At 38.3% G+C, this 72,089-nt stretch overlaps 2 protein-coding genes across 2 annotated transcripts; one reads left to right on the top strand and one right to left on the bottom strand.

Moving 5' to 3' along the window:
* Nucleotides 1-39,328: 39,328 nt before the first annotated feature.
* LOC111891694 (protein translation factor SUI1 homolog) lies at nt 39,329-42,391 on the top strand. The gene is made up of 5 exons (XM_023887761.3): nt 39,329-39,487; nt 39,855-39,976; nt 41,205-41,410; nt 41,998-42,051; nt 42,154-42,391. The coding sequence occupies exons 2-5, from the start codon at nt 39,940-39,942 to the stop codon at nt 42,196-42,198; spliced, it is 342 nt and encodes a 113-aa protein (XP_023743529.1). The 5' UTR covers nt 39,329-39,487; nt 39,855-39,939; the 3' UTR covers nt 42,199-42,391.
* Nucleotides 42,392-43,013: 622 nt separating this feature from the next.
* LOC111891696 (probable xyloglucan endotransglucosylase/hydrolase protein 8) lies at nt 43,014-45,897 on the bottom strand. The gene is made up of 4 exons (XM_023887763.3): nt 45,643-45,897; nt 44,696-44,796; nt 43,800-44,002; nt 43,014-43,576 (listed from the first exon to the last, which is right to left on the bottom strand). Exons 1-4 carry the CDS (start codon nt 45,890-45,892, stop codon nt 43,174-43,176), a joined length of 957 nt encoding a protein of 318 aa, XP_023743531.2. The 5' UTR covers nt 45,893-45,897; the 3' UTR covers nt 43,014-43,173.
* Nucleotides 45,898-72,089: the final 26,192 nt, after the last annotated feature.

Here is a 72,089-nt window from a genome sequence, read left to right as displayed (position 1 = left end):
TTATGCTTATATGATGATATGCGTAGGTACTTTTCTTGTGAGTTTTGTGCCTGCGTTGGTATTATTTGACTCGGGTGCGAGTCGGTCGTTTGTTTCCGTAGCATTTTGTCAGCATATTAGTATCCGTAGAGAGGCATTGGATCGGCCTCTGCGAGTTTCCATAGCTGATGAGCGAGCAGTGTATGCTTCGGATGTGATTTGAGGATGTGTCTTTGAGATCTTCGGTGTGGAGTTCCTGATAGATCTGGTTTCGATCGCGATAGGGGACGTGTGTGTTATAATGGGTTTGGATTGGTTGAGCCGATATGGAGCTGTGATAGATTGCGAGCGTTAATTGGTGATGATTCGAGACCCTAGTGGGGGAGTTCTTACGGTGTATGGCGAGGGTACACGTATGGGGTTAGCATTTTTCTCGACCGCCAGAGCAAGACAGAGTCTACATCAGGGTTGTAGGGGATTTGTGGCATAAGTGATGGATGCGAGGGTTGATTCAGAGAGACCGAAGTCAGTTGATGAGGTCCCGATAGTGCGTGAGTTTCCGGATGTTTTTCCAGAGGAGTTGTCGGGTGTTCCTCCAGAGAGGCATGTAGAGTTCGATATTGAATTGGTTCTGGGAGCTGCGCCTATCGCCAAGGCGCCTTATCGCCTTGCGCCTCCAGAGATGCAGGAGTTATCCTCGCAGCTTCAGGAGCTGCTGGGGAAGGGGTTTATCAGGCCGAGCAGTTCGCCATGGGGGTGCCTATTCTTTTTGTCAAGAAGAAGGACGGTTCGCTCAGGATGTGCATTGATTATCGTGAGTTGAATAAGCTAACGGTCAAGAATTGTTACCCATTGCCGAGGATCGGGGAGCATCTTGGTTCTCCAAGATCGATTTGAGGTCTGGTTACCATCAGGTGAGGGTGCGGGAGGAGGACGTCCAGAAGACAACATTCTAGACTTGTTATGGGAATTACGAGTTCGTGGTGATGCCTTTCGGACTCACCAATGCACCGACGGTGTTCATGGATCTCATGAACAGGGTGTGCAAACCGATGTTGGATCGCTCAGTGATCGTGTTCATTGACGACATATTGGTGTATTCGAGATCCAGAGAGCAGCATGAGGAGCATTTGAGGGAGATCCTCGGAGTTCTGAGATCGGAGAGGCTTTATGCCAAGTTCTCCAAATGTGAGTTCTGGCTACGAGAGGTTCAGTTTCTGGGGCACCTCGTTAACCAGAATGGGATATTGGTCGATCCGTCCAAAATTGAGGCGGTCATGAGGTGGGAGGTGTCGAGATCACCCACCGAGATAAGGAGTTTTCTGGGTTTGGCCGGCTATTATCGGAGATTTATTAAGGATTTCTCCAAGATCGTCGTGCCACTCACCAAGTTGACCCGGAAGGGTGTTGTGTTTTCTTGGGGTCCGGAGCAGCAGACCTCGTTCGAGACACTTCGCCAAAAATTATGCGAAGCCCCAGTGTTAGCCCTTCCGGAAGGGATGGAAGATTTTGTGGTATATTGTGATGCATCGATATCCGGATTGGGAGCGGTGCTTATGCAGAGGGGGCATGTGATAGCATATGCATCGAGGCAGCTTAAGCCTCATGAGTTGAGATATCCCACTCGTGATTTGGAGTTAGGAGCGGTAGTGTTCGCCTTTAATATCTGGTGACATTATCTGTTTGGGGTTCGGTGTACGGTATACACGAACCACAAGAGCTTGAAGTATTTGATGGATCAGCCCAACCTGAATATGCGCCAGAGGAGGTGGTTCGACGTGGTCAAGGATTATGATTGTGAGATCATGTACCACCTGGGCAAGGCTAATGTTGTAGCCGATGCATTGAGTCATACAGCGGAGGGCGCCCCAATTCGAGATGTCTGTTTGAGATTGACAGTGATGACCCCGGTGTTGGATGCTATTCGTGGGGCCCAGGCTAAGGCTGTGAAGCCAGAAAGCCAGAAGAGAGAGCAAGTTGTCGGGATGGTATCAGAATTATTTACCGATAGTCGTGGGCTTATGACATTTCAGGGTCGGATTTGGGTACCGTCTGTGGGCGGCACACGTACCATTTTGATGGAGGAGGCTCATCGATCGAAATTCTCGATCCATCCCGGGGCCACTAAGATGTAGTTGGACCTGAAAAAGGATTATTGGTGGCCCTGTATGAAGAGGGATGTCGTGTGGTTTGTAGAGAGATGCTTGACCTGTCGCAGGGTGAAGACCGAGCACCAGCGTCCACATGGTAAGCTGCAGCCATTAGAGATTCCCGAGTGAAAATGGGAACAGATTACCATGGATTTCATCACCAAATTGCCAAGGACCACGAGGGGTGTCGATGCAATTTGGGTGATTGTGGACAGGTTGACAAAGAGTGCTCACTTCCTAGCCATTAGTGAGAGCTCTTCCGCGGAGAAGTTGGCAGAGATGTACGTGAGAGAGGTGGTATCGCGGCATGGAGTGCCGATCTCGATTGTCTCAGATCGAGATGTACGTTTCACTTCTAGATTCTGGAACAAGTTTCATGACGAATTGGGTACGAAACTGCATTTTAGTACCGCATACCACCCACAGACTGATGGGCAGAGTGAGCGGATGATTCAGACGCTCGAGGACATGCTCTGGGCATGTGTGTTGGATTTCTGCGAGAGTTGGGACACGTATTTGCCATTTGCGGAGTTTTCTTATAACAACAGCTATCATTCGAGCATTGGCATGCCGCCCTTTGAGCTGTTGTATGGTAGGAGGTGTCGAACCCCTATTTTCTGGGTAGAAGTAGGGCAGCACCGAGATTGTGCTTCAGACGACAGAGCAGATCCAGCAGGTCAGACAGAGGTTGTTGACCGCTCAGAGTCGTCAGAAGAGTTATGCGGACAGGCGCCGGTCCGAGCTCGAGTTTCAGGTCGGCGACTTCGTTCTCCTGAAGGTCTCTCCTTGGAAAGGAGTGATCCGATTCAGGAAGAGGGGCAAGTTGGGGCCCCGATATATTGGTCCTTTCAGGGTGAACGCGAGGGTAGGCAAGGTAGCCTATCGTTTGGAGTTGCCAGCAGAGTTGGGCCAGATTCATGACACTTTCCATGTGTCGCAGTTGCGAAATTGTATAGCCGACGAGTCAGCAGTGGTGCCATTAGAAGATATTCAGGTGGATGCGAGCCTGAATTATGCTGAGAGACCGGTGGCGATCAGGGATCAGAAGATCAAGGTTTTGAGGAACAAGGAAGTGCCTCTGGTGCAGGTCCAGTGGCAACATCAGAAAGGGTCAGAGTTGACTTGGGAACCGGAGCACGAGATGCGGGAGCAGCATCCAGAGTTGTTTGCAGAGTGAGACTTCGAGGGCGAAGTCTGATTCTAGTGGGGGAGAATTCTAACATCCGGATTCCCAAGTATTATATTTTGTTCTTTTATTTTTGGGTATTATGGGGAGACTCGGCGAGTTGGCATCTAAACTCGCTGAGTATGGTCGCGGATTCGTATGCGAGTTCACAGCTGGACTCGGCAAGTTCATGAGTGGACTCGGCGAGTCCATGCTATTTAATGAAACCCTAATTTCCAGGGTTTGAGACCTATTTAAAGGCCCTTAGGGCCGTCATTTGCGGCCACCAACCCCCATAGAGAAACCCTAAGAGATCTAGAGCGTTTGTGAGGAAGGAGAGGCCATTATTGATCCTTTTGTGGGTGTTCTTGCAAGAAGGAAGTGACCAAGGCAAGAGAAGGCTGAAGGAGGTGCGATTTTGGTGGTTTTTGAGCTCATAGAGATTGTATTGAGGTATTATTCTCGGACCTTCTTCAGTTTTGGTGTTGATTCTTAAGGTTAGGGTTTTCTAACCCTTTTAAAGGTTGATTAAGTAGAGCATTTGGTCCCTTCTCGAGTTTGTGTTCTGGATCTGGACCCAAAGAGGTCCAGAGGCCTTAACCCTTGGAGCTTTATGAGTCATTTTGGGAGCCATGAGCTTAGGATGTCATTTTTGGGGCTAAATCACCATTTTGGACCATTTAGATGTTATATGAGTGCCAAGGTCCGAACTTTACATGATTATCATGCTTGGGGAGGCCAGATCTATAATTGTATGGAACAGATCTGACCTCAGGAGTTGTATAGAGTTTGTGCATGGCATGAACTAGCCGAGTCCGAAGAACAAACTCGACGAGTAGTATAAAGGTTGCCCGTTAATCACTCAGTGAGTGGACTTGCCTAGTTGGGAAATAACTCGGCGAGTCAGGAAGAGTCAGGGGAGTCTGAGTTCAAGTTGGAACTCGCCGAGTTGTTCTTGAGACTCGGCGAGTTTAGTCGGGGTGGCCCCGCGATTCATGCCAGGTGGAACTCATCGAGTCAGGGGAAGTACTCGACGTGCGAAAAGAGGGACTAAGAGAGTCAGTGGACACGTGTAGACTCTCCGAGTCGCCCCAGTGCACTCGACGAGTCGGGTCAAAGTTTGACCGATGACTTGTTGACTTTTAGGGTTGAGTACAGTTGTATTTATGAGAGTATTTACTTTATGTGATTAGGCGGAAGCTAGATCACATTTCTACCGAGTCAGATTGTGACAACATTCAATTTTCGGTCATGTCAAAGCCAAATAAAGTCAACAAGTTAAACCGGTCGACTCAATTAGCCCGTGGGTTCTAGGGCTTACGTTATGAAATTACTAAACAACTCGCTATTTTAATGAGAGATCATAAATCGAAAAGTACGTATATCTAGATCTCCTTAACCTAAAACTATGGTAAGTGACGAACCAAACCGATAAAACAATGTTGCATACTCATCGGGAGTGTGTAAGATCCTTAAACAAGGCTTAACGGGGTTTACGGACCTTGCATTGCGAAGCCGGACACTCACAAATGTCACACACGAAACCTCTCTCAATCGTTTTCACTTTATCTCTCTTTATCGAGAATCTCTCCCAAATCTCTCTAAGTATGTGAAATCTCTCCCAAATCTCTCTTTGTATGAGAAATCTCTCCAAGAATGTGAAATCTCTCCCAGATCTCTCTAAGTATGTGAAATCTCTCCTAAATCTCTCTTTGCATGAGAAATCTCTCCAAGAATGTGAAATCTCTCCCAAATCTCTCTAAGTATGTGAAATCTCTCCCAAATCTCTCTTTGTATGAGAAATCTCTCCAAGAATGTGAAATCTCTCCCAAATCTCTCTAAGTATGTGAAATCTCTCTCAAAAGTTCCTTAAACTTTTTATAGTCTTTCGGGCCATCCCGACCCTTAACCGGGTCAAAAACCGCTTAAAACGGGGTAAGAACGGATAAAAAGGACTTAAGGACCCGAAACCCCTCTTAAGGACCCGAACCCTCTTAAGGACCCGAAACCCCTCTTAGGAACCGAACTTATCAGAAGCGAAGGCATCAGAAGAGAACCCTCCCTTCGGACCGAGCCTCGCATAAGGGACCGAACCCTCCCCTTCGGACCAAACCTTCAGTCCATTTCGGTCTATTTCGCGTCTTACTCCCTTCGGTTCATTTCGCTCCATTTCGCCTTCGGCTCAGCAACAGAAGGGACCGAACCTCGGCCTAGGACCGAGAGGTCCGCAGGAGGCTGATTTTCACCCAGTTTTCGACTAGTTTTGCGTTTTAGGCCCGTTTTTAATTGTTTTAACGCGGGATTTTCATCCAAAACTTTATTTTAACATATAAGGCCCCATATTTATTAATTATCCACGTTTTTGGGGATAAACCTTATCCAAGAAAAGTGGGTGAAGTACAAGAGGTGGAGTGTTGACCTTTCTTTATTCTATGACACAAACAACCACTCCCATACCCACTCCATGTCACTATTCCCCATCAGCCCATACATAGTCACTTCATTGTACTTTTCCCACCTTTTTCCAACCACACACTTGGTCAAGGGTTAGAAAACCCTCCTCTCTCCTCACATTTCTTTCATTTCCTCTCATTCCTCCATTAAGAACAAACTTCATTTCCTCTCATTTTCTCTCTCTAAAATTCGAGATTCAACACTATACTCCAAGATTTTCTTCTACTTTTGGTAAGTATTAACATCCTCCATATGATTACTTCACTTCCTTCTACTCAAATCATTGATTGCTTACACAAACTCCATCACTTTGATGTTAGATTCTCGAAAATCTTCAAAGCATCTTCAAGTGTTCTTGAGTTGATCACTTCCATTCTTCAACAATCATCTACTGAAATCACATAAGGTGAGTTCATACCCCTACATTTTCATGTTTTCTCAAGTTTTTAGGGGGGGGGGGAATACAAGTTATAACACCAAGAACATTTCTAACAGCTTTCATCAGAAAAGTTGGACTCCATTCACGGACTGTTTTGGAAAAATTAAACATTTTAGTTTTCAAAACTGTTTTAGGTGCAAGTATTTCCAGTTCTTAGCTTTAAAGTGACTACTTTCACATCTCCACACGATTTTTCTACAATTTATGGTGATTTTTACAAAACAGCCTATCTTTTCAAACACAAATCCGAACCAGTATGTGAATATGAGCATTTTGATACAAGTTAAAGGCTTCCAAAAATCATGATAAAATTATGACTAAACTAGACACCTTTTAGGAACTCTCAGAAGGATTTAGTTTTCGACTTCGTATGATTTTTCTATGACTTTTCTAAAACAGCGCAGAAAGGTTAAAAACTAGTTATCAGCTTATAACTTTCAAAACACTTTGTAACATGTTGCGCAAAGTGTTAAATCTTTGATGACTTCATATTTTACATGTATTTCTCGTAGTGGTATAATTATATAATAGAAAATACTCACTAAATTTGTAAGAATCCTCCATCATTACCATTAGTACAAAACAAAGCAAGATAAATATAGCTATATTGTGCTATACATTTGACTTACATAGAAAAGGGTTCTTATACACCACAAATAAACATACTAAACTATAATAGGTATAGTTAGGTTGCATGTACATTTCAAACATTTTGATAAACTATAATAGGTGTAGTTATGATCATTTACATTACAAAAGGTTTTCATACGAAAAGGGGTACAAATACAAAGTACCGGTTTTATACAAAAAGGGGTACAGATACAAAGTACCAGGTTTTCGTACGAAAAGGGGTACAAATACAAAGTACCGGTTTTATACAAAAAAAGGGGTAAAAATACAAAGTACCAAGTTTTCATACGAAAAGGGGTACAAATACAAAGTACCAGTTTTATACAAAAAGGGGTACAAATACAAAGTACCAGGTTTTTATACAAAAAGGGGTATAGATACAAAGTACCAGGTTTTTATACGAAAAGGGGTACAGATACAAAGTACCAGGTTCACATAAAATAGTTATTATGATATTAAAACTATACTTCATCTAGAATTGTTAGACTTCAACTATAATTGCTAAGTGTATATGCGAGAGTTATATAAGAATCTAGTCACAATCGACTTAGAATTGGTGGGCCCGCCTTATCTCTTGTTCCTTGTTTGGTTATGGACCTGGGGCAGACCCATTATATTCAACGGTTTATTTATCTAATTTTTTTTATATAATTTATATACGTTGAGTGATTATAGAAGGAATCTATGGGTCTTTCTAGGATTTATTATCGCATAACATAGAAGCGTTCATTTCATACATAATGAGGAAAATATTGGATTTTTCTGGAAATCAAACTCTATCGCTTTTACAAGGAAAATGGATTCTTCCTAAAACAAAACTCTTATGAACTCACCAACTTAATTGTTGACACTTTTTCAAAACTACTTGTATTCTCAGGAAATCAATGAAACAGGAAAACATCAGCGCTTTGAGGATGGGACGGTAAATCGTCAAACAATCTATTTTGTCATAATAATGTAATTGATTTTGAAACATGTAAACATATACTTTGGTGTAACTTTTTCAATTATATTTATAATGGTTGTATTTACTTTGAGAACTATTATACACGTTGTTGTGATACTGTACATGAAGTCCGCCACCCCCAGACGTTTCCGCCATCCTTGGTTTAGGGGTGTGACACAGATACTTACCGAGACACCGAGGTGAGTCTTCTCACTATACGTTACCTAGAGTGGTATTATGTGTTGACCAGAGGGTCTTATGTGTTACATATGAGTTTATGTGCTATGTGATATATGTACGTGTATGATGTTATAGACCGGACCGGAGGGTCCAATGAGCTATGACCGGACCAGAGGGTCCAACGAGCTACAAGACTGGAGGGTCCCGCTGAGACACATCGACCGGAGGGTCGTATTATAGCCTCGAGTGGCGTATGTGTTGTATATGGTATTTTAGGAACTCACTAAGCATTTATGCTTACAGTTGTCGTGTTATGTGTTTCAGGTACTAGTGATGAGTGCGGGAAGGCGCCGACATGATTCGTACACATACGCATTGGAGTTTATGTTTGAGATTCTGGAGAGATGTTTTGTGATGATAACATTTGATACAATGTGTTTTGACATTATTTTATGAGTGAATGAATGTTTTAAAAATGAAAAATTGTTTTGAAAATTTACGTTGTTACACTTATGAGGATTTGGGTTTCTGGGACTATTGCAACACGTTAGGTTGCTAATTTCGTGTGTAAATACGAATTGTTGGACCTTCAACATCTAAACCCCTCTTACTCAGCAACTGTTCATCTGAATCGTCGAGTTTGAAGAACAACTCGTCGAGTACTAGGCAATCTTCATAGGACTCGCCGAGTTGTTCATCCAACTCGCCGAATCTAAGGCCGTCTTCAAAGAACTCGTCGAGTTCCTCTTTGGGATTCGCAGAGTCCCTTGACCTATTTCCCATATAGACCAAATCAAAGACATGCAACGCTTCAAAACCATAGATCTATGTTCCTAGGGCATGCTTATCACATAAAGTTGCAAACTTTACGTGCATGCATGGCCCTACAAGCTTCAAAAGGCACATCCAAGCTCTTTATGAGGTCATATACTCAATGGGGACCTCAATCACTTCATCCACAGGAACTTTATGCTTCTAATACTTCCACAAGGTCTAGATTTAAAGTCCTTTCGGATCATTAAGCACAAACACATGGAGTTTGGTGTTTTAGGGCTTGAAAACCACTAATTTGGGACAAAACGGGTATCTAATGAACTAGTGATCAAGGTATGAACTTTTCTACCTGAATGGAAGCTTCTCACAGTGTAGATTTCGGATCTACTCCCTTCCTTGCACTCTTCAACCTCCTCCTTCTTCTTCTAAGCTCCAAACTTCCTTCACCAAGTAAAAAATCACTCACAAGAACAATATGGGGGCTAGGGTCTCTCACTACAGCTCTCTGGAAGTGTTAGGGATAAAGGAAGCCGAGTTAGTGTGCTTAAATAGGGCGCCAACACTCGGGTTAGGATTTTTGCCCAACAGGGCCTACTCGCCGAGTCGGGGAACCGACTCGCCGAGTCCAAGGCTTAGAATTCGTGTCTCATCCCGCTCCTACTCGGCGAGTCAGTCCTTCAACTCGTCGAGTCCAAGGCAAAAATGCATGAATTTAGAATCATTGATTACAAGAAATACGTACCGGGAACAAGGTGCTACACTTGTATTCTCCCCCAAAAATCATTGAAAACCGAAAACAAAGGGGGTATGAACTCACCTTGCTTTGAAGTTTTGATCTTTGATGAAGAGGTGAGAAGATCTCGGCTTTAGGAAGCCTCTTGAGGAGGTTTTCGAACTTAGAAGGTTCTAAGAAACATGATCCACAAATACATGGGTGTAAGAGGAGTGATTTAAGTTTGAAGATGTAGTAAATCAACTTGGGTTTGAAAGATCTTACCAAGGATGATGATCTTGATGAAAAATCCTCTTGAATACACACACAAAGTCTCAAAAATTTAGAGGGGGAAGGAGGGTTCTTGAGAGATTTTTGGAAGAGTTTGTGAGTGAAAATGAGAGAGGTGATGGGGTTTCGGCCGAGGGGTAATAAGAAGGGAGGAGAAGAAGTTTGAGGTGATGTTTTCATGGATACCCACCATGTAAACATGAGGTGTAAAATGCCAATTAATCCTTCATTTCTCTTTTTTTACACACACATGCACACACACACATACACACACACACACACACACACATATATATATATATATATATATATATATATATATATATATATATATATTTCTATTAGGTCGGGATTTGAGCTAGAGAGATGAGAATGAAATGATTTGGTCCCAATCTTGGCTTGTTTGAATTTTAAGAAGCCTAATAATATTTTCGGCCCATTGGGCCTTCATGAAGGTTCACAACCTAATATGGTAAAAGGAAGGAGTTTATGGCCTATTAGGGCTAATTAATTCATTTATGGCCCAACGGAGGTAGAATGAATCATTCTAGGCCCAAATGGTCCAAAATATTATAAATTGATGAATTGGGTCCAAGTCAAGTTAGAACCGAATAGGGTTTCTTGAGCCCAAATAGTCAAATTGAAAGTTTATTGGTCCGAAAGGCCCAATAAGAGGATCCTAGTTCCAAAATGAACTTGAACCGGGATTTCTAGGGTTTTCAATCCATAGTTGAACATATGAGGTGTATTTAAATGAGCATAGAGTATGATATTCACTTAGAGTACAAAATTTACAATAGATGATGGTTACATGAGAATAGAATTTCCTAGAAAAATGCTAGTTGTGACATTACTTTCTAAAGCTGGAGACTTTATGGAATTAAAGAGCAAGGTAAGCTTAGATCTGAAGTTCCAACTTCAGATCCTAGCCCATACCCAAGAATGGATACATAAACATGCTAGAAATGCCCTAATCTTCAACAAAATGAGATCTGGAAGGAAAGAAGGTCAACGTAACGACTTGTTGCCTTCAAACTGATGTCAAGAAAAAGAAGAGTCAGATCCACTAGCTCCTTTTTCACTACTCCTCTTAAACTTCAAGTCTTCTCCCTGCAAAGCACCTTCCAATCTTAAAAATCACCCAATAATGGAGCACACACACAAATTAGGGTTTCTAGACTCACAAGAGGCTATAAAGGAGGCTAAGGGAGGCTAATGACCCTTTAAATAGGGTGCAAAGCCCCAGAAATTAGGCTTTTATCCTCCGTTTCCTACTCGTCGAGTTGGTCACTTAAACACGAGGCAAACCCGCTCCTACTCAACGAGTCAGGGCATCCAACTCGTCGAGTAGACCTTGCAATTATGAAAAATAAAGCCATAAAGTCAATACCTGAGAATCGGGGGTTACATACTCCATCTGTCTTCCTCAGATCCAGCCACTCCCAAAAGTTGCATTTTCTACTGTTCGTGCTTCATCCCAATTTTGGCATCAGCGTCTTGGACATCCACATGCTCAATTTTTACAATCTATGTTATCTAAATATTGTTTACCTTTATCACAAAAAATGTTCTACTTCTGTTTGTGACTCATGTTTAGTTGGAAAATCATCTAAGCTACATTTGCCATCTTCTCCTTACAAAAGTTCACATATTTTAGATCTTATGTTTTGTGATGTGTGGGGACCAACACCTGTTACTTCTAGCGATGGTCACAATTATTTTTTTCTTTGTGCTGATCACTACTCTAGTTTTATGTTGTTCTTCCCTTTAAAAATTAAAATCTGATGTCTTTTCTATTTTTCAACACTTCCTTGTTATGGTTGAACGCCAATTTCAAACAAAACTAAAATCCGTTCAAACCGACTGGGGCAGGGAGTTCTGGAACCTCTCCTAATTCTTTTCTCCTCTTGGCTTCATTCATCAGCTATCATGTCCACATACAAGTGAACACAATGGTTTTGTAGAACGATGACACCGCCATGTCGTTGAAACTGGGCTGACTTTACTTGCCCAATCTCACGTTCTCAACCGGTTTTGGCATTTTGCCTTAGAAACAACAGTGCATCTTATAAATCAGATGCCCTCATGAACCACTAAAAATACCTCACCTTTCGAACACCTTTTTCATCACACACCCGATTTCTCCTTTTTACTAGTATTCGGTTGTCAATGTTATCCCCACCTTCATCCATATAACAAACCTAAAATGGATTTTCGCTCCACCCTGTGTGTCTTTTTAGGCTACAGTCCCTCATATCACGGTTACCGATGCTTTGACCTATCTTCCGAACACATCTATATCGCCCGTCATGTCTGTTTTAATGAAACATCCTTTCCCTTTTTATAAATCCACAGCTAACCAACCTCATCATAATGACCAACAACAACCTGTTCTTGATCCATATGTATCATCATATCCTAACCCTATACCACTACCAGATCAGTCTCCACCTAATTTGACAATTCCAATGTCTTCAACCAATTTTCCACCTCCATTAATCCATACCTATAATCTTCAACGCCAACGCCAAACAACCTCCTCCACCACTACACAAACATAATCTGAACCCGCCATCCCCACCTCATCTCAGCCGCCTGTCTCTACTCCCACACCATCTACCACCTCTAATCTCTCATGTTCCCGGCCGTCTAATCTCCAACCTAATCCAAAACCTGATGGGTTTTAGCCATAAGAACTTTCCTATGTGCGCATGCAAAACCCTAATGCTTGGATCTAGGCTTTCTAATAAACATGCTTTGAATCCAAGACTTCTAATTACTAATTAGGTTAAACAAGGACATTGAAACAGATCTAGAATCATACCTTTGAGTTCCTTGTTGATCTTGAGGTCTTGGAGCTTCTAGAGTCACAAATGTCACTCCTCTAATGGCTTACAAACACCAAAGCAAGGAGGATGATTTGGAAGAGAGGAGAGGGGAGGAATTTCGACCAGAGGTTCCTTACTTTAGGTCAAGTGTCGAATTCCATCAGCCATGGGGTCTATTTATACTTGTAGACTCCTTAAGGATTACAGATAAGTTCCTATCAGATAATCTTCTCTTAAGGCTATCCAAATCCATTCCTAGATAACTCTAATGGACGATTTTAGCTATCCTAATCCTCTTAGAATTCGTCCATAGTATATCCAAATGGATTTACAGTTTAAAGCTTAACTATCAAACAATTGACAGTTTATACCCCTTTATTTAATTAATCTCTTTAAGTCACCAAATTAATTCTAATTAATTCTATGACTTATATTAATCAAATAACAAATATATTATTCATTATATTATTCCCATAATATATTAATAATATTTATTCTCTCTTAATAAATCATCCTATCAAGTTGCTATGGTGAAGGCAACCCAAAAGGACCATGCACAACCGGATATAGTTACAGCCTTAGACACTATTCCAACAGTCTCCCACTTGGATAAGTCTAGTAACTATACAATTACAATTTGGTTTGCAATCGTAGCTCTCAAAGACGCTGTCAACTCTGATCTAATCAATCTTGTCCTTTAGATAAGGGAACGTACAGTCCTCTGTTAGATATCATGCTGACAATCCTATGGAATGGTTAGTCAAGCATTTAGGTTTCTCGATCTCTGATTTATTTGACATAGAACTTAATCGAACACATCAATTCAGTTCTGACCGGGCCCGGCACATAAGTCAAATCAAATCATCGAGCGGCCGAGATATCGCTTTTACCTTCTTAGATAAAAGTTACAGATAAACTTCGACTTATATGCATTTACTTATTCATTTACCAACTATACACAACAATACGTTTTATAACACCAAGTTACTGATGCGTTTTCGTATTATCAATGTACAATCAATTAACAAATAATAAACCATATATCTAGGTTTTAAGACTATATGATATTATCGTCTTGCGATCACCTTTTATATCTTATTCCATAAGGTGATTCCAGCAAGCGCGGGTTTATTCCAATGCTCAAAACTAGTTCACAAGCACTCATGAACGTTGCAGCAATTCTTTGCTATGTCTAACATCATTTAGACATTCTACACACCAATTCACGACAATCTTCTTTCATATCTACTTCCAACATATGAACGATTGTGGACCATTTGAATAATTCGATTATTCCTAATAACCTCAATTATTCTGGAAGTCAAAACATGCAAAGTGAAACAATAGCTAAACAATTAACATAAGATAGTAACATTACTCATAAATAAAACTCCTTTATTTAATCATCAAATGTCAATTACATTTATCTATTACACGTTTCTAATACTATCTAATCTATGCTAATATCATCCTTCAGCCCAATACTCCTAGCATGCTGTAAGTGCTTAACCCTACTCAGTCCCTTCGTAAGCGGATCTGCTGGGTTATCTTCTGATGATATCCTCTTAACTACGAGTTGTCCTTCTTCTACACGATGTCTAATGAAGTGATACTTTCTGTCGATATGTCTTGATCTACCATGATCCCTCGGTTCCTTGGTTAAGGCAACCGCACCTTCGTTATCACAGAAAATCTCCATTGGCTCCTTTATGGCAGGTACGACTCCAAGATCACCGATGAAGTTCTTTAGCCATATTGCCTCCTTCGACGCTTCGCTCGCTGCAATGTACTCTGATTCGCACGTTGAATCAGCTACGGTTTCCTGCTTGGAACTTTTCCATGTCACTGCTCCTCCATTTAGGGTAAAGACCCAGCCCGACTGCGAACGGTAGTTGTCCCTGTCGGTTTGAAAACTGGCGTCACTATACCCTCGCACCTTCAAGTCATCACTTCCTCCGAGGACTAAGAACCATTCCTTCGTCCTCCGAAGGTACTTAAGGATATTCTTCACCGCTATCCAATGGGCTTTGCCAGGATTCCCTTGATATCTGCTAACCATGCTCAAAGCGAAGGCTACATCAGGGCGAGTACAAGTCATAGCGTACATGATTGAGCCAACTGCGGAAGCGTATGGTACTTGGCTCATTTCTGCTATCTCAGCTTTGGTACTCGGACTTTGAGTCTTACTCAATTTGGCATTACTTTGTATCGGTAGTTCTCCCTTCTTTGAGTTTTCCATACTAAAACGTTTTAGTACCTTCTCTAAGTAAGTATTCTGACTAAGTCCAATTAGTCTCTTACTTCTTTCTCTTATTATCCTTATTCCCAAAATGTAAGAGGCCTCTCCGAGGTCCTTCATAGCGAAACACTTCCCGAGCCAGGACTTTACCTCCTGCAGAGTCGGGATGTCATTTCCTATGAGTAATATGTCATCGACATATAGAACGAGGAAGCTTACTATACTCCCACTGGCTTTGACATATACACAAGATTCGTCTTCGCTTCGTACAAATCCAAACTCTTTGACTTTCTCATCGAAACAAAGATTCCATCTGCGAGATGCTTGCTTAAGTCCATAAATGGACTTCTCAAGCTTACACACTCTATCCGGATGCTTCGGATCCACAAACCCCTCTGGCTGAGCCATGTAAACATCCTCAGCCAACTTTCCGTTAAGGAAAGCGGTCTTGACATCCATTTGCCAAATCTCATAATCATGAAATGCGGCAATTGCTAACATCACTCTAATAGATTTAATCTTCGCAACTGGTGAGAAGGTCTCATCATAGTCAACTCCGGGAGTTTGAGTAAAGCCCTTCGCGACCAATCGCGCTTTATATGTGTGTACGTTCCCATCCACGTCGGTCTTCTTCTTGAAGATCCATTTGCACCCAACGGTCTTACGTCCGGGCACGTAATCAACCAAATTCCAAACTTGGTTATCATACATGGATTGGATCTCGCTATCCATTGCCTCTTTCCACTTTACAGACTCCGGGCCTGCCATGGCTTCCTTGTAGCTATTAGGTTCATCAAGATTTACTAGTGTACCATCACTAATATACGTGTCCCCTTCGGTAGTAATATGAAAGCCATAGAACTGGGGATGAACTCTAACTCTATCGGAACGTCTAAGAGGTAAGGATTCGTCAATTGGTTCAACCGGAGTTTCCTCCTCGGGTTGAGTGCCAGCGGTAGAGGTTCCTTCATCCATCGACTCTTGAATCTCTTCAAGTTCGATTTGCCTCCCACTGTCTCCTTGGCTTATGAGTTCTCGCTCTCGGAAAACTCCTCTCCTCGCAACGAAGACAACATTGTCCTTCGGTCTATAGAAGAGATATCCAAAGGATGTCTGCGGGTAGCCGATGAAAATACATCGCTCACTTCGAGGTTCAAGCTTGTCGTGAGTATCTCGTCTTACGAAAGCCTCGCAACCCCAAACCTTGATATGTGCCAACGAGGGAGCTTTCCCTGTCCACATCTCGTGAGGTGTTTTGGCAACCTTCTTAGTAGGGACTCGGTTAAGGATATGGGCGGCAGTCTCTAAGGCATACCCCCAAAAGGAGATTGGTAGTGAAGCACGACTCATCATAGAGCGAACCATATCCAATAAGGTTCGATTACGCCTTTCTGCCACACCATTTAACTGCGGTGTCCTAGGAGGCGTCAATTGCGAAACTATTCCACACTCCTTGAGATAATCGTGGAATTCAAGACTTAGGTACTCTCCTCCTCGATCAGATCGAAGCATCTTGATTTTCCTGCCCAATTGATTCTCCACTTCATTCTTGAACTCTTTGAATTTTCAAAGGTATCTGACTTTTGCTTCATTAAGTAGATATACCCATATCTACTATAGTCATCGGTAAAAGTCACATAGAAGCGGTTCCCATCCTTCGTGGTTGATCTAAACGGTCCACATACATCGGTATGTATTAGGTCCAATAGACCCTCGCCCCTTTCACAAGTACTTGTGAAGGGCGACTTAGTCATCTTTCCAAGCAAACAAGACTCGCATGTGTCATCTTCCCTAAGGTCGAATGACTCCAACACTCCATCCTTTTGGAGTTGGGCTATGCGTTTCTTGTTGACATGTCCAAGACGACAATGCCACAAGGAAGCTTTATCCATACTAGTGGAAGAATCAATATTCAAAACATCATTTCCAAAGTCATCAACAATCATAACAGTTTCATATATTCCATTACATGGTATAGCTTCAAAGTAAAAGACACCATTTAGATAAGCCAAAATAGAACCATTCTCATTATTAAAAGAAAATCTAAATCCTTGTCTAAATAAACCATGAAATGAAATGATGTTTCTTGCCATTTCTGGCGAATAGCAACAATTGTTCAAATCTAAAACTAAACTATTCCTAAGCACTAAGGAATACACTCCAATCTTGGTTACAGGCGACGATCTTCTGTTCCCCATGATTAGATTGATCCTTCCTTGCTCCACATCCCTACTTCTTCTTAGTCCCTGCACATTAGAACAAATGTGATAACCACAACCGGTATCAAGAACCCAAGAAATAGCATGATTAGAATCGTTAGATTTGATTGTATATATACCTGCGAAAGATGGCTTGATCTTTCCTTCTTTGATTGCTTGCAGGTAATCCGGGCAGCTTCTCTTCCAATGTCCTATCTTGTGGCAGTGGTGACACTCTGCCTCCTTCGGGTTAGAGCAGGGCTTGGCGGGATCAACTTTGGTCCCACTAGAAGAGGCACCATCTCGGGCTTTCACCTTGCGATAGTTCTTCGATGAAGCTTTCCTCTTCTTTCCCTTCCCTTGTCCAATAGCCAAGACAGGAGCAGCGGGCGGATTGGGAGTAGGTGCAACAGACTTGTCTTTAAAGTTGCTCTCAGCAACCCTCAAGAGACCTTGGAGCTTGCTTAGGGTGACCTCTTCTTTGTTCATGTGGTAGGTCATCCTAAATTGATTGTACATCGGAGGCAAAGAGTGAAGCACCATGTCGATCGCCAAATCCTCACCGAAGTCAACATTTAACTTGCGAAGGCGGTCGACATACCTTTGCATCTTTTGCAAGTGCACGGTAAGAGATTCTCCATGACCCATCTTCGCGGAAATCATGTTAGTGAAAATCTCGTACCTCTCTTGTCTCGCGTTTTGGTGATATCTCTCCAATAAGTCTTGGTGCATCTCGTACGGGTACATGTCCTCGTAGGACTTTTGGAATTCGGAGTTCATGGTGGCGATCATGATGCAATGTACCTTCGTTGCATCTCGCTCATGAGTTTCAAAGGCGGTGATTTCGGCTGGAGTAGCGATTTCGGTGTTGATTTTCTCGAGCTTCTCATCAAGGACATACTCTTTGTCCTCATAGCGAGCAATGGTGCGAATGTATCTTATCCATTCGCTAAAGTTCGTTCCATCGAAGGTGACCTTTTGGCAAAGGCTCATCAATGTGAAAGAACTAGCAGCAGCGTTGTTTGCGTTCGACATCTTCAATTAGAAAAGGACAAAGATAGATTAGAATAAGAATCCCTAATTATCACCCAATAAGAAAATTAGGGCTAGGATCCAACAATAACATTTACATACTAGAAAAGGGATGCCGTAATCTAACATGCAAATAAATTGAAGGTAAGTGAATGACGATTCACTAATTCTCCATTACGAAACTTAAACTATTAGTCCTAAGTGTTTTTGAGAATTCCTAGGTTCGGATGAGATTCATTGAAACTATTCAATGGCATGTTTAAATCTCGATATGCCCCTCTTGTTTGTGACTGGGATGCCGAGGATCACAAAGCGGGTGTGAATTACCATGCAAATTCACATGGCGCCTTCATTGTAACAATCACCTATTCGATGTGCCGGTAAACCACACACGCTCCATCGAACTATGATAAACAACGAATCACCCTTTGCCACCTTCGCTTAGAACCAATTAGTGTGCCGGTAAACCACACACACTCCACTAACATCTTAGCAAGGTGCAAAGTGTAATTTCATGGGATTGCATCAATTCACTTTTCCTAAAGTAACTAGGATTGGGAAATTTTAAAATATGTGTAGTTACTTTATATTTCTTATTATACTTTTAATGAGAGGATGAGGTTGCCCTATCCCACCCGTTCGGCTAACGACCCTCCACCAATCAAGCAAGCGGTAGGTGTGAGTGTACACCCATTAAGCGCCATTTTATAGGCTGCAACCTTATACCCACCTTATAGATCGGCTTCGTGAATGAGGCCTACTAACGGTAAGACTAGCATTTAGTTATACATATATATATATATATATATATATATATATATATATATATATATATATATATTATTCTAGTAATATCATATTAGTATAGGGTTGTATTTTAAAACTTTTAAAATCTAGGGCTTGAAATTTAAGTTGTCTAAATTAAAGCTTTTAATCACAAAAGTAAATTTCAAAACATGAGGGTAGGTTTTAAACATTTAAAACATGGAGGATCAAATAACAAATAATTCCAATTAACAATTAATATCCTAATTATCTATATTTGATTTATTCAAGATTTCCTTTTAAGATAATTGCCAAAATAATCAAAATAATTAATTAATTATCATATAAGGAAATTAAATATTTAATTAGTTGATAATTACCTTTAACTAGATCAAGATAATAGTTATATTTATCAGAAAAACGAATTAATATTGATCTAATTAGTTTATGGTAAGTTAAGATAAGATAAACACAAAGAAATCCCGAATCTGGCCATTCCTGACGCCTGGACTCGCCGAGTGCACAAATGGACTCGCCGAGTCAGGCCTACTCGCCGAGTCCACTTTGAGACTCGCCGAGTCCATGACTCAGAAACCAAAAATCGAATTTTGCAGGTTTGTTTCAGTTAATCAAGCAACAATTTACAGAAAACCAAGCTAGGCTCTGATACCACTGATGGGTTTTAGCCATAAGAACTTTCCTATGTGCGCATGCAAAACCCTAATGCTTGGATCTAGGCTTTCTAATAAACATGCTTTGAATCCAAGACTTCTAATTACTAATTAGGTTAAACAAGGACATTGAAACAGATCTAGAATCATACCTTTGAGTTCCTTGTTGATCTTGAGGTCTTGGAGCTTCTAGAGTCACAAATGTCACTCCTCTAATGGCTTACAAACACCAAAGCAAGGAGGATGATTTGGAAGAGAGGAGAGGGGAGGAATTTCGACCAGAGGTTCCTTACTTTAGGTCAAGTGTCGAATTCCATCAGCCATGGGGTCTATTTATACTTGTAGACTCCTTAAGGATTACAGATAAGTTCCTATCAGATAATCTTCTCTTAAGGCTATCCAAATCCATTCCTAGATAACTCTAATGGACGATTTTAGCTATCCTAATCCTCTTAGAATTCGTCCATAGTATATCCAAATGGATTTACAGTTTAAAGCTTAACTATCAAACAATTGACAGTTTATACCCCTTTATTTAATTAATCTCTTTAAGTCACCAAATTAATTCTAATTAATTCTATGACTTATATTAATCAAATAACAAATATATTATTCATTATATTATTCCCATAATATATTAATAATATTTATTCTCTCTTAATAAATCATCCTATCAAGTTGCTATGGTGAAGGCAACCCAAAAGGACCATGCACAACCGGATATAGTTACAGCCTTAGACACTATTCCAACAAAACCAACCAAACCTTACCCACCCTCCTCGTTCCACACTACTACCAACTACTCTCATACTGAACCTCCCAACTTTACCATTGCCAACGCACATCTACAATGGCGCTCAATGATGTCCAAGGAGTATTCCGCCTTAATGTGAAATGGTACGTGGTCTTTGGTCCCACGCCAAAAGAATACAAATATCATGTAGTGCAAATGGGTCTATAAATTAAAAAAAGGATTAGACAGGTACGATTAAATGATACAAAACACGACTAGTTGCTAAGGGTTTCAAAAAACAACCGAGTATGATTATCATGAGACATTTAGTCCGGTCGTCAAAGCAATAACTATTCGCGTTTTTCTCTCCTTAGAGGTCTCACAAAAATGGCCGTTACGACAACTTGATGTAGTAAATGCTTTCTTACACGAGGATCTAAAAGAAACATTTTATTTACGGCAACTACCAGGATTTGTTGATCCCACAAAACCAAATCAAGTTTGTCTTATACACAAGCCACTATATGGACCGAAACAAGCTCCAATGGCCTGATTTCATAGGTTGTCTAATGCCCTTCTGGCTCTTGGATTCCGGGGTTCTCGAACCAACACATCATAAGAGATATATATAATTCATGCATTTACACTTTCAAAAGGAAATTGATGTGTAATTACTAATTAATATTACTAACGCCGGGGAGTGGATAACTGTCTCCCCAACATCAGCCATTAGATGCAATCATGGCTGCATAAAATCGATATTTACCGTATTCAGGCTGATTGTGCCTCCCTCCCTCACGTTCTCAACAACACCGGTTGTCTCCTCAACCAACGATTCTAAGTATGCCTTCAATGTCCACTTCTTTATCCTTAAACATTTTCTAGAAGTATTTAACCATTATGCCTATATAAGGAGTCGATTTGAAAGTAATTTTTGTTCCATCAATTGCCTGAAATCTCACAATCCGTTAATCAGTCATGGAGAAGGAATTAGCTCACAACGACATTCCGGTTGAAGGTATGGCACCGAAGGTAAAATTTCTTCAATTGATTAATTTTCTTCCATCCCGTAAACAATTACCATCTGAATTCAATTTGTACTTCATTGAATTGTCAATGTAATTGTATAATCGAGTTTAATGTTCATTTATGCTTGTATAATCAATTTTATACGTACTTACTGCTCTACTGTACAGTAGACCTGTCAATGGGGCGGGTTTGGAGCGAATCACCATTGATCCAAACCCTTTTAAAATTTTGAAAACATGATCTGCCCCGATCCATTAACCCTCAGGGTTTTAAATAATCAAATCAATACACGTATCCACCGAATCAATGAATACCCGACCCATTAACTCGATCCTTTTACAATAATAACATTACGTAATTTTGATGTATGTCATAAAATTATAGTTTTCAATAAAAAAGATAAAATGTCTACTAAAACAAGAATTACAATACTAAAACTCAAAATCCAGTACAACAAACAATACTTAATACTTCAAATAAAATACAATGCGAATTACGTTTTACTTAGACATCGAGTTAAATACTTTTTTGTTTCCTTGTTGGTAGCCAATCTTGTGTAATCACCAAAGCCTCTATAGTTTCAGGTAGCATGGACGAATGACATTCATCAATTATTCTTCCTCCAACACTAAATGCAGCTTCATATGCAACACTAGTTGTTGGAATAGCTAAAATATCTCGTGCAATCTTAGTTAAAGTAGGATGCTTGGCACTATTAGCTTTCCACCAATTTAGAATATTAAATGACTCGCTTCTTGGAATGAGAGGGTCTTCTAAATACCTCTCTAACTTGGCTTTATATGTAGCAACTAAATTCGATTTCTTCTCATACCAAGAATCAAGCCCACTTAATTCATCACATTGGAATGTACCTCATTTGAAGAACCATGAACTTCTTGGCTTGACTCTGTTGGATTAGTGTCTAAGTCCATAACTATTTTGGTATGTACTTGACTTGATTATGAGCATGGTCATTTTGGGTTGCCTTCACCATAGCAATATGTAGGATGAATTAAGGAGAGAAAGGTTTAATTATGATTTATTAATATATTATAAGAATAATATATTAAAGGAGAAATCATATTGTTTAATTAATATTAGTCAAGAATTAATTAAGGATTAATTTTGTGGCTAAAAGAGATTAATTAAACTTAAGGGACTTATTGTGTAATTATAAGATAATTACATAGATGGGCTTATGGACTCCATAGAAGGAGGCATGGACGAATTCTATGGGGAAACCCATTAGAAATTGTCCAAGGCTTCTAAAGAAGGAGTCCATGGGCTGCTTAGGGCTTAAGCAGTCAAATTAGGGTTTCCTAGCTTGATAACCCTAATAGCCTAAATATATAAGGAGCCCTTAGGCACCAAAAACGTGGCTAACACTTCCTTTAGGGATTCCAGTCATTTTTGGTGCCTCCCTTCTCTTCCCTCTTCATCCTTGTTGCTTAGTGGTGTTTATGACTCCATTAGAGGTGCAGCACTTGAGGCACTAAGCTTTCTGAAGCCAAGGATTGATTGTTATTGCTATATAACAATCCAAGGTTAGATCTAAACCCTATTTTATGTTAATATGATTAATTGTATGCTAGATCTAGGGTTTATGGCTTTGGATAATCAATTGCATGTTTATTAGACAAACTAGATCCAAAGCTATTAGGGTTTGCATGTACACCATAGGAATGACGTATTGCTCGAAACCCATCAGTGGTATCAGTGCCTAGGGCTGTTTATTAGTGAATTTGACGCTTATTTGAATGAAAAATCGAAAATTTTAAACTTTTTGGGGCTGGACTCGCCGAGTCCACTGGGTACTCGACGAGTCTAGTGCTGACTCGACGAGTAAGCGAGTTTGACAACTATATTTCGCGATTTTCTTGCCCTTTTTACTGTGGAATAATTACCAAAACGTTTTTGATTGATAAAAATCGAATTTTTATGATATTGGGTGATTATCCTTGCCAAAATAAAAGATATCTTCATATTAATTTAATAATTACTTCCTTATATGATTAAATTTAATTATTTGAATTATTTGGTGAATCATCTTGCAAGAAATTGGATTAGGTCAAAATTAGATAACCACCAATTAATTGTTAATTGCCTTATTTGAATTTTTGATCTAGAATGTTCTTGAAAAAGTTTGAAAAAGTTTCAAATTACTCCCTTTAGGTTTTATAGTTTAAATTTGAACTTAAAAGTTTTGTTTTTGAAATTTAAATAAGTTAAACCCTAATGTTTTGAAAAGTTTCAAAACTTGCCCTCAAGTTTTCGATTTTAAAATTTAATTAAAAGTCTTAATTTGAAAATTTTAAATTCTAAAACCCAAGTATTTTGAAAAGTTCAAATTACACCCTTATGGTTTTATTAATTAATTAAGGTGTATAATTAAAAGAGATTTAATAAACCCATAAAGTTTTGGTTTACATTTAATTAAATTAAAAGTATAATTTATTAAATTTGACCACCTAGTATTTTAAAAAGTGTAAAATACACCATATACTATATATAACATTAGAAGTCTAATATTATATATATGTATGAGTAAAAAGTCAGTCTTACCGTTACTAGGCCTCATTCACAAAGCTGGTCTATAAGGGTGTTTAAGGAAATTGCCTATAAAATGGCGATTGAATGAGTATCCACTCTTACCTGTCGCACTCTTGACTAGTGGAGGGTCATTATCCGAACGGGTAGGATAGGACGAAACCCTCCATTATAAGTATAATGAAGTGCAAAGTAACTAAATGTTTTTTAAATTCCCAAATCATAGTTACTTTAGGCAAAATGTGAAATTATATGCTAATCCATGGAATGACACTTTGCACCCTTGCCGAGACGTTAGTGGAGCGTGTGTGGTTAATCGGCACACTAATTTGGGTTTGGCATTAGTAGCGAAGGGTGACTCGATGTTTGTCATAGATCAATGGAGCGTGTGTGGCTAATCGGCACATTGATTAGGCGATAGTAGCATTGAGTGCACCACGTAGATTCATATGGTTATTCACACCTAGTTTTTGATCCTCGACATCCCAGTCGCAAACTTGAAGGGCATAATCGAGATTAAACATGCCATTGAAAAGTTCAATGAATCTCAAAAGATCTAGGAGTTTCAATTCATTTAAAACTTAAACTTCATTTTCGTTTTTCATGGTGGAAATTGGTAAATCATAATTTACCTACCTTCAAATATTCTGCAACTAGATTCCAGCATCCCTCTTCTAGGTTGTAGAGTATTGTGTTGGATCCTAGCCTTGATGTTTCATTTTGGGTGTTATATCAAGGATTCTTATCAACTGACTTGAATTTTCTCCCGTTTGTAGATGTCTGAATCTTACACTAGTTTTCCCAAATCCTTTGGAACAAGCTTTCCAACTGAAGATGACGTTCCGAGATACGATCAAGGAAATGAGAGTCATGCTTCACTGCCTCCACCTCCTCTAATTGTTCTCCCTGACCCACAAGTTCAAAGACTTGAAAAGTTCAAGCTCACTCAAGCCCTTTTGGCAAGTAAACACGAAGATGGGAAACCTGTGTGTGCACACGTCTTAGAGATGAAGTCACACATTGATAGGTTAAGGATGTTGGGTGTCGATATCTCAGAGATGTTGGCTGTTGATTGGGTTCTTCATTCACTTCCTGATTCGTATAGTGAGTTCTTAAGAGAGTACTATACGCTGGTTCACGACGTGACCCTCATTGATTTGACCTATTTGCTTATTGCTGCTGAATCAACAATGATTTGGCTCAATGGTCAAGCAAACTTGATTGGTCAATCAAACTCCCATACTTCATTGGACACTGGCAACATTGAAAGTCCAGAAAGGACTGAGCATGAGATTGTCACATGTAATGTGCCAAGGGAGTCCATTTGCTTTTATTGCCAAGAGAAGGGGCATTGGAGACGAAGCTGCCCTGTTTACCTGAGAGATCTAAGAGATGGGAGAGTCAAGATGTATGGCTCTACTTCGGGATCGAAGAAAAGAAAGGAAGCTTAAGGAAGAAGCGTGCTGAATCTGATCACGAAGAAATGGATTTCGATCGCATGGATTTAAAGATCGGATTTTTGAGCTGCTACTTTAGAGTTAGGGTAGATTGCTAAGAAATATGTAATAACATAGTTTTTCAGTTGAATTGCATTGTAAGGACAAGTTTTTCCGCAATAAAATAAATTTTGATTTTATCTTATTTATTTATCCTCGCAATGGCATGTATGAAAAATTGATGTTTGAAGGTTTCTATTATTAGCAATAATTGGTTTGATTCTTAATTATGTTATTTGTGGAAATGTCGAGAATTTGCCAAATAGGGAGAGTTTCTCATCGCCCAAGTTTTATTTGGACAGAAACTTGGAATCATACAACTTGGTTGTGTGATGAATGAGAAACTTTATAATTGGAAATTCAAGACTAATTCATTGACAAAGAGTCAAGTGAAGGACTAGGAGATCAAGTTCACAATGTTGTGCATCAATCAAGTCCACCACAAGAGTGATAAAGATATTCGTCATGATTTAGTGAAGTTTAGTAAATATGATTATACTTATAAGATTAAGTGTAACTCTGATTTAATTGAAAAGGTTTCAATGAATGGCAGAACGAATAAGAAGAATCAAGAAGGCAGAAAGATAAAATTTTCTCTGTTCTAAGAAGAAGGGAGAGTACCTTTTATTTTGTTTTATGATAAAGTCTTAATGATTAAGAATCATATCTCAATTGGTCCTCTAAGTGAGTCTTAGTACATTTGTATGTCTAAGAAGAGGAATCAGGAATTGTGGAAATGGTTAAATCAAGAAGTCAATCATACTTCGTTCCAATATTGAATCTTAGAGTCATACTCCAAGATTGCAAATTGAGTGACACGTCTTTAGTAGGTTTATAACACTCAATAAATGTGGAATTTGGAAAAGTTTTCTTATTCTTGCACATTTGAAATTGGTAAGTTGTGTTATCTCTGATAAGACAAAGACCAACTAGAACTAATTATGTGAAGTGTTTTGTATTGATAAGAACTACACTAACTCTTGAATATTTTTTTTGTCTAGGAAAGTTTCCTAACAAGAGAATCATATATGACAAGAGGCCAGTGGGAGTTTTAATGATCTTGAAAAAGGTTTCAAGAACAAATCAAGAATAAACCTTATCAATCATCACTAGCACACGACTTGAGGTTTACAACCTATCGTGTTGACATTATTTTGTTTCTGTGCCCTTATCGATCATCACTAGCACACGACTTGAGGTTTACAACCTATCGTGTTGACATTATTTTGTTTCTGTGCCATTCCAATTGAGTTAATTATGTATGTGACTTCTATGAGTTCTCATTTGAATGCATAAAGACAAAGGGCCTTGATCGATGGAAAGTACATTGATATGTAAGGATAAGTTGCTAAACTACTTGGAAGACATGGTGGGCACTTGTGTTACCATAAGGTTAGAAATCAAAAAAGTTCAATCCATATGAGTTTGGATTTGTCGCAAACTTGGTTTTGGCAAATTCACATAGATAGGAACTCATACACCATAAAATCTAAGTGTCATAAGATTCCCTCCTTCATGAAAATGTCTGTGAAGAAATGCTTTCACTAAGAGAGATTTTAAGAAGATAGCAATTTTGAAAATTTGTATTCTCAAATTCAATTATGGTTATGACGTCTCTTTCCATAGTTCGAACTGTGAGATTTGGAAATTAGTCTAACATTTAGGACTTATTGATATAAGTTCTGAATTGTTTACACACACATATGAGCTATCTAAGGGCAAAGGTTTATAATTTTAAGAAGCTTAGATAAAGGCTTATCGAAGCATCTGGTATTAGAAATATGAACTTCAGAAATTCAATAGGCATTGTTTTCTGGAAGTTCAGCTGTTTTCTGAATACATGTCAAAGCTAGTGGGAACATAAGTGTTATGCTTATGTGATAATAATCATCATGATAGTGGGAGCATAAGTGTTATGTTTGTATGATTATTGTGACAAGTATTTCAAGTTAGCAATATTAATTATATAAAAACAAAGATTCAATTTGCAAAGTTGCATGGGTTGAAAAATTGTTTTTGCTATAATTAAGGGAGAGAATATTATACTTCGTTTCAAATTCTAAAGCTTAGATTGAGAAATTTTCATAAATTTAGTCAAAGGATACATAGTGTGTTCTTAAATTTCGATTATGATTACGACATCCCTCTTCATAGTTCGAATTGTGAGAACGTGACACATAAAATATTATGGTAGAAGATTGATAAAGTATCATATCTTTATGTAAGACATTATGCATCGTGTCCCATACGCTTCGGGTATAGGATTGATTGCAAATGCTATAATATTTGACCATTCTAAAATTTTCCAAATGTCTAGCGCATTAAGAGGGAAAAAAGGACTAGAATCGGTTTTGACTAAAATAATTAAACAACTATCAAAGGACAATCCAATGTTCGTTGAGGATTGGTCGCTTGTGAGTAGTTGGAGGTATGATATTGGATGGACCATATCGACATTATTATGAATATATAAGATTCTATTAAGAATGAGTTGTCATATGGCAAATATGGAAATGTTTCCATATTGGGAGTTGGCTATTGAGAGTCTATGTCTAGATTAGAAAATTTAATGCAAGAAGGATGTTCAAAGTAATGTACTTTGAATGTGAGACTTCACGTCTATGGAATTGTCTTGTAACAATTTCCGATAGAGTACTTTGTAATTTCATTGGCCAAGTCTTGGTGACTTTTGTGCTATGAATTTGCGAAAGGATCGTTGCATAAAATGTTAGAATCTAGCATATTCTAGTAGTGGTAAGAACCTTGTGTTCTAACCACTAATGATAAGGATTGGGAATTGTGAAATGAGCATCATTGGAAAAGTTTTTCAATTGATCTATTTCACAAAGTAAGGACCATAGGAAACATAGTGTGCATGCTTTGTGCATGGGACAGCTATTGTTGTAATTTGAGTAATAAGTTGATTTTCTGAAACAGTAAATGATGAATAATGAGTAATCAATATGGTGTTTAAACAAAAGTGTTTTATTTACTCCCATAAGTTTGGGGCCATATAGGATTAAGTATTATTGTTGTGTTTCAGTTTGCATGGACTTCCAAAATAACTGGGTTATTCGAACATCCACAGTCGGTCATACGTTGGAAGTAGGTATGAAAGAAGACTGTCATGAAGAGTCTGTAGATTGTCTAAAGAGTTTAGACATAGCACAAGTTTGTTGTAGAGTTCATGAGTACTTTAATAAGATTAGAGTATTGGATTAAACCCACGCTCACAAGAATCACTTCATGGATTTCATCACAAGTGATTATGAGTCAATAATATTGTATATTCTTGAAACCGAGACGTGTGAGTTGTTATTTTCTGGTCAGCTGCACATTGATGATAAGTAAACGCACCAGTAACTTGGTGTTATAAAACTTATTGTTGTGTGTGATTTGATGAGTGAGTACACGCGAGCATTTGAGTCAAAGTTTATCCATTCCTTTTACCCAAAGTAGGATAAAAGCGATATCTGTGGGCCCCTCGATGATTTAGTGATGACAACTAAGCGCTTGGCCAAGCCGGGACTAAGTTGATGTGTTCAATTGTAATCTATTGTCAGTCTTCACAAATCGGAAGTCGAGAAACAGTATAGAGAGAATGACTGAAATTCATATCTTGTGTCTGTACGATATATTGAGAATGGAGGAATATATGATCCCTTACCTAAAGGACAAGTTGGTGGTTGTCGAGGCCAACACAAATAATAACCCTAAATATTACACATTAAAATAGTGTATAGTGGTAAAGGGGTCGAATCCACAGAGATTGGTTTAATTTGTAACTCAATGAAAAATCTCTTAGTAAAAATACTTGTAAAATAACAATAAAAATAAAATGGGGGGATTTGGTGTTTTGAAATAATTGAAATAAACTAGAATTAACTATGATTTAAATAGACAATTTCAACAAAAATAAGGGTTTGATGTAAAATCAATAAGGGAGAGATGGTTGACTTAAAGTTTCCTCACTTTGACTTTTGATGAACATATCATTAGAATCCAAGGGTGTAATACTTTGATTTAAATCCTTAATTTGGCTATAGTGATCCAAGGAGCTTGAGATTACCTAGACTTTTCTTAATTGTTGAAATGGCTAGAGAAGCTCATAACAATTTCCTTAGTCAAAGTCACCAATTCCAAATAACATGTAATTAGTGAAAATCAACTAGCATTAAGAACCAAAAAGTCACCAAATCCAAGAGGGGTCAAATGCTTTCACCACCATGTTGGAGGAAATGTTTTTATGATTGTGTGAAGTAAAAACAACACAAAAATCATTTGTTGCTTGCTAATTTGAGGATCATTTACTTAATCAAGAAATTAGCCAACTAATCACCACAAACATATTTAAACTCGTGAATAAAAACATACTAGTAGTGATAATAAGATAAAACACAAAACATTTCCATAAAGATTTAAGAACAAGTTCATGGATTCTTCAACATCCAACAAAAGTTCAAAGGATTCAACAAAAAGTCAACCAAGATTAGTTTAGCCAAGCATGACTAAACTCAAAGAAACAAAGTTAGTTAAGATTGTACCAAACATTTGACAAGAATCAAGAGATGAAAAGAAGATATTCTTCAAGTGTTCTTGGCCTCCAAAAGTGCTCCAAACTCCAGAGAGAAAGTATCAAAATCAGACCTCCAAGATAAGGCTGAAGAGGCACACCAACCTTCCAATATAGAGCTCTAAGTAAAATCTCGAAATTGCCCTTGTCAGGAATCCACGCGGGCCGCGGGGAATCTTACGCCGGCCGCGTGACTGCAACAGGTTTTTGGGCTTCTTCAAGTCTTAGGTCGCCACAGCTAATCCATTGGCCCAGTTCGAATCCAATTAGCTTCTAGCCCATTTCTCTTCAATATTTCTTCAATTAGAGCCCAATTTTTCTTTCCACATCACTCAAAACTTCCGCAAACTCTTAGACATCGATCTTGCACACTCAAGAATTCTCCTGCGTCCTTTCAAACAATCGACAAGCCTACTCCCTGAATCACCTCCACAGCCATCAAGCACGAAATCCCCATTGCTCTTAAAGTCTAATCGCCTCCCAAAAGTCCCGCTCCGCTAGTCTCCAAAAAAATCTGCAATAATGCTCAAGAAACTAGAAAGTACCCGAAATGGTCATAAAAATAACAAAAAGGAAATTATGCATGAGAATTAACTAAAATGCAAATGAAATGTGCTAAAAAAACTATAAAAAGTAGTAAATAAAACAAACTATCAAATCACCCCAAGCTTAAACCTTACTTGTCCTCATGTAAGACAATACTAAAATGAACTTGGGATTAACTATCCTAAGGTAAATAAAAAGAATGGATAGAACCGCGGAACCTGATCACCGTTAGTCAACATGTTCAGAATTGATCTTGCTATTATCTCATTACTTTTTCATCCGATGACAAAGGAACCATAAACCACAGCCAGGACAAACTCCTTTAGGTGAGTAAGGAGGGATGAGCAGTCGCAACCCCAATGAAACATGCATACAATGAATAACATATGTAGTAGGGAGAAAGCAGTTGGATGGGCTCGTGTGGAGCCCTTCTTTTAAGTGTACACTCTGATCTCAGGTCTGCCGACTACTCTCATGTGTAATTGGATTTAATCGCTCGGGCACCATTGTAGGAATTGGTTCACTTAGTGTTGGCCCAAACCTCCCGTAGTATCCGACTCGACAGTCTCCCTAACATCACCAATTTGCGAAAAACAACTCGATCTATATACAATAAAACAATCCTATACAAATGAATATCAAACGTCGGGTGACCAAAATGTTGGAAAATTTGTTCAATAATTGAACCGGTCACCCTTCTCAGATAGTTGCAACTAGAAATTTGCCTGCCATTTTCGGGTTTTTTTTTTTTTACCATACTTGAAGGTAATGTATTAACAATCGAAATTTTTAACAAGAAAACCCTTTAACTCAAAATTTGGTTCCCAAAAGTGTGTAAGTGGAACCGAAAGGGTAATGACATAATCCGAATGGCCTAAGTGTGAAAATGACCATGTGTGGAGCATAAAGATGTAATGTAAGCTCCTTTTCAAACTTGTGGTTTTTCAAAGATGATGAAAATGTCCAAGTGTGGACTAAAAGACTATCTAAAATTCTAAGAAAATCGCAAAAAGGTATGGTGATGTAAAGAGACCGGATATGGATTCTACTCGGGGACAAGCACCAATGCTTCATCCTAACAGTTCAAACATGATCAAGTGTGATCCTCTTAGTGGTAGTGACCTCAAGACTAAGAACATCCATTGCTATAGTATATCCTACAGTTGTTAGTATTGTATGCATAATTCTTCATGAAACTACCTGGTCATGACCACTTACCCCTATAAGCTTCCAGCATCTGATCCCAAGTATGAAATCCCAAACTGCAGCCAATGGTCCCGGTTCGATGGGTGAGATAACAACAAGATCCCAGACCAATAATGATATAATAACTGTGAACCTGTTCCATGGTATCCAAGGAGGTGAGATTAAACAGACAACAAAAATGCATGAATGCTAATGCCTTAAGCTAAATGTTATGCAAAAATAGAAAGTGGAAAAGAAGAAAATAAAATCTTTTTTGAAATTTAAAAAAAATGAATGCAAATTAACTTAAATTAATATGATATGCAACCTAACAAAAAAAATGCATGAAAAATTAAAAGAAAGGGAAATGCCCCACCCCAAGCTTAAGAACAAGCATTGTCCTCAATGCTTACGGAAAGGGCATAAATGACCATAATCGGAGGGTTGGGTAGAGCATAGGGGTTTGTAGAGGAGGAAAAATGGTGAATAATGGTGGTGGTCTCATGGGATTCCGACCGGTAGATCTCCGGGAAATCGAGCTTTTGTGTGGAACGTGGGCGGGGCGCGGGCCGCGTAGAGGACGCGTGTAACATTCTTGGTTTCCTCTTGAGTTCACAGAAGGTTCAAAAGAATTTTGGGTCGAAACATGCGGGCCGCGTAAAGGCCGCATGAACTGAAGCTCAAAAAATACTAAGTGTTGAAACCAGCCCCGCGGGCCACGTGGAACCCGCACGCTGGCCGCGTGTGCTGAACAGGGCTAGAGGTGATTGTTTTACGCGGGCAAGGAATGGGCTGCACATAAGCTGCACATGACCTTACGCGGGCCGCGTGGATTTTCACGCGGGCCGCGTGACTTCCTGCACCTCAAAATTTGAAATTTTTCTAAAAACTTGATTTTTGGCCAAAACGATTCTCGTAAAGTTCTGGTTTCCAAAACACAACAAAACGTTTGGACCAAAGGTGAGAATAAAGCTTGAAATTTTTCAAAAATGAACATTTTCAAAAAAAAAAAAAATTCAAAATCATTTTATTCGGTTTATAAAAGACGAAAGCACAATGCTTCCCAAAAATCCCCTTCTTTAACGTCTTTGGCGAGACGCCTCCAAACTTCACTTTAACACTTTGGGGCGTCCAAATGGACGACATCTTGGATATTTGAATTAAAACCTTCATAGAATGACTTCAAACGATGTCCATTAACCTTGAAAACTTGCCCCGTGTCAACATTTTTTAATTTCCAAACCTCCATTGGGACTCTTTTCTTGTATTTGACTTTCTTTTTACGGGAGAACCATACCGGACTTAGACCTTGGATAATAGCGATCATCCAACCATATTCTTCCTTATACTTTTTCAGTAAGGTGACCAACTCTTCCCTCTTTGACATGGTGGTCGAGTTGGTGACCGGTTGGGTGTCTTCCTTCTCGGGATATGTATCAATTAAAAGGTCTGACAACTTTATCGTTTTCAGCTCTTTTGGTTCGTCTACCACTGGAGTTAGTTTCTCAATGGTAGTGGTGGGCTCAAACTCTCTTTTGTTAACCCCCAACATGTCCTCTATAGTTTCATTGACATCTTTCTCAATTTCTTCTTCCTCCTTGATAGCCTCTTCCACATCTGCTCCTTCTTCCTCTTCTTCACATAACACTCTTGGGCCATCAAAAATTTTCTCATCTTTCAAAGGAATGACACATGTGCTATGACATGGGCTCTCTTCAGATGGTAGTTTGTCTTGAGCTTCCATTATACTTATTGTTTGAGAAAGTTGTGTTATTTGTTTCTCTAAGCTTTTGAGGCTAGCTTGGGTTGTTTCTTGGAAAGTTTGGGTAGATATGGCAATGCTTTTCACAATCTCCTTTTAGGACATGCTTGGCATTTCAAGTTTTTGAGGAAGTGGAGGATATGGATGTTAGAATTGTGGAGTTGGTTGGTATTGGTCATTTCTCCAAGCTTGGTATGGGCTTTGGTATTGATTGTATCCCCAAGCTTGGTTGTTGTCCCACCATTGATCATTTTGAGGTTGATCATAACTCCATTGGTTTGACTAATAGTAGCTTCCCCTTTCTAGCACTTCTTCCCACTCTCCTTGTAAATATGGACACATATCAGAATAATGTCCGTTTTGGGCGCAATTATCGCAAAGAAGAGGCGAGGGTTGCACACTTTGGTCACTTTCAATCATCATAACTAACTAAGCTAGCTCAGAAAGTTTATCTTCAATGCAAGGAGTGTTCATTTCTGAACCATAATATTTTTTTTTTCATTTTTTTTTTATTTTAAACTAGAGTATCTGCACAATGAGATCTAGGCATAGAGAAACAAACTGATTAAATATAAACCAATCCCCGACAATGGCGCCAAAAATTTGGTGGTTGTCGAGGCCAACACAAATAATAACCCTAAATATTACACATTAAAATAGTGTATAGTGGTAAAGGGGTCGAATCCACAGAGATTGGTTTAATTTGTAACTCAATGAAAAATCTCTTAGTAAAAATACTTGTAAAATAACAATAAAAATAAATGGGGGGATTTGGTGTTTTGAAATAATTGAAACAAACTAGAATTAACTATGATTTAAATAGACAATTTCAACAAAAATAAGGGTTTGATGTAAAATCAATAAAGGAGAGATGGTTGACTTAAAGTTTCCTCACTTTGACTTTTGATGAACATATCATTAGAATCCAAGGGTGTAATACTTTGATTTAAATCCTTAATTTGGCTATAGTGATCCAAGGAGCTTGAGATTACCTAGACTTTTCTTAATTGTTGAAATGGCTAGAGAAGCTCATAACAATTTCCTTAGTCAAAGTCACCAATTCCAAATAACATGTAATTAGTGAAAATCAACTAGCATTAAGAACCAAAAAGTCACCAAATCCAAGAGGGGTCAAATGCTTTCACCACCATGTTGGAGGAAATGTTTTTATGATTGTGTGAAGCAAAAACAACACAATCATTTGTTGTTTGCTAATTTGAGGATCCTTTACTTAATCAAGAAATTAGCCAACTAATCACCACAAACATATTTAAACTCATGAATAAAAACATACTAGTAGTGATAATAAGATAAAACACAAAACATTTCCATAAAGATTTAAGAACAAGTTCATGGATTCTTCAACATCCAACAAAAGTTCAAAGGATTCAACAAAAATTCAACCAAGATTAGTTAAGCCAAGCATAACTAAACTCAATGTAACAAAGTTAGTTAAGATTGTACCAAACATTTGACAAGAATCAAGAGATGAAAAGAAGATATTCTTCAAGTGTTCTTGGCCTCCAAAAGTGCTCCAAACTCCAGAGAGAAAGTATCAAAATCGGACCTCCAAGATAAGGCTAAAGAGGCACACCAACCTTCCCAATATAGAGCTCTAAGTAAAATCTCGAAATTGTCCTTGTCAGGAATCCACGCGGGCCGCGGGGAATCTTACGCGGGCCGCGTGACTGCAACGGGTTTTTGGGCTTCTTCAAGTCTTGGGCCCCCACAGCTAATCCATTGGCCCAGTTCGAATCCAATCAGCTTCTAGCCCTTTTTTCTTCAATATTTCTTCAATTAGAGCCCAATTTGTCTTTCCACATCACTCAAAACTTCCGCAAACTCTTAGACATCGATCTTGCACACTCAAGAATTCTCCCGCGCCCTTTTAAACAATCGACAAGCCTACTCCCTGAATCACCTCCACAGCCATCAAGCACGAAATCCCCATTGCTCTTTAAGTCCAATCGCCCCCCAAAAGTCCCGCTCCGCTAGTCTCCAAAAAAATCTGCAATAATGCTCAAGAAACTAGAAAGTACCCGAAATGGTCATAAAAATAACAAAAAGGAAAATATGCATGGGAATTAACTAAAATGCGAATGAAATGTGCTTAAAAACTATAAAAAGTAGTAAATAAAACAAACTATCACACGTGTATCTGATAATATCAGAATTGACAGCAGCTTATGAAAGCTACGATTGCTTATCAGGTTCTGAAGTCATACGGAAAATAGTTATTAGAATTATCCAAGTGGGAGACTGTTGGATTAGTGTCTAAGCCCATAACTATTTTGAATGTACTTGACCTGATTATGAGCATGGTGCTTTTGGGTTGCCTTCACCATAGCAATATGTAGGATGAATTAAAGAGAGAAAGGTTTAATTATGATTAATTAATATATTATACAAATAATATATTAAAGGAGAAATCATATTGTTTAATTAATATTAGTCAAGAATTAATTTTGTGGCTAAAAGAGATTAATTAAACTTAAGGGACTTATTGTGTAATTATAAGATAATTACATAGATGGGCTTATGGACTCCATAGAAGGAGGCATGGACGAATTCTATGGGGAAACCCATTAGAAATCGTCCAAGGCTTATAAAGAAGGAGTCCATGGGCTGCTTAGGGCTTAAGCAGTCAAATTAGGGTTTCCTAGCTTGATAACCTTAATAGCCTAAATATATAAGGAGCCCTTAGGCACCAAAAACATGGCTAACACTTCCTTTAGGGTTTCCAACCGTTTTTTGGTGCCTCCCTTCTCTTCCCTCTTCATCCATGTTGCTTAGTGGTGTTTGTGACTCCATTAGAGGTGCAACACTTGAGGCACTAAGCTTTCTGAAGCCAAGGATTGATTGTTATTGCTATATAACAATCCAAGGTTAGATCTAAACCCTATTTTATGTTAATATGATTAATTGTATGCTAGATCTAGGGTTTATGGCTTTGGATAATCAATTGCATGCTCATTAGACAAACTAGATCCAAAGCTATTAGGGTTTGCATGTACACTATAGGAATAATGTATTGCTCGAAACCTATCAGATTCTACTTTTGAATGAGATAAACAATCTTCGTACATATTAAATAGATCAAAGACAACATCGCGAACATTTTCAATATATGGAGCAACAAGAGAATAACTGATCTTATTGTAGTAATACTCGACCAAACTCATTTTGTACCTAGGATCAAGTACAAAAGCAACAGATAAAACCAAGCAACATTCATCCCAATATTTTCCAAACTTCAGAGAACCTTAAAATAAAGCTATTAATGCATAAAGTCAGCACCTTTATGAATTTGCATGACTTAATGGGACCCAACAACCATCTTAATCCATTAAGACTCATTCTAATCCAACGAGAACTTGCATGAACCAAAAGCAAGGATCAAGACACCATTTTTACGGACTTATAAACTCAGAAATGGCAAGATCTAGCAATCTTAGCTCATGGAGTGGCTCAAACTCACAAAGAGGATTCAAAACCCAAATATAAGCAAAAATCTAGCCCTAAACCCATAAAACATAACAAGAAGCCAATGTATGAACTTGATACCTCAAATGAGCTGAAAATGAAGCCAAGAGTCTGGATCTATAAGTCTTCCTTTGAACCACAAGCTAGCACCAATCATCCTTTCCTTGAAAATGAGCAAAAGCACACCAAAGTGTACACTTAGATCTCACAAACACTCAATGATAGGTTAGGGTTTCCGAAATGAGGCTAGAAACCAATGGAGGCTGAGAAATGAAAGAGCCTTGAGCTTATAAGGATGCTTAAATAGTGCCTAAAGCCTAAAAATTAGGGTTTGGCACTCTGCTCATTACGTTGGCATACCCCATCTTACATTAGGCGTAGTCACCCAGGCACACGCCACTTACCATGCACGCATGGGACCGATTTTCCATTCTTTTCCATTAGGGGCCATTTCTGCCAATAATTCAAATTGCCATAACTTCCTCGTCCTTGGTCCGTTTCCAACGAACCTTATACCCACGGAAAGGTGGCGAGAAACCCTACACTCCTAACAGCTTACCATAGCCTTAAAACTTCCTGAACAAAACCTAAAAAAATCATAAAAGACCGAGTTATCAAATTACGATTATACCCTTGGGCTCCGAAAACAACATTAAACACTTGGATCACTTAAACTATAACACTCACATTCGAAAAGGGCCAAATCCTTTCTTCCCCAAGGCCCTAAATCTCATGACAACCGATGATTGGGCTGCAACCCCGAATAATGAAATAGATAATTGATTTGTTAATCTACTATGTGATTAATAAATTAATATGAGATCAATAGTTAAATAATTGATTTGTTAATTTATATGATTAATAAATTAATCAAAAATCAATAAGAATTATTTTAGAATTAATCATAATTAATTTGGAAAATAATTCTAGGTTAACTAGAATTAATTAAAGGTGTAAGGCTGAGTTGTAATTGTTCAATGGTTGAACAAATGAGTAGATCCAAAACCTTCCATCGTATGGACGGTTTGGGTGCCCTATTGTAGGGTTTCAGGGAGCCTCAGTTTGATATTTGGAAACTAGATAATTACTAGATTTTAAATAATATTAATTTATGTTCAAATTTAGGGTTTCTAGGGTTTTCTAGCAACTATATAAATGGTTGTAACCTTTTGATTTTCAGCATGCATCATTCTCAATAGAGAAATCCAATTTTCTGTTTGGTCTTCCTCTCTCCTCTCTTGTCTTTTATTTCTAGCGATTAGATATGAGCCATTAGAGACATCATCATTTTAGTGCTAGACTTTTCAAGATTAACCACAGTGAATTGAAGAGAATTGTTTACTTCAATAATTCAAAGGTGTGTAACCATAATTCTTGTAATTTCGATTACCTTCAAAGTGTTATGACATATATCCTTTAGGTTACATATGTCTTTAAGTGTTAAGAGATTTTCCACAAACACATAGATTTTGTAACTTATAAAACCCATCATTTTCAGTATTATTACTTTTATGATATTTTGAAATGTAATATGTAATTTGGACTTCTGTGTTCTATTTTAAGAAATGTTTTTAGTAACTCTGATAACTTGTTTTAAAGGTTTTAACAAAATGATAGTTTTAAAATTTTTGATATTAAGAAAGCTATCTTCCACAATTAATTTTGCTATACTGGACATTGAAAGCTATGACTTTAAATATATTCTTTTCAAATTTATTTGCTTTTATTAATGATTTTTCTATATTACTTGTTTTAAAAGAAAATTTTTAATCAGAACGTTACATATAGTAATGTTATAACCTTAGATCTATGGATGTAACTTTAAAAAAAAATTAATTTTGCCATCTTGAAAAGTTTAGTGACAAAACTTCTTTTTCGATTGTGATTCCATATAATAACACATGAGTATGTCGTTCCTTAATCCATACCGATTGACGGTCCTCTGCCTAACCATGTCGTTCCTTAATTCATACCGATTGATGGTCTTCTGCCTAACCATGTCGCAATTACTTTGTGATCATAATAACCGATCAACAATTCCAAAGAAGCCAAAAATCTCATTGTAAGTAGTAGAGACACTTAAGTGGTAACACTCCAAATCATTATATAGACGGAAATATGTCCGTTGTGACTATTCAACGATAAACTTTTATGAGTGAATGTATGTATGTCAAAAGCAAACCATTAATACTTATAGAGAAAAAGTTGGGCTGCGAATCTTTATCAAGTCCTATTAAATAAAGACCGATGATCTACCGGAAATTGTATACGCAAAGAACAAAAGTTATTCGTAAGCGAATAACTTTTATCGGTTTGCTTTACGTCACACATTTCCCACTAATTCGCGTTCGTATTTTTGTTGTATTTCTGATATATATTCTTTTTGTTAAAGTTCGACAAAAATGATTTAATAACGATATTGTATTGAAAATATGGGTTGAACTTAAAATCGTTGCTAAAATCTAAAATACATCAATTTTTGCTGCGACAAAGTGGGTAACAACTGTGAAGTGGGCTCTACCATAATGAGCCTTTGGCGTGCAAAACAGGCGTAAGCTATTAAGAAAGTTTGGCGTATATATAACGCTTCTCAACTCTCAAGTCCCAACTATCTGTCTCACACCCTTATCCCCCAAATACACATCCATCTGGCTCTAGATTTGATTATCATTCCAATCAGGTGATCTTTCTTTTTCTTTGATCTCATTGTATTCGTTTTCGATCTGCGTTCTCTTTAGTTTTTTCAATTCGACAATTTGGTGATGAAATCGTTTACCTTTTTTTTTAATACGATCGAATCGAATACCGATTGAGGGTATGTTTATATCTATGTGCAATTAATGTTGTAATACGATAAATTCGGTTGACGATAAGCCATTTATTACAGCGAATCAAATTGATCAGTTATGGTGATTCTTTGATTATTGTTTTTCAGACTTTCTTATTTTATTGGGTCGTTTTCCTTTATTCGTTGTTAATGGATTTGTATGCGATTTAGTTTTGGTTATATCAACCAGAAACTGATGATACTGTAACTTCCATTACAGTTTGCACTTTTCTGACTGACGATTGACGAAGAAGAATATTTTAGCTTTGTTTGTTCGTTGCTTCCAATCCTAGTACTCAAGTTTCATGTCTGACATCGACGTCCAGATTCCAACTGCCTTCGGTATGTTTGTCCCTCATCTTTCTAATCTTAAACTTTTAGCAATTCTTCCGATTTACTGTTGCATCAGACATTTGCACTTTGTGTGGTATGATCGAATTAGGGAAGGAATCGAATTGCTCCTCTCATTGGAATGGAAAAAGCTATTTGTTTTATGACTATGTGCCTGTTAAGAAAAAAGTTTTAAGAAAAATTTTGAAATGGAATGAGAAAAATACATTATAAGCTATTTTCATATATGTTGCTTTAGTGACATACTGACATTATTTAAATTTTTATGTTTTTAAATAAATTTCAGTTTTAACTTTTTAAAAATTTTAGAAATATATTTTATATTATAATCTTACTAGTTTATAACCCATTATCTTACTAGTTTATAACCCGTGAGAAACACGGTTATAAAATTAATTAAAAATTCATATTAAAAAATTAAATTATTAATCAATTATTTTAAAAAAATTATTACTTAAAAGATATTTTTTAGTTATATAAAATTATAATTGTTGATTTAAATAATTATTTGAAGTTATATCACCTTATAATTTGTATTAATTTTATTTTATTTTTCAATCTAATGTTATGAATTTAACATAATTACAGTGAGAAACTTTAAAATTTGAAATTAAAAATGAAGAATCAATTATTAATTTAATATAATTAGAGTGGAATATTTAAAATTTAAAATTTAAAATTTAAAATGGATAATCAATTATTAATTAATTTAATGTAATTATAGTAGAAATTTAAAATTTGAAATTTGAAATGGATAATTAATCGGTTGACAAATGACATAATTGGTGATGTATAACATTAATGAGGAACTCTAATTATATGACACTTGTCAATATGAGATTAAACCTATTCTTTTATTAGAATAGAGATGTGGGTTTTCATTGAGCGTTTACTATGTTTAATTCTCGTTTTTATAAATTAAAATTCTATAAATTAAAATTCACTAATTGTAACTAATTAATGTATATAGTAGAGTTACAATTGTACATATAACATAAGAAAATTCATTCGCCAACAAAACATAATCATGGAATATAATCTAATGACTCATTCCATTATTTTCATCCAAAGGCATAACATTTATAAGTTCATTTGGCATTTATTGTTCTGTTATTTTATGATGTCTAAAATTACTTTTTTTTTTTTCCATCTATAATAAAATCGGATTATGTTATGTTTGATATATACATATTTTGATATGAATTTGGATTGGGGACAGATCCATTCGCTGAGGCAAATGCTGAGGACTCGGGTGCTGGTTCAAAAGAATACGTTCATATACGTATACAACAAAGAAATGGTAGAAAAAGTCTGACAACTGTTCAAGGTTTGAAAAAAGAGTTTAGTTACAATAAGATTCTCAAAGACCTTAAAAAGGACTTCTGCTGTAATGGTACAGTTGTTCAAGACCCTGAGCTTGGTCAGGTAATCATTTCACACAGTCCAATCTGTTTTGTTCTGTCATTTCATGTGCTATGTTTATTAACGAATTTCACGGTCCAATCTGTTTTGTTCTGTCATGTCATGTGCTGTGTTTATTAACGAATTTCACGATCCAATCTGTTTTGTTCTGTCATGTCATGTGCTGTGTTTATTAACGAATTTCACGGTCCAATCTATTTTGTTCTGTCATGTCATGTGCTGTGTTTATTAACGAATTTCACGATCCAATCTGTTTTGTTCTGTCATGTCATGTGCTGTGTTTATTAACGAATTTCACGGTCCAATCTATTTTGTTCTGTCATGTCATGTGCTGTGTTTATTAACGAATTTTACGGTCAATTTGTTTTGTTCTGTCATGTTCTGTGTTTATTAATGAATTTCACGATCAATTTGTTTTGTTCTGTCATGTTCTGTGTTAATTAACGAATATCACAGTCCAATCTGATTTGTTCTGTCATGTCATGTGCTGTGTTTATTAACGAATTTCACGGTCCAATTTGTTTTGCTTTGTCATGTCATGTTTTGTGTTTATTAACGAATTAACGAAGGTGTATTGTAACATAATTTAGGTGATCCAACTTCAAGGTGATCAGAGGAAAAACGTTTCGACCTTCCTTGTTCAAGTAATTTTATTTTTAACTATTAAATTTTTTTATATGAATTTTTATTTTCGGTTTGTTTTTCTCATATTATTTATTTTTGGGTTTCTGTTTTTGTGAAAACAGGCCGGCATAGTGAAGAAAGAGCGTATAAAGATTCATGGTTTTTAAATGGCATTTGTGGTCGTGATTTATTTGTTTTTCTAATTGTTTCCACTTTTCTTCACTTTATTTTCCCTTACTATATTCGCTCCTTTTATTTGTCGTGTTTTAATATTTATGTTTGTTTCCAAGAGTTATAAAATTGTAATCTCATGATTTCCATTTCCATGGTTGCTAGTAATAATTTATTGGTGTTTTTGAAGTCTTATCTCTGTCATCGAACTCAGTTTTTAGATCATTTTTAGATCATTTTGGTGCTCATCGAAGTCAGTTTTAGATCATTTTGGTGCTCATAAGCCAGCTTGTTGCAATATAGTATTTAGTGAGACCATTAATGTAGGCTACAAGCTAACTATTGAAAAAAAAACTATTCAAGACAACTTATTGATAAGCTCATAAGTTAACAAGTTTTTCATATATACTTTTATATACTAATTTTAGTTTAATCTGTCAATTTTTAGTTTAATCTGTCAAACACAACATAAGGCCGACAACCCTTTTTCATTGATCAGTTAAGTGCAATTAGATTTGTTTTTACTAAAAATGATTATTTTATTTTTGATTTTCTCTCATTTTAGAAGCTTCAAATTTTCCCTAACTCCGTACAAATAATTTTACAGTAGACTCATAACCCATTGCAGAATAGGTGATTAGTTTGTGGAATTCCATCTTCCAACAATATGGTTATATTTATGAATTTTCATTTATATATTTCCTTTTTTAACAAAATTTTCAGTTTTACCTATATGACCAATGATAAAACAACTCAACAGATTTTCCATTTTAAAATAATCTAAATAGACAGTTACCTCCCCCACATACAATTTTTGAAAACTTAACAAAAAAATATATTTATATTAAGGAATGAAAAAACAAAAATGGAATACATTTTATAAACGTAAAAAATGGAATCATCTAATGCCAAAAAGAAACCGATATATAAAAAGACCGGATTGAATAAACATGGTTGACCAGATCCGAACCCTAATCCCAAGGACTCAATGAGCATTCCTCAGGCAATGTAGGAAACCTCTCAGTATCTTTGCAATAATCATATATCACTAAATTCCTTTGAACCCAAGCAAAATCCAACTTCTGATCTTTTGTAAGATGCCATGCTTCGTATTGATCCCACCAATGTTGTGTAGTAGATGAAACACAATCAGGATAAGGGTCTTTCCATTGACAACCATCGACTGTAAAATCTCTGTAAGAAGAAACAAAAGGTGCCTTTTTCCAGTCTGTTTTCTCAAGACCCCCTCGTGTTGCCCAATCATCAGCATTCCATATGCTTGAAAACAAATACATCGGTTTCTGATTTGGGAAGAAATTGTTCTCGTAGTCGGCGTTCTTGTATACTCTTACTGGAACTCTATCCACAAAAAATCTGTTCAAAATCATATATAATTAGACATAAAAAAAAATGACAATTTTGACTTTATAAAAAATCAATCTATAATCAACTTTTTTTTTTCGGAAAACAATGAAATTTCAACCAATAAAAATATTTTAAAAATCATTTAAGGTGTTTATATGGTAAAATAAGATGTCTTTTTAACCAACCCCTTAATTATATGTAATATATGATTTAAAGTGGAAAGAAGGGTTACATGATTTGGTGAGAATTCCATAAAATGGAATAAGTGTGGTAATCAAGAGTCGGGTCAAACCAAAGCTTGTGCCTCATCTCCCGGTTTCCGGTTCCATTTTTGTAAACATTGGTCTGGATCAAGTATGGTTCACCGGTTCGGTTACCTAAAAACTCGAAGTCCAGCTCATCTCTTGTGGGCCCCGCACCATCCTCTGTACACATCTGTTTAAATAAATATGTACATATTATTATAAAATAATAACTTATTTTAATCTACATATATTAGTAGTTAAAAAAAAAGAGTAAATTACACGAATGGTCCCTATGGTTTTGAGTAATTTACATGTTTGGTCCCTAACTTATTTGTTTAACTCAGAAAGTCCCTACTGATTGTTTTTATTGCGAGTTTGGTCTCTGTCTTACATAAAAAGACTATTTTACCCTTGATTTTTTAATTTATTTAAACAAACACACACCCAACCCAACCCAACCCCACCTCCTCTTAATCTTACCTTACTTTACTTATCACACCTTACTTTACTTATCACACCTTATTTAAATAAAAAAAAAAATCAAGGATAAAATAGTCTTTTTAGAGGCAACAAAAACAAACAGTAAGACCTTCCAAATTAAAAAAATAAGTTAGGGACCAAAAATACAAATTAACCCAAACCATAAGGACCATTCGTGTAATTTACTAAAAAAAAAGACAAATCTAGCCGATATGTTTTAAGATTTGTGATAATCTAACTCAAAAAGTTTCTTATGCAACAAAATATAACTATTAATTTTCCAGCAACAAATGCTAAAGCCTTTTTGGACTTGTTTAGAAAATATTTGTTATTAAAACTATATATTAATAACTGATTTTGATCTCAAAAGATTAATAATTTGATGGGAAAAAAAAAAACTCACATAGTAAGCGGTGACGACTCCAGCAGAATCACCTCCGACCAACTTCAGCTTCATACTAAACCAACCGAATCGATATTTCTCTTTTGTTTGGAACCCACATCCTGTTCGTACAAATCCATTAAACCAATGTTAAAATTTGAACAAATAAAAATTTTCATGTGGATTAGAGATTTCATAAGACAAAAGTTGACTTTTTTTTAGCATGGAGTTTGACTTTAACATATATTTGAAGTAAAAAAGTTGACTTTTACGGTCATTAATGATATGATCTTGTGAACTTAATTAGGTTGGGGTTATCAAGATCATTTGGTGATATTATAATTTGATATGGATTGTCCTAAGAAAACATGATCTTAGAATTATGATATAAATTGCCTTCAATCATTTTATATAAAAAAATATAAAAGGAAGATTTTAATAAACAAAAGTGTTCAAAACTATTGACCAGTACTTTTAGTTTTATTTATTCATATACTATATCCATTTTTTTTATAACAGTTATTTTCAAACATTGTACTTTTAAAAAAAATACTCAATTATAATACTGTATTTTTCAACTTTTTTTAATCAAGATAATTGGAAAGAACTTTTCAAGATAGAATGTTATTATAGGAGGAAAAAAGAAGGGCAGAATGATACAATTCAAGCTATTATCATCAAATTATCGTCAACTCAAGAACAATGAAGGTCAAATATGCAATTCAACTTTAGATCTCTTGGAAAGAAAAGTTCTTTGATTATCATGTTCAGTCGCTTTTGAATGACATCATCATTACCCAATTTGAATTACTCCTATATTTGCAGAATAACTATATTGTATTTTCATTTTATACAACAAATCCATTATAAGAAAGCGTAAATACGTAATTACAACTTCATTTCTACTTATTTATCCATCTGATCTGCTACAAAAATGACCGGGTTGACTCAGTGGGTTGGATGATTACCTGTGTCATTATCCAGGGAGAGAAACCAGGTCTGACCATCTTCAGAAGTTTTGAAATGATTCTCGGACCACATGATGCTGAAATTATCATCAAATGAAGGCTTCGATGCAGCCGAGGAAGACATTGTAGCGATTGTCACATAAGCAACGAAGCACCAGATCGCAGTCACTGCCATTGAAGAACTTGAAGCTTTCTTCTCCATCGTTTTGGTGGAGATCAAGCCTTGTAAACAAGTGAGATCTTCTCTCATGACTATATATATATATATATATATATATATATATATATATATATATATATATATATATATATATATATATATATATATATATATATATATATATATAGAGAGAGAGAGAGAGAGAGAGAGAGAGAGAATATGACAATTTTGAAAAAAAGTAGAAGCTTTGATATGTGAAGGTAATTGTAAAGTTAGTCGGTGTAACATATAAATGATTTAGTTTATAATAGAGTAACTAGATTATAAAATTAATCAAATTTTTATAGAAAAAACTTAAAATTATTAATAAGTTATTTTAAATAAATTATTAATTAAAAGATTTTTTTAGTTATATAAATTGTAATTATTAATTTAAATAAATATATGAAACTATATCACTTTATAATTTGTATTAATTTTATTTTTATTTTTAGTCTAATATTATTAGTTTAATGTAATTAGAGTGAGAAATTTAAAATTTGAAATGGATAATTAATAGGTTGACAAGTAACATGTATTAATTAACAGAAATAATAGGGTGACACATGACAAAATGAGAATAAAATATTCATTAATTAAAAGGCCTAATAGGGTGACACATGTTAAAGGAGAGTAAAATTATTCTTTTATTAGAATAAGAATAAGGATTATAAATATAGCATTACGAAAAATTTACATTAAAATGAAAAACGTTCCAAATAATTTATATTGTACCCAAAAATCTGAGAGATAACACCAGTTAATTACCACATAAACGTCTTACGTCTGCCCTGATGTTGACGTAACATTTATGGGTTAATTAGGTTGAGTAGTAAATTAAAACAAATAAATATTTAATATTTGATTTACAAATCATTTTTTATTTCTATGATGTCAACATTGACATTTTTCGATTGTTTATTTAAAAGAATAAATTGCGATTTCCAAAAAGAAAAAAACAGAATAAATCATTTAATACAATTTACACAAAATTTTTATTTATGTGGATCAGATCTACTTTGTTGTTCTTAAATTTCAATAAATAATCTTTATCACAAAGAGAATGATTATTTTATTTATATTTGTAGATAAACAAATAATTTATGTAGTGAACAATAATATAATATGAACCAGTTTATACATAATTAGTGAGATGAAAGTGACAGAGGATGATAGAAGATCCAGGCTGCCTCTGAGTGGAAGTAACGGGTCATCATGTTACATGAAAGAACGTGAGATTGTTGGATTTTTATTTCTTTATAAAATATGTCAATTTATTATTCACAGATATTTCTTTTTGAGTTGCGAATTAAGTTTTTTTTTTAACGTCAAACGATTATTAAAGGAAAGTTATTTGTACATAACAGTTTTTTTTGCTATACACAATAATTTATGCATTATAGAGTTGTACAATACAACACTTTAAAACACAAATTTTTATGTACAGAGAAAAAATGTTGTGTACGAATCAGTTCCCATTATTAAAATAAAAGAAAAAAATAGAGAGACACAAACAACAAGAAACTCGAGCCTAATTACAAGAAATAGTTTAAGGGGCTGTTTGTTAGGATCTGAATTTTTAAGTTCTGAATTTTTAAGAGATCTGAATTTCTAAGAGGGTCTGAAATTTTAATAGCTGAATTTTTAACATGTTGTTTGGTTGGGACATCTGAATTGTTTTATTTTTTATTGAATTCAACTATTTATTTAGAAAATAACTTAATAAATTTCTTAAATATGTATTAAAAAAATATATAAACACCATATAAAATCCAAATTTAGCATAAATCAAAATTAAACACAAATCTAAATCAAACATCAATATTTTTCATCAAGATCTTCATCTTCTGTCCACATTTCACCATGAATGACATCTGCTTCATCATTTTCTACATCAATGTCAAATACTCATAATTCTTGCAATGAATCAAAGGCTTCTTTTGTGTTTAATGCTTCATCCAAATCAAACACAAATATGATTTCTGCAACTGCATTTCAGCCTAATAAGCACACAGAAGAACATTGAACATAAAAACTTGAGTATAAAAAATAAAGCATAACATCAAAAATTCAACGGCAACATTTCATCATATCCCTTTTAACACATTCAAATTCGATCATATACCATCAAAATCAAGCATAAAACATCAAAATCAAAGCATAACATCAACTATAGATTATGATTGAACAAATCTGATTAGCATAACATAACCACTTATTTCGATTTTTTGATTTTCGACTTTGGGGGGAAAGAAGGAAGAAACAAAGAACAACAATCGATTTTCAGAAGGAGCAACAAACCTATCGATTTGCAGCAGCGAGAAGGTGCAACAGCGTCGTCCTTCTTCGATTGCACCGCCGTCAACGTTGCTTGGTTGGGCGGCGTCGTTCAACGGCTTCGTCGGAGTATGTAGCTGGGAAGGGAAGCAGACGCGAAGGGGGAAGAAGCCGCAGCGTGGGAAGAAGACGTAGGAGGAGGCGAGTGTGCGATTATGTGTTAGGGCAAAAAAAAGAAACGCATGTTTTTTTTTTTTTTTTTTTTTTTTTTTTTTTTTTTTTAATTCAGACTTTGTTCCATCTCTGAAAAATTAAGAGGTATTTTTAATTTTAAGAGGTAAAAAATAAGACTTAAACAAACTATCTGAATCTGAATTTTTAAGACATTGCCTCTTAATTTTACAATTAAGAGATAAACAAACAACCCCTAAAATAGGTAAGGAGTTCCAAACATGTAACTTAAAGAATTACAATTGGACCGATTTTTAATCTAATTAAAACCTCTCATTTTTGAAAATCCAAGCATTCCTCGTCTTCCAAATCAACCAAAAAGTAAACTAAAGAAACATCAGTTTTATCCCCCATTATCAATTTAATCAATCATATAATTTTGATTTAACATCATTTTTTTTCTTTTTGTGTTTTGTTTTTTTGTTTCTATCCATTTTTGTTTTTGTTTTGTTTTATTATTATTATTATTATTATTATTATTATTATAAATTTCGATAACCATATAAAATTTGGAAAACATTTTAAAATTCGGATGAAATTATAAAATTCGAACGACTATATAAAATGAAACAAAAGCAAAGTTTGTTTTTATTTTAGAAACAAACCGATATTATTATCGTCTATTGATAAATTGCAATTCACCATAACAATTATATAATGATTGATTTACAATGAGCATATCCAATGCTTGATGTTTTTTTCAAGTCTTCTCCGTATATACAAATTAGAATATTCAGCATCCTGGGTATACAATTGCTCAATTAAATGCTTTCGATCCGCATAACGCACCACACAAATGCAATACAATTAAATGATTTCAATATGCATAACGCATCACACAAATGTAATATCGAACTAATTAATATTCATGATAAATAAATACAAACTTTGCTTTTGTTCCGTTTTATATAATCATTCGAATTTTATAATGTTGTCCAAATTTTATATGTTATCGAAATTAATAATAATAATAATAATAATAATAATAATAATAATAATAATAATAATAATAATAATAAGATTAAAATAAAAAATAAAAAAAATTGAAAACAACAAAAAACAAAATAGAAAAAAAAAAACAAAAAAAGACAAAAAAAATCAAATCGGGGGGTGTAATTGGAAAAGAAGGTGGGTACTTATAGCATTAGCATTCTTTTTTACAACCTTAAGGTCGTGTTTGGTTTTTTGGAAACGGCGGATGGTGCAACGGAAGCTACCCCTTCATATTTCAGGAGACGTCCCGAGTTCGAGGTCATCCCTCAATAGGGTTCCTAGGGAGAACTTCACTACACAAGGGTCGTGTTTGGTAACAAATATTTTGGAGTTTCAAGTTTTTGGTTTTTGATAAAACGTTTTCATTAAACAAAAACTTTGTTTTCCGGTACATGTATTTAACTTTTTTTTTCTTTGGAAACGACATCGTTTATAAAAAAACCATTGCCTATAAAGCAACAAGGCAAAAAAGGAAAACAAAGAAAATTACACAATGTTAAAGGGAGAACAACACCAATAAGCCTATTTACAACTCCCAAAATTCCCTTTATGCTTAACCCAACTAAAAACCATTGAAAGCACATTATCTGCCTTTTTTGAGAGAGAGACACAAACCTGCTAAAAATAATGTCATTTCTAGCTCTCCAAATGCACCAAAGATAGCTATACACGATGGCTACTAAAATCTTACGTTTTTTGGGCAAGTTCCCTAATGTGCAGCAAAATTGACAAATTCACTAACTGACGAGAACCATTGAAATAAAATGTTGCACCACTTCAAAATCCATCTTAGAGTGTCCCACACAAATGTACATCCAACAAGAATGTGATCTGCCTTATCTAATCACCTTGTGCACTAATGGTAGGAAGAGGAAGAGATTGCGATTCCCCTTCGAGAAAGAGTTATCACAGTGGGGATTCGGTCCATGCAAGAACGCCACACAAAACCAATGATCTTTAGAGCTACCAATTTAATCCAAATTGTAGGATTAATCACCGAAGTTGTCATATAGGAATCAATTAAGGATTTGAGATCTTGCACATAGTATTTGCCATCGGAAGAAAGATTAGACCTCCCAGAATTTGCCACATAGGGAAGTCGAAGCGATAATTCTGTTTAAAGAGTTCGACTCCGAAGTCTTTAAAAGGTTATTAGGAGCCTTTTTCCAAGCCAAACCTTTATTAACTGGACAAATCCTTTCAACAATAAAACAAGACTTTTTCATGTCTAAATCGAAAACATGCAGAAACCTTGAAGCAAAATTGCCATTTCCAGTCCAATCCTCAAGCCAAAACAAGGTATTTGTACCAGGTCTAATAAGAGTTTCGAACAAGGAGAAAAACTTGATTCCAATTTTTTCTAGGATGGGGAGAACATTTACAATGTTGTACCAAACGCCTGAGAGGGATTTTTTTAACCATAGCCAAATCCGGCTTTCTGGAACGATTATGGGTCCCACAAATGACTCATCGCCATAAGGAATTTGGATCCACTTTATACCTCTATATCCATTTGACAAGGAGAGCCCAATTGAAAGAAACTAGAGAACCGACCCGAGACCTGTTGGATTAAGTATCTAAAGTCTTAACTAAATTGGTATAATCATAGTGAATAAAATAAGTCCATTTTAGGTTGTGCTCATAACCTAGAAAATAACTAGGATTGATATTAAGAGAAAGATAAAATGATTTTTTTATATTTTATATGATTAATATATTAATAGTTAATAATTAATTAGGAACTAATCAACATTAATTGGAAATTAAATTTGGATTAATTATAAATAATTTAAGGTGCAATGGTTGAATTGCAATTGTTCAATAGTTGAGTAATGAAGGCAATACCAAAACCTTCCTGTCCTGGACGGTTTTGAGCACGTCTAAAGGGATTCTAGAAGCCTCCTTAATCAGATAAGGAAACAATAGTTGAATTAAATTAAAATACTATTATTTTAATATTCAAATCTAGGTTTTCTAGGTTATATGACAACTATATAAAGGAACATAACCCTTCGCAAAACCGACCCTTAACCCTATTCAAGAAGAAATCAGATTTTTCACTCTCCCTCTCTCAATATTTTCGATCCTAGGGCTTGGGTGTAACACATTAGAGGCTACCACATTATTAGAGCCAGCTTTCCAAGGAGATCTACAAGAGAGTTTCTTGCATCATTCAATTCCTGCAAAAGGTATGATTCTAGCCTAGTAAATTTCGATTTTGTAGGTTAGATGTTGTTTCATAAAGTATGTCGCTATAACTAATAGAAAATTCCATAGAGTTCTAGGTTGCATGTGCCCATAAGTGTTTATGTGTAAAATCCGCTATGCAAATATTTTTGTTGTAACCAAGAAAACCCATCAGTGGTATTAGAGCCTAGGGTTTTCTGTTATTTGTGCATATTATGAAGCTGGAAATCAATACCTGAATAACAAAAAATAAACCTGTCAATAGTAGGCCATGGTATGGCAAACCCTCATGCTACGATGTGGTTTTGGCTGCAATTTGGATGTAGGTAATGTAGATTATGTGATCCAAGAGTTTGGTTTGTGCTTTGGAGCCCAAGGGTATATGTAGCACCTGGTTTTCGGTATGTGAATTTTATTGGAGCATCGACCTAATTTAGCCTTAGACTCGGCGAGTCATAGGGTCCGACTCGCCGAGTAGGGACGGGACTCAGGACACGTTTTAAGTGGGAGACTCGACGAGTCCATATCCTGGACTCGGCGAGTCACCGCTGCGGGATGAAACCCTAAGTTTCAAGGGTTTGCACCCTATTTAAACCCTCATTCCGCCCCAACTCGTCCCCATTCACCCCAGAACTCCCCCTACATCGTTTTCCCCTTGTTTTCTTGAGAGTTTGAGGTGCTCTTAGTGTATTCTTGAAGGTTTTGAAGTGTAAGAGGAGTAGATCAAGAAGAGGAGAAGGAGATCAGCCATCCTTGTGTCATTTCAGCATTTCCCTTGAGGTATAACCCGTTTTCCCCTTGATTCTATGCTTAAAACTTCATTTGGGTCCTTCTTGGTCAATTCCCCAAGTTTGCATGTTCATTATATGTTGTAATAAGGCGTTTGGCCTTTGGATCTATGTAAGATTGAGCTCCAAGAGCTCAGATCTGTTAGCTTTTTGGCCTCATAAGACTTGTTAGCCCTAGATCTACCATTTTGAGCCTTATAATCCTTATTGGTGGATATCCACACGTAAAGTTGGAAACTTTACGTGTGATTCGTGTCCTAGAAGTCCAGATCTATGAATGGCATAGTCTGGAACCGAGCAAATCGGTATATTTAAGGAGTGCATGGCGACGACTCGGCGAGTCGCATAGGTGACTCGGCGAGTCTGGTCGCGAGTCACAGAATTGGTCCCTTCTTCATGTGTCGAGTTGAGCCTTGAGTCACAGGGGGTGACTCGGTGAGTTGGGAGCTGAACTCACCCACGTTAGGACTCGGCGAGTCAATGCCCTGACTCGGCGAGTCCAAGGCAATCTTCATAGCTCAAGAACAGACTCGGCGAGTTGTTCATACAACTCGGCGAGTCTTAGCATAAAGTGTTCATCGGATGAAGATGAACTCGACGAGTTGTTCATACAACTCGGCGAGTAGGATGAAGGACTTGAATACTGGTTAAGAAGGTGAACCCGTCGAGTCGTCGCCTAACTCGACGGGTAGAATCGGGATTCAGGGCAGTCGTTTGGGCAGGGACTCGGCGAGTTGGAAAGCCAACTCGGCGAGTCGGGTCAACTGAAAGTTGACTCTGACTTTGACTTAGAGCATGGTCATGGGTAAAATGGTCATTTTACCCAAAGGTCAATGAGCAGTGTTTGATTGGGTATATTGTGGAAATTGCAGCCGGAGGACTCCCGGAGCAGCAGTCAGTTAGTTCCCGATCAGTTCAGCAGCTACGTTGAGGTGAGTTACCTTCCAGTAGAGGTGGGTCTAAGGCCACAATGCCGACCCACCAGTAGGAGTTGTATGATAGATGACTGTCTTTGTGATATCATCTAAGTTCGCTAGTATATGATATGTTATATGTTAGCATGGTACGTTGTTTGTGATAGTAGTCGGGTACGGTCACTAGGACCGAAGGGTAGTCAGACACCCCAGATGCGTCTGACAGTATATGATTATATGTTTGCATGCTGGCTTGTTATGTTATACATGATAGAGGTAGTATGAGGGGACCAGTCCCTGTGGTCGGTTGTTAGGACCGACGGGTAGTCAGCACCCCAGAATGGCTTGACATGGGTAGTCAGCACCCCAGAATGGCCTGACACGGGTAGGTCGGCACCCCAGAATGGCCGTACCGGGTAGTCAGGCACCCCAGAATAGCCTGACAGTATATATGTTATGTGTTTGTATGGTATGCGGTACGTTGGGGGAACTCACTAAGCTTTGTGCTTACGTTTACAGTTTTGTTTTCAGGTACCTCTGCATCGAAGGGGAAGGAGCCGGCGCGGTAGTGGCACGTCATACACACACTCTTCGGTTTCCGCATTTATGAGATTTACTGGGACTGTACTCTGATATTTTGATGAGATGCATGGTGTGGCTTTTTAGAACGTGGTTGCAATGTGTTATGGTGTGAACAAACAACGTTTCTTTTTATTTAGACAATGTTTCTATTTATTAATGTTTTCTAAAGTAATATTTTAAAAATGAAATTTTCGGACGTAAAAATTGGGTCGTTACAAGTTGGTATCAGAGCCCTGGTTTGAGGGATTCGGACACGCCTTCGGGAGTGTTTGGACTCAAACCGAGGGATTGAAAGAGTTTTCCAAAAGAAATTATTCTTTAAAACCCGGAAAAGAGTCACGAGGAAGAGTAAAGTGTGTGACGTGCGCGACCGGCCGAGCTCAAGTAAGTATTCCCCATAGTACCCATACAAGTTTATGTTATGTTTATCAGCTTATTGAATATTGCATGCTAGAATTGAGTAGACAGCGGTAGGGTAGCCTGTTTAGGTTATGCCTGATAGTAAGAGCTTAGCATCCTATGTTAAGTGTCGTTTCTTGTTCTAAAAACAGTTGTGGCTTGAGTCTGTTTTTCCTTATCCGAATGCTGCTTGCTTCGTGCTTAGTGGGATTCTGAGTAATGGGAGTGAGCCACTAGGTAAACACGTCACACCACCTGTAATCGGGGTTGAATGATCCCAGAGTATTGGAACTGGCCCTATTGCGCAGCTCTTGTTTGAGTCCAACCGTTGTAGGGACGGGTCTTTTACTTGAAGGATGATCTAACCCTCATCACAGGTGGTGGTGTTTAGGTGGTGGCTAACTGGCATTATGAGGAGACCTACAGCAGCTGAGGACCAGTCGTGTTGAACTTGAGTTCTCCCTAGGGCAAGCCTAGGGTGAGAATAGCGGAGGGTAGCAGTAGTAGAGGGGAGTTGGTGGAGTCGAGGAATTCCTCGGAGAAGGTACGGATAGATGTGGAAGGTAGTATGGGCCCGTACTACTGAAAGCAGAGGATCCGTACCCGAGTCGAGGAAGGCCAAGACGAGACCAAGGAACCTGTAAGTAGTTGAGATCCCTCAGAAAGTAGCAGTACCACTAATGATTATTATTGATGTTTTGCAGAATGGTGGTACTTCGACAGAGATCGACAGATGGCGGGTCAGGAGAGGGGTCAGGTTCGGGATCTGGCACCGAGCCGATTGAGGAGAGGCTACGTGAGTTCATCACGTCGGAGATCACTAGGGGCATCCTTGAGTCGACCCCCATCATCTTTGGGTCGATCAAGGAAGGGATCGTGGAGATGATGGAGGATCGCCTACGGGCATTCAGGAGCGACTTGGCCTCTAGCCAGTCAGGATCTCGCACACTGTCCTTCAAGGACTTCAGGAGCAGTGGTGCGCCGGATTTCCATGGGGTGAAGGACCCCATTGTCGCCAGGCGGTGGATTGCGGATATCGAGTCCGCCCAGTTGATCAGTTTCTGCCCCGAGGGGTCGAAGGTGAGGTACGCAGCAGGGTGTTTACGGGACCGGGCCCGAGATTGGTGGGAGTCAGTGGGTGACTCGATGGGAGCCTCGGCTGTCGAGGCAATGACCTGGACGGACTTCGTGACTAGGTTCAGGGCAGAGTTTGCGCCAGCGGTCGAGCTTCAGCAGCTGGCCAGGGAGTTCTTAGACATGAGGCAGACGACAGAGACCGTGGCGGAGATCACCGCCAAGTTTCGGGAGAGGGCTTTATTGGTGCCCCAGTATGCAGGTGACGAGGATATGAGGAGGACTCGTTACCACGACATGCTACGAGCTGACATTCGGGAGCATGTTAGCTTTTCGGCTTGCCCTACCCTGGACTCCATGATTGCCAGGGCTAGAGAGAGAGAGATAGATTTGGAGCACATCCGGAAACGGAAACTTGAGGATGGTCAGTCATCGGGGGCTTCGGGGAAGAAGCCCAAGGGATCAGATGGGAGGCCGAAAGGCCAGTCGGGACCGAGCCGCTGCAGGAGGTGCGGCAGGCCGCACGAGGGGGCGTGCAGGATGGGTTCGTCAGGCTGCTACAAGTGCGGCAAGGTTGGGCATATCAGCAGAGATTGCACTGCCCCTGCGACCGTTATTCAGACATCGGAGTTGCTGTGTTTCCACTGCAACCAGAGGGGCCATAAGAAGGCCAATTGCCCCATGTTGACAGCTTCAGCGCCAGTGAAGGCGCCAGCTCCAGCGACCCTGCGGATCACGGATGGCCGTCAGGGCAAGGCAGAGGCTCCAGTGGTGAGGAGTAGGGCATTTCAGTTGACTGCCGAGGAGGCACGCGCCGCGCCCGATGTGGTGACGGGTATGATTCCTTCCTTCTATCCTTTATTTAACGTTGTTATGATATTGATATGTGCTCCGTGTGTATATATGTGTATTAGGATCGTTCCATGTGAACGGCATCCCGGTCCAGGTATTGTTCGACTCGGGTGCATCCCGATCGTTCGTTTCTCTTGCTCTTAGCAAGAGATTTCATGAGACTTCAGGCGAGTTAGATTGCCCGTTAGAGGTGGAGATTGCCGATGATCGATCGGTGCGAGCATCGAGGGTGTTTCGAGATTGTGCCCTGCGACTGTTTGAGGAGTGTTACCTGGTGGACTTGGTTCCCATTCCATTGCGTGGGAACAAGGTGATTATTGGTATGGATTGGTTGAGCCCTAATGGGGCAGTGATAGATTGCGCGCAGCAGCTGGTGCGAGTCAAGACCCCAAGTGGGGGAGAGTTGGTGATTCATGGAGAGCGGCCGCAGTGTGGACCCACTGTATGTTCAGCAGCGAGGGCTAGGCGCTACCTTCAGCAGGGATGCGCGGGTTATGTCGCGTACGTGATGGACACCCGGGAGGCGGGTAAGGCGACCGTGAGCGAGGTCCCGGTGGTTCGAGATTTTGCTGATGTTTTTCCGGAGGAACTACCTGGGATACCTCCGGAGCGACAGGTGGAGTTCAGGATTGACCTCGTTCCCGGTGCGGCTCCGATAGCCAAAGCACCGTATCGGTTGGCTCCTTCCGAGATGCAGGAGTTGTCCACGCAGCTGCAGGAGCTGCTGGACAAGGGATTTATTCGGCCGAGCAGTTCGCCCTGGGGAGCCCCGATTCTGTTTGTGAAGAAGAAGGATGGGTCGCATCGGATGTGTATAGATTATCGGGAGCTGAACAAGGTAACAGTGAAGAACCGTTACCCGCTTCCGAGGATTGATGACCTCTTTGACCAGCTTCAGGGCGCATCTTGGTTTTCCAAGATTGATTTGCGTTCGGGTTATCATCAGATGAGGGTCAGGGAGGAGGATATGCAGAAGACCGCGTTTCGGACGCGCTATGGCCATTACGAGTTTGTGGTGATGCCGTTTGGGCTCACCAATGCTCCTGCCGCGTTCATGGACCTCATGAACCGTGTATGCAGACCGATGCTGGATCGGTCTGTGATAGTCTTTATCGACGATATCTTGGTTTATTCCAAGACCCGAGAGGATCATGAGGAGCATTTGAGAGAGGTGTTAGAGACCCTGAGGAGGGAGAGCTTGTATGCCAAGTTCTCCAAGTGTGAGTTTTGGTTGCGCGAGGTGCAATTTCTGGGGCACCTCGTCAACCAGAACGGGATTCTGGTCGATCCGGCCAAGGTCGAGGCCGTGATGAGATGGGAGGTTCCGAAGTCCCCATCTGAGATTCGGAGCTTCCTAGGATTGGCAGGCTACTATCGGAGATTTATCCAGGATTTCTCCAAGATAGCCGTGCCCCTGACGCGGCTGACGAAGAAAGCCGTGGTCTTTCGGTGGGGACCCGAGCAGCAGGCTGCATTTGAGACGCTGAGACAGAGATTGTGTGAGGCGCCGATCTTAGCCCTGCCAGAGGGCGTAGAGGATTTCGTGGTTTATTGCGATGCGTCCATTTCTGGGTTGGGCGCGGTGTTGATGCAAAGGGGGCATGTCATTGCTTACGCTTCGAGGCAGCTCAAGCCTCACGAGGCGAACTACCCGACGCACGATTTGGAGTTGGGGGCGGTGGTATTTGCCCTCAAGATTTGGCGACATTACCTCTATGGGGTTCGGTGTACCATCTACACGGACCACAAGAGCTTGAGGTACCTCATGGACCAGCCGAATCTGAACATGAGGCAGCGTCGGTGGTTGGATGTGGTAAAGGATTATGATTGCGAGATCCTTTACCACCCGGGAAAGGCCAATGTGGTGGCCGATGCGCTTAGCCGCAAGACGGCGCCGATCCGGGACGCCTGTTTGAGGATGACTGTGGTGACTCCCCTGTTGGAGCAGATTCGGGAAGCTCAACAGGAGGCTATCAAGGAGGAGCATCGGAAGAGCGAGCGCGTAGTAGGTCAGGTTTCCTCCTTCGATTATGATAGCCGAGGGTTATTGACACTACACCGTAGAGTGTGGGTGCCGTATCACGGGGGCGTGCGCCAGATTTTGATGGAGGAGGCGCACAAGTCCCGATTCTCCATTCATCCCGGGGCGACGAAGATGTATAGGGATCTTCGTCTAGACTATTGGTGGCCCTGCATGAAGCGGGATGTGGCTTGGTACGTCGAGCGGTGCTTGACCTGCAGGAAGGTCAAGGCTGAGCATCAGAGGCCGCATGGCAAGATGCAACCGTTGGACATTCCACTGTGGAAGTGGGAAGATATCACGATGGATTTTATCACAAAGCTTCCCAGGACCGCACGTGGAGTGGATTCGATTTGGGTCATCGTGGATAGATTGACCAAGAGTGCTCACTTTATTCCGATTCCGGAAAGCATATCGGCCGAGAAATTGGCCGATATCTATATCAGGGAGATTGTGGCACGGCATGGGGTGCCAGTATCGGTGATCTCAGACAGGGATGTGCGTTTTACTTCCAGGTTTTGGAAGAGATTCCATGACGAGTTGGGCACTCGCCTGCATTTCAGCACCGCCTTTCACCCGCAGACAGATGGACAGAGTGAGCGGACCATCCAGACTTTGGAGGATATGTTGCGGGCGTGTGTTCTGGATTTCGGTGGTAGCTGGGATACCTATCTTCCTTTGGCTGAGTTCTCCTACAACAACAGCTATCACGCGAGTATCGACCGCCCTCCCTTCGAGATGTTGTACGGGCGGAGGTGTAGGACCCCGATATGCTGGGGTGAGGTTGGCCAGAGAGTTATGGGAAGCACCGAAGTGGTGCTCAAGACGACTGAGAGGATACAGCAGGTCCGGAGCAGGCTTCAGACTGCTCAGAGTCGACAGAAAAGTTATGCCGACAAGCGTCGATCCGATTTAGAGTTCCAGGTCGGGGATATGGTCCTCCTGAAGGTGTCGCCATGGAAAGGCGTCATCCGATTCAGGAAGCGGGGCAAGTTGGGCCCGCGATTCATCGGACCGTTCAGGGTCTTAGCCCGGGTGGGCAAGGTAGCATATAGGCTGGATCTGCCAGCCGAGCTTAGCCAGATCCACAGCACTTTCCATGTTTCGCAGTTGCGGAAGTGCCTAGTGGACGATACTGCAGTAGTACCTTTGGAGGATATTCAGGTTGATGACAGCCTGAACTACATCGAGCGCCCAGTCGCAATCCTCGACAGGAAGTCGAAGGATTTAAGGAACAAGAGGGTGGAGCTAGTGAAGGTGCAATGGCAGCACCGCAAGGGTTCAGAGTGGACTTGGGAGCCGGTAGACGAGATGATGGAGCACTATCCCGAGCTGTTTCAGGATCAGGCAGCAGACTTCGAGGACGAAGTCTAAAATAAGTGGGGGAGATTTGTAGCACCTGGTTTTCGGTATGTGAATTTTATTGGAGCATCGACCTAATTTAGCCTTAGACTCGGCGAGTCATAGGGTCCGACTCGCCGAGTAGGGACGGGACTCAGGACACGTTTTAAGTGGGAGACTCGACGAGTCCATATCCTGGACTCGGCGAGTCACCGCTGCGGGATGAAACCCTAAGTTTCAAGGGTTTGCACCCTATTTAAACCCTCATTCCGCCCCAACTCGTCCCCATTCACCCCAGAACTCCCCCTACATCGTTTTCCCCTTGTTTTCTTGAGAGTTTGAGGTGCTCTTAGTGTATTCTTGAAGGTTTTGAAGTGTAAGAGGAGTAGATCAAGAAGAGGAGAAGGAGATCAGCCATCCTTGTGTCATTTCAGCATTTCCCTTGAGGTATAACCCGTTTTCCCCTTGATTCTATGCTTAAAACTTCATTTGGGTCCTTCTTGGTCAATTCCCCAAGTTTGCATGTTCATTATATGTTGTAATAAGGCGTTTGGCCTTTGGATCTATGTAAGATTGAGCTCCAAGAGCTCAGATCTGTTAGCTTTTTGGCCTCATAAGACTTGTTAGCCCTAGATCTACCATTTTGAGCCTTATAATCCTTATTGGTGGATATCCACACGTAAAGTTGGAAACTTTACGTGTGATTCGTGTCCTAGAAGTCCAGATCTATGAATGGCATAGTCTGGAACCGAGCAAATCGGTATATTTAAGGAGTGCATGGCGACGACTCGGCGAGTCGCATAGGTGACTCGGCGAGTCTGGTCGCGAGTCACAGAATTGGTCCCTTCTTCATGTGTCGAGTTGAGCCTTGAGTCACAGGGGGTGACTCGGTGAGTTGGGAGCTGAACTCACCCACGTTAGGACTCGGCGAGTCAATGCCCTGACTCGGCGAGTCCAAGGCAATCTTCATAGCTCAAGAACAGACTCGGCGAGTTGTTCATACAACTCGGCGAGTCTTAGCATAAAGTGTTCATCGGATGAAGATGAACTCGACGAGTTGTTCATACAACTCGGCGAGTAGGATGAAGGACTTGAATACTGGTTAAGAAGGTGAACCCGTCGAGTCGTCGCCTAACTCGACGGGTAGAATCGGGATTCAGGGCAGTCGTTTGGGCAGGGACTCGGCGAGTTGGAAAGCCAACTCGGCGAGTCGGGTCAACTGAAAGTTGACTCTGACTTTGACTTAGAGCATGGTCATGGGTAAAATGGTCATTTTACCCAAAGGTCAATGAGCAGTGTTTGATTGGGTATATTGTGGAAATTGCAGCCGGAGGACTCCCGGAGCAGCAGTCAGTTAGTTCCCGATCAGTTCAGCAGCTACGTTGAGGTGAGTTACCTTCCAGTAGAGGTGGGTCTAAGGCCACAATGCCGACCCACCAGTAGGAGTTGTATGATAGATGACTGTCTTTGTGATATCATCTAAGTTCGCTAGTATATGATATGTTATATGTTAGCATGGTACGTTGTTTGTGATAGTAGTCGGGTACGGTCACTAGGACCGAAGGGTAGTCAGACACCCCAGATGCGTCTGACAGTATATGATTATATGTTTGCATGCTGGCTTGTTATGTTATACATGATAGAGGTAGTATGAGGGGACCAGTCCCTGTGGTCGGTTGTTAGGACCGACGGGTAGTCAGCACCCCAGAATGGCTTGACATGGGTAGTCAGCACCCCAGAATGGCCTGACACGGGTAGGTCGGCACCCCAGAATGGCCGTACCGGGTAGTCAGGCACCCCAGAATAGCCTGACAGTATATATGTTATGTGTTTGTATGGTATGCGGTACGTTGGGGGAACTCACTAAGCTTTGTGCTTACGTTTACAGTTTTGTTTTCAGGTACCTCTGCATCGAAGGGGAAGGAGCCGGCGCGGTAGTGGCACGTCATACACACACTCTTCGGTTTCCGCATTTATGAGATTTACTGGGACTGTACTCTGATATTTTGATGAGATGCATGGTGTGGCTTTTTAGAACGTGGTTGCAATGTGTTATGGTGTGAACAAACAACGTTTCTTTTTATTTAGACAATGTTTCTATTTATTAATGTTTTCTAAAGTAATATTTTAAAAATGAAATTTTCGGACGTAAAAATTGGGTCGTTACAGTATAGCAGGAAAAGTGGTGTTTTAGACTTTTTTTTTTTTTTTTTTAGAATTATGGATTTTAGTTCGATGTGTTTTGAGTTAAAAGTAATAGGGTTATAGAGCTGCTCAAAACCTTTCCGTGGATATAAAGATCATCAAAATCGGAGTTGAATCAAAGAAGTTATGACCGTTTGAAGTTAGGACGATTTTGGGTTAAGCCGCATACGGTGGGCGTACGGGGAAGTACATAGGGCGTACTAGGGTATCCTTAAGTACGCTGGGCATACCAGGAGTACGTTGGGCGTATGTGATCAGTGTGTGATATCCCTAATATCACGGCCATAAAAAGACCGATTTTTTATGCTTTGTTTGAAAATCAGAGTATCCTTTTAAAGAAAAATGTTGCAGAGTTTGTTCCCAGAAAAACATGATAAATACGTTATCAAAGAATTTCTGAAGAAATGTATTTAATTCATTTTAAAACATTGGGATGTCATCGTCAATACAGAAACATAAGCATAAACAGACCTTACATTCCTTTACACTAGTGATCTACATCTCCTTAATCTACCAGTGTAAAGTAGCTTCATATCAACACCTATGATACAAATAAACTTGAGTGGGTTAGGTTGGGAAACCTGGTGTGTACATAGGGTTTTCAACCCACAATAATAATGTTATTATGTTTTATTATCAAACAATCAACCGAATTACCCATCCCCATTGTCTTTTTTATTTCTTAAGGATCTACCCTAAGAATCATTTGTCATTCACTCATTCATTCCTAAGGGTTGTCCTAAGGAATAGGCACGAAGTCCATCGTTGCTAATGACACAGTTGTCGAGGTTATCTACTAGGCACAACTGCCAAGATTATGACATTTCCTATTAGGCGCAGCTGCCAACATTATCCTTTAGGCGCAACTGCTAGGATTATGATATTGTCTATTAGGCGCAACTGCCGATACTATCCTTTAAGCGCAGCTGCTAGGATGTTTAGAGTATACTGTAGTTCAAAAACATTTATAGGTTGAGGCGCAACTAACAATGCACATCTATAGGGTACTAAGTCCATTGCTGCTAATGTTCACCTAAAGGGCACTAAATCCATAGCTACCAATGTTCCTCTATATCAGCTTTCATCCCTCATAATTCATCTACCCATGTTTTACCCAACATATTCGTAGATATAAAATACATATACAGTTTAAATCATTTAAAACATGTATAAATTGTTCATCCATCATAGATATCAAGAACACAGATAGTATACACACATAACACGTAATTTATATCAAATACTTCATATCTATGTGTAAGATGAAAGTAACTATGCACTCTCATGTTAAAGTGATAACTCCAAACTTGGACAGCGCTCCGCTTCTTAACAATACAATTTCCTTCGACGAAACCTAGTATTATTACCATTAGATTTTAGTCTATTATTTATCGTGACTAATTATTAGTCTTAGTATTATTATTATTATTATTATTATTATTATTATTATTATTATTATTATTATTATTATTATTATTATATAAGCATTTAAACAATACTTCTCGACCACTATGTACATATAGGGGCCATACATGAAACACTGGAGGGCATGAGCATTTTAGCAATTAAGCCATTTTGAAATCCAACAACCCAGACGACCCTTCAAACTAAATTCCCTGTACCACAAGTAGTTAAAAAGATATTATAATGACACTTATATAATTCATAATAATATCCTATTATAAGTTCATAATAACATTACTAAAATTAAATATAAGGTACACTTAAAGTAGGGTAAGCGTAACTCACTTACAACGAGTTTTATTAAAAACAGGGCTCTGCGGGGGGCAAAGATTCCCGAGCCGAAAAGCTCTTTTTCTCAGAGCCTTCGGGCGCTTCGAGGATTTCCTCTAGCACCTCGAGGTTACTAGGGCTTTAGGGGCGGGGGGGGGGGGGGGTGTTAGAGAGAGAGAGAGAGTAGAGAGAGAAAGAATATGTGAATGGTGTGATGAATGGGGCAGTCTTAGCATGTTATTTATATCTGGAGCTGCGGTATTACATTGGGCGTACTCCTCAGAGTACACTGTGCGTACTCACTACGCATGGCGTACGAAGCGACGCTCTGTGTATGAGGGGGGGGGGGGGGGGTAAGTGGTGAGCTTCGGTGGAACGACGTGGAGCAGCTGGAACCGTGCAACACGAGACTGCAGGGGGTACCTTCGGTGTACGCTGCGTGTACTCGGTACACATGGAATCTGAAGGGTTACACTGGGCGTAAGAAGTCCAGTTGTCAGCATCCGATGCGAGGACCGTAGGGAGCAAGCAAGGGTCCAGATCATGTCATATCACCACTTCGCATACGAGCTCTATTTTTTATGTTCTTTATATCCACGCATAGGTGGAGACGTACTCTACAACTTTCGTTTAGACTCATTCGGCTAATTTTGACTTTATTTTTAAAATTATATTTTTAACAGGTCGGGACAGGAAAGTTCGTTAAAATTTCATAACTTCGTCATCCGAAATCCGTTTTCATTTGTCTTTTTATTGTTGAGCTCCTATTAATGAGATATTCAATTCTCATTTCGGTTGTGTCGGAAAAAAAATCGGTCGATCTAATATTCGAACGTCGGGCTGCATATTACTATGCCGAAACTTGGAAAAATCATAACTTCCTCATTCGAAGTCAAATTTGGGTGTTCTTTTTATGTATGTTCTTGGTTTAATGAATACTACGACTTTCGTTTGGATCACTAAGGCTAGAAATAACTTTATCTTAAATTCACTTTTTACATCACATAACGTTATACCGATTTTGTCGCGAAACTTCGACAAGTCATAACTTCTTTGTTATAACTTGGATTTCAGCGTTCCTTGTATGTACGAAACCTTTGTGACATATAATACAACTTAGTTAATATTATTTATTCTAAATACTCTTCTATCAGAATGTCGTTATCGACACCTATTGTCTCTAAATTGACTAGTCCGAATCTATGGGCGTTACACAGTGCCCAAACCTTACTTTCATGGTTTGAGCCCTATTTAAGCTCCTTAGCTTCCACAAACCCATTCCATTCTCAACCTCCACCTCTCCTACACCCTCCCTTGAAACCCTAACTTTAGCTGAGCCTTGTGACGAAAAAGAAGGTGTTTTTAAGTGCTTTGGAGTGTTCTTGGTGCATATTGAAGAAGAAGGAGCTCATTAGATAAGTTTTTGTTGCATTGGAGCTTGTAGATCCAGAATTTTTTCACCTTGATCTTTCTTCTAGAGGTATAAAGCTTGAATCTTGATGATCCATTTGTTAAATCTAGCTAGTTTTGGGTGTTATGAGCTGTTGGTCACTTTAGTTCATAAACTTTATATTTTGAAAGTTTGTGACCTTGTTATGGATAAAGTTGGAAACTTTTTCCATCTAAACATCATATTAATTGAAATATGAAGGTTGGAGACGTGGACTTAATGGATTTAGTTGAAAAAGATGCACTTTTGGTCTCTTGGAGACTTAAAGACTAGATCTTTGTTGTTTGGACCATTCTAAAGGATAAAGTTGGAAACTTTATCCATTATGGAGTTATTAGGAACCATAAAAATGTGATCTTGGATCTCCTATCCCTTCCATGCAAGAGTTAAGATGTTTTACTGGATAAATAAGTTAGGGTTTTAGCTTTTCGACCTTTTCTAACCATGGAAAGTAATAAAGGTGGAAACTTTATGTCTTAAATTGATGTTTTGAGATTAGATATTGATGTGTCGAAATGATATTGCTACACCTACTAGTTTTACCAACTATCTAACTAGCTACTCAACTAAAGGCAGTGAACCTTTTTGCAAATAGTACTGCACAAACAGTTAGGTATCGAACTCATGGAACAAATTTAATTAATTAACCTAATCACTACAAATTAATCTGAAACAAGCAAAAGTTAATTTGGTTTTTATCTGATTTTACAAGTTCAGACAAACTTAATCAATTAACTACGAATTCAATCAATTACTAAAGACACTTCCATTTAGTTCAAATCCACTTTTCCTCATTGGTTAGCTATTAATTATGGATTATTAATGTTGGTTTTCAATTATAATTTCATTAGCAATTCAGGTCCAAATTTACTAATGTTTATTCTAATTCAAGTAAACTATGAATGGTCATACATTAGCAACACATAATCAATTATAAGTTGTAGACAAGCTATGTAAGATTGATATTGTGGTCACAATTTATGTTCTCCATCACAATTAAATTAGTTACTTCAATTACTTATCTAGAATTTGGTCAATCCTAGCTCTAGAAATTCAATGGTCACTTAATCAATAGGTGTCAAGTTCATGTAATTTAATGTTCACTAAGCTACACAGAAAATGAATTCAAACAATTAAAATATCAAATATTAACATCCTAGGTAAAGACAATCAAACACAAGCTCATAACCAACACTTAAAATCCATAAATCAAATAGCTAAACCATAGAGTTGAGCTTCATCTAGCTAAACAGAAGAAGCTAAATTCAGCTACTTATGGCTGATAACACACATATAAATCCAATAAATAAAGACATAATCAAATTGTACCAAACCAAAGTAACAATTATGTTCTTTAATCTCTTGATCAACTCTCCTTCCTTGACTGCTTGGTTTCTCTGATTAAATTTCCTCCAGAATTCTCTCTCTAAACCTCCCAGTCTCTTTTAATTCGTAAGTTCTAAGGGTTATATATAGTTTTTTGTAATTATGCTTCTCATGTCGTGAGATATGGCATCTCACTTCGTGGGCTTGGTTGTTATCCGTATCGAACATAGACTCTGACCTCCGAATGTTTATATTCTAGAATCTTGAGGCTCACATCGTGAGAAGTGATTCCTCACGTCGTCAGATTGACTTTTTAGCTAGAATCTTTTCCTTTTAAGCTCTAACCCTCCAAAGTTCCAATTCTTGTCCCTTTTGGTCCTTTATCTTCAAGCGTGTTCCTTTTGACTGCAAAATAAAATTCAATATCATAAGTATCATATATCTTTGCAAATAACCAAAATATTAATAAAAATGTATTAAAATATTGCCTAAAAATGTGTATAAATATGAAAATATCAAATACCCCACACTTATCCTTTTCTTGCCCTCAAGCAAAGCTAATTAATTTTAGGTCAAACTTTCATCACCAATATCACATAACACAATCCATTTCGAACTCACCCATTATACCAAGACCTTAATGCGTATATTTGTGTCTAAAATCCTAACAACTTCCCAATCCTAAATACTCACAATCCTTATGAACCTTAACCCTTTAGTTTATACAACACTCATTTCTATAACCCTCCGATTCAATCCTCATAAATCTTTTTTAACCTCAAGGTATTTCTGGTGAAGTTGCCCAAGCATACATAAGCTAGAAGAATTACAACTTTAGATACCACAATGGAGGTCTTGGAATTCTTAACTTCTTGAATAATTGATCTTTGATTTCTTTGAATTAAACACATTTTTTGTTTGATTGTTGGTATCTTCAATTTTTGATTCTTCACAGTTTTAATCTTCGTACTTTGACTGCTCCAAAATTCTTTCAAAATTTTGGTAATTCTCTCTCTCTCTCTCTCTCTCTCTCTCTCTCTCTCTTAAATATATCTCAATATTTTTGCTCAAATCCCACATGCTTAAGCAAGGGTGCTTAACTTCAAACTTTATTCGTTAATGGCATTTGTCTAAGTGAAATGACTACATAAGCTCTCCTGGATAGATTTAAGGTTTAGGCTGCAAAACATATTATGCCATATAAACTACCAAATTACCTTTCATATCTCATGACTTTTCACTAAGACTTGGGAAGCCACAAATATACTATAACATATGTTGGCTCAATTAAACATTTGAACTCGCATCAGATCATCCCATATAAAAATAGCAACTTAAGTTTAAACTATTATTACTATATTCAATTATTATATTATTATCTATTTCTAAAATTTCTAGATTTTCTAAAATTTCTAGATTTTCTAAATTTTCTAGCAATTTACTTTTTCGACCCCTACCCCACACTTAGTACATACAACACCCTCATTTTATGCATAAAAAAATTTAAAAACAATAGAAGGGAGAAAAAGGAATAGACTCCCCTGGGGTAGTGGTGGCGAGATCGATTCAGAACGCGTGTGGACACTTGAACATCTTGAATATGTGAATGGAACTTGCATCTTTTGAGATAAATGTAAGTGCCGGCAAAATGTGAATCGGGAACTTAAATTTTCAACAAATGTGGTGCATAAGGTATTTAAAGCATAGTATCTCAATGTGGGAAAGCATATGCCACATTGCCAAGGTGGAAAAACAAATAAATGCCAATTCTTAGTTCTCAAGACATGAGAAAGAAACTCATGACGTGACATCGTATCAAATCGACTTCTGAATATTATTGGCATCGGGCTCAAGATGTGAGGAATCAAGGATCACGTCGTGAGAACTGGGTCTTTAGGTAGCAATTGTGTAGAAATTTCTTCTACCAAAATATAATGAAACTGAATGTCTTAATTCATTAAGATCCTTCGAAGACTCTATATTTTATTGACTCTTTCATCATTGCTAGTCTTGTCTTTCTCACGAAATTAACCTTACACTTATTAAAAATTATGGGTCTTGACTCTTGTCTCTAAGCATCACAACTTCACTCTTATACACTCTTATCTCTAATATCTCTATTCTCTGACGATTTTCTGCATTAAAGCAACCAAAATGTGGAAAGGAGCAACACAATCATCACAAAGTATTTTTACACAATCTAAAAAACGAAATAAACACACCAAAAATAACAATAAAAAGGCTAATAAAAGTTTAAAATCATTAATCATCGTCATCTTCGTGTGTCCCACTCGTCCCAGATCCATCTCCGCGTCGCGTCCTATATTCGCTCTATGTCGGACAAACTGGATAATGGTCTCCCAAATGAGGTGGTTGTGTAACGTTGAAGTGTCAGATCATATTATCCATCGTCCCACTGATCCAATTCACACCCAAGCTCATTTGATCAAAATACCTAGCCATCGTCTCCTCGCTAAAAGGTCCTCCTCCCATTGGTGCATTTTGGTGCATCGGCCGACCTCTATCACCATGACCCCGAACATTTCTCCTTCCCCTTGGATGTGGCTGCTGCTCAGGATGATCATGTTGTTCCAAATCATTGTCAAAAGGAACACTCTAGTGCGAGCCCATATTGACAAAAACATATATAGACTCCAAGTATCCCATAGAAATATCATCCCCCTCCTTGCATATTAAATTCCTAGTCAACCGAGGTGTCAAAATACCATAGGATCTCGCCAAGCGAGTAACAAAATGTCCTCCATTGATAGGGATTCATGCTAGAGAGATGGCTGCCTTGCTACCCAAGTAGCTAGCAAGATGATAAGGTATATTACAAAAAACCACTGGTGCAATAATTGACCACAAGAAGAATAAATTGAAACTTGTCACTTTGTCTCCATGCTTCTTGTGGTTGATAGAAAAAGTCACCAACTGATGGAGAAGTCTATGAATCGGGGACCAAATATGGCTTTCTTGCAAGACACTCCAATGGAATGCCCCATTTGCAATAGTTGCCCAAAAATCATAGCCAATAACTAACGGTAAATACTCCCGAACAACTGTCCTAAAGAAGATATCAAAAGCTGGAGTTTGCGTCTCACTCTCATCATAAATTCCCATTCGCCAAGAAAACTCCACCAAATTGCACTCCTTGTATTCGCCCTCGAGGTGAAAAACTAAAGCCTACACAAATTATGGGTCCACAGTGGCATCCTCGAATGATACATATGAGAAAAATTCTACACAAAGCTATTTAAAAACAAGCTCGCTTATTTCAAATAAATTCTTCCACCCATTGCAAATGAAAGAAAAACCATCCATCGTAAACGTATTTGTCAAATAAGGGGCCATCTTTTCTGTAAGTCCCACTTCCCCTAGTTTCACCCAATCAATTCTAGGAGAGACAGCGAATTCCCTACTATGTAGCCAACCCAACTTGTTTGAAAAGTTTGTCACCACGTTTTGAGGCATGCTGATCGGAAGTTGGTACAACGGGTGGCGGTTAAAGACATTCCCTTGGAACTGCACATTAGTTCTCCTGGAAGCTATTTCCTACAAAATAAACAAGAAGAAACCAAAAGGAAATACTATCAATTAAATGAATCAACAACAGAAATTGCGTGAACACAAGTCTCACGTTGTGAACCCTAAGCTCATATCGTGAGTTCGGAGTTAGCAGGCGAAATCGAACCAAGAATTCGTACCAATCGACCCAGATCACAAATGGGGTTTACTTAGACATTGATTCTAAGATCATATATCCAACATGCAACCTAAAGTACACATATAATTGACTCGATTTTGACATTTAGGTGCAAACACAAACCTTAACTCTACTTCATAAAAATTGAAGAGATTAACAAGAACAATAGATGGGAAGCTTATCGGAAATGGATATGAAACTTGAAATCAAGAAAATATGGAAGAAATTCGATGCAAAAGTTTGAAGTGGGGGCTGCTCCTAGTGCGTTTGTGCGTAAGTGGCATGTGTTTAGAATAATAGGTCAAAAGTGGAAGTATATATGAAGTGGTCCCCCTCCGTGACTTTTAAAGCTCACGTCGTGAGTTCATAAATTGGCTAAAAAAACAAGAAAATTAGTTTGACCATGAGGTGGGCTTATAACCATGATGTGTTATCGAGGTTTTTATCCAAAAATTTCAATTTTTTTTCAAAAAACTTAACCGCTCTATAATTATGAACCCCACACTTGATTTATGTTGTTTTGATGACTTTGATGATTATTTATCCTAAAATACAACTAAAACAGCAAAATGAAAAATGCAAAGAAAATGAAAAAAACTTAAACCGAACTTGGGTTGCCTCCCGGGAAGCGCTTCTTTTTGTTGGAGTCATGAGCCGGACTCCGTGCCGCCTTACGTTGAATCTTTAGGAGTTTCAATCACCATTCACACCTTTGGAACCTTCCACCATTTCTTGTATGCTTGCACTCATCTAGGTTAATCCTTTTTAGAATTCTCTTTTTTAACCTTAGCATCGCCTTCTTCATGCTTTCATTTAACGCCCTTATTTTTCACAACTAGTAGTTCAAATTTTCTTTCTTCTTTTTGTATCTCCTTCACCTCTAAATCCTTCTTTTCCAAAGTTAGTTGTTTTAATTCTGAAGTAACTTCTTCTTCTTCATCACTTGACATCAAATTGTCTTCACTTTCCTTGCTAACTGTTGAGCTGAAGATAGTTTTGATGTTGCGTCTTTTGGGCTCGTTTATTTAGCCTTGTATTCTCCGGTTTGGGCCTGTCCAACCGAGAGCCTTTTATGTATTGTATATAAGTTTAATGCTTGCATGCATATTAGGTTAAGATTCTAGAGATTATCGATACAACGATTGATCAAGAGTATTATATTTTTCTGTAATCGTTCTTGTAATCTTCTAATCCTTTACAGTTGATGTTCTTAATCGAGCTCTTCTAAGGATTTTATTTAATCATTCGACACGTTTGATTCAAGCTGTTTGTTCTTATTATTGCGTTTTTAACTGTTTTATATTCATATACTTGTTCAAGATCTAATCGATCTTCGTAGATTAAAAGTTCTTTTAATCCCATCAATTGGTATCAGAGCGGGAGGCTGTGTAATCGATACACATCTTTTTTGTGAAAAAGATTTCCATTAGGGTTTTTCCGCAATCATTAATATTTATTGAGCCGTCATCTTAATTGACGTATCTTAATATTTATTGTTTTGCCCTAATCTGCTTTATTACAAGTCTGATCTTTGAACAGGTTTTACGATCATTATGGACGCAACGCAATCAAACCCTATTAATATTTCCAACAGCATCGGTTCGACGACAAAGATTCCAATCCTGTACACCCATGACTATGAAGTATGGGCGCATCATTTCGAAGATTATGTGATTGGATCGGAGGACAATGGTTATCTTATATGGGAAGCCATCATCAATGGACCGTTTTCTCATTCTGCGACGTCCAGAATCATTAAGACGCAGAAAGAGTACAATGATCTGCTTAAGGACGTGACAAATATTGCGCAAGATGAAAAAGACAAACTCCAGTGCAATATTAAGGCGCTAAGGTTGATCAGATTCGCCCTTCAGTCCGACACATTCAGACTGGTTAGCTCATGCACTACGGCGAAGGAAGTGTGGGATAGACTTCGTGAACTGTATTCCACAGAAGAAGATCTTGAACATTCTATCCAAACCTTGCTTCTATCTGAATTTGGTGAATTCAGGCAAGGGGCCGAAGAATCTGTGACCCAGACGTTTGATCGCTTCAATCATCTTCTCAGTAAGATGATCAAACACGACATCGAAAGGAAGCTCATTGAACAAAAGGTTACTTTCTTGAACGGACTGCGATCTGAATGGAGAGCAGTTGTTTCCACAGTCA

The sequence above is a fragment of the Lactuca sativa genome, chromosome 1 (genome assembly GCF_002870075.4).
Source record: "Lactuca sativa cultivar Salinas chromosome 1, Lsat_Salinas_v11, whole genome shotgun sequence".
In the NCBI taxonomy this organism is placed as follows: Eukaryota; Viridiplantae; Streptophyta; class Magnoliopsida; order Asterales; family Asteraceae; genus Lactuca; species Lactuca sativa.
This window is presented reverse-complemented; position numbering and strand designations above follow the sequence as displayed.

Bases quoted from the DNA above. Each gene is read 5' to 3' on its own strand.
- LOC111891694 (XM_023887761.3), top strand. From the start codon at position 39,940: ATGTCTGACATCGACGTCCAGATTCCAACTGCCTTCG. The intron at 41,411-41,997 runs GTAATCATTTCA...AACATAATTTAG, and splicing joins AAGACCCTGAGCTTGGTCAG to GTGATCCAACTTCAAGGTGA. The intron at 42,052-42,153 runs GTAATTTTATTT...TTGTGAAAACAG, and splicing joins TTTCGACCTTCCTTGTTCAA to GCCGGCATAGTGAAGAAAGA.
- LOC111891696 (XM_023887763.3), bottom strand. From the start codon at position 45,892: ATGAGAGAAGATCTCACTTGTTTACAAGGCTTGATCTCCACCAAAACG. The intron at 44,797-45,642 runs GTAATCATCCAA...TTGTACGAACAG, and splicing joins CTCCCTGGATAATGACACAG to GATGTGGGTTCCAAACAAAA. The intron at 44,003-44,695 runs GTGAGTTTTTTT...TTATTTAAACAG, and splicing joins GAGTCGTCACCGCTTACTAT to ATGTGTACAGAGGATGGTGC.